Below are 72,089 nucleotides of genomic sequence, written 5' to 3' on the forward strand. Positions count from 1 at the left end.
GGTTCTGAAGATAATTTCTTGCTGAGACCCCACGCATCCAGCTGCCCATTGCCACCTCCACACACGGCATTGTTTCTGGGCGAAAACGGACATCGGGGGCCATCGCTGCCGCCTGTGAGGGCCTCCGGGCCGCGTGACGCCGAGTGCAGCCCATCCCCCTTCATCGGCTGCCGGGGTTCGTGCTCCTGCGGCTCGTGGTGCGGCCGCCTGGGCCGCCTCCTCTCTGCCCTCCTGCCCCCCGTGTGCCATCAACATCCGCAGCCCGTGCTCCGCCTGCGGGGCCACGCCGGAGCCGGTGGCCGCCCGGCGAGGCACCACCTCTGAACGCTCCTGCCTGTCGGTGAACGGGGAGCGCTGGCCCCCAGCGGGCGAAGTTACAGCGGGGGCTGCCGGAGCGGCCCCGGTGTGGACACCGCCCGAACGCCCCGCCGCCTGCGCCACTGGCCCCAAGTGACGGCGCGGCCCTGCACGATCCAGCTGCCTGCTCCGGCTCGGGGGCTTCGCAGGCTGCTCTACTGGTTCCCTCCGTTGGCCTTGGCGCGGGGCTGTTTTCGGGCCCTGGCTGTGGCTGGGGGGCCTGATCATACCTGGACACACTGCTGAAGCTGATGGCCCTGCTACAGCCCGGATGGACACCGGCTCTTTGACTCACGGGGTCCCAAGGTGAGGAGGGTGAGGGATCTGGCCGCTGCACATCTGACCCGCCTGCTCCGCCTCGTATCTGGGCTGCGCCTCTGCCATTTTGGGGGTGAAGTGAACCCCAGACTCATCTTGCCCCCCTGTGACCACTCTCTTGCTGCTGGGGCCACCCTGGGCGTCCATTGCTCTGCTCTTCTTGGGGCTCCCGCTTACTACGCCCTGGGGTACCATACTCCCCTGACTCTGCTGCTTTCTACTACTGGCTGCCTCGGCCCGGGCCACTCGAGTGGACTTGTTACCCCGGAACACGCCAAGTGTGGGTGCTTCTTGCATTCTCCTCCCAGGCAGCGACCGCCCCGTCACCGATCACGGCTCGAGCCCCTCTCTAAACCCCATTCCTGCCTCCCTGCGGAAAATACTCACTCTCTCTTCAAGGCGCTCCCCGAGGATGTCCGGCAAGGCACGCGGGGCCAATAAGGCTGGGGCAATGGACAAGTTTGCTAAAGCCCTAGCCAAGCAGGACCAAGCTGGGGCTGCCCCTCTTCCTGACGACTCGGATGTTTCCTCTTGCCCCCCTCAGCCAGACCTTAAGTCGCTTATGGAGTCTATGGCCAAAAACTTTGCGTCATTTCACGAAAAATTAGACAACATAAATGCCAACGTAGCCTCCCTACGCACCAAATTGGATCAGCATGGCACCAGGATAGGTGAGGCCGAGACTAGGATTGGAGCAACTGAGGATGAGGTGCACGTGCTCCAGAATACGGTCTCGGACTTGGTGCGAGATATGAAACAGGTCAAGGCGAAGTGCGATGACTTGGAATCTAGGTCCCGCAGGAATAATATCCGCATCGTTGGGGTTCCTGAGACAGCCCTCAAGGGCAAAATGGAACATGCAGTCGAGGCCCTGCTGAGAGACCTCCTGGGAGATCCCCAACTTTCCCCCTTCTTTACTAGTGAGCGTGCTCACCGCTCACTGGCCCCTCGCCCCAAACCGGGCGACTTCCCCAGACCAATTATAGCCAAGGTTCTCAGCTATAGGGACAGAGACCACATCCTGCGGTTGGCCCGCGAAAAAGGGGAACTAAGACTTGAGTCCCAGATCATTTGCATCTTCCCGGACTTCTCTGTCAGTGTTCAAATGGAGCGCAGGCAATTTAATGGAGTGAAGAAGATGCTCAGAGAGGAAGGTGGAATATGCCATGTTATTCCCCGCTAGGCTGAAGCTCAACCACCGTAATAAACTGTACTTTTTCACTGTCCCAGAGGAGGCGGTGAAATTTGTAGAGGCTCATATCCCTCTCATGGGCCCTGGAGCCGATCCCGTTGATGAGGATTGAGCTGGCCTGAAACACACCTGATACGTGCCTCATTGTGGTACCGGTACCACGCTTGTTCTTTGTGATTTACTTGTAATTTCATGTATCCTCCTGTTGTGAATGCTCCTTTTGTCGTAACTCATTGTTGAATTTTGAGACAAGCTACGAGGGTCACAGATGGGTAGTCCACGATATATGGCACCTATACATTGACTATCTACCCCTACAGCCCCTGCTCACTGGGCCCTACTATGCGGTCTCCTCTCACGATTTAACTTAATCACCGCTATACACTATTTGGTGTACTCCACCGTTCAACTATGTTGACCGGGTTCACGGCAGCTGCTACCCCCGCTGCAGTTGCAATGCCGAGTTCGGCTTGTTCAGTTCATGGGCTTCCCCCCTGTTTGGTTTGGGGGTTGAACCAGCCACGTTGGGCTTGGTACAAACGCCATGAGAATTTGGGTGGGTTTCTGGGCACTGCTAGGTTGGGGGTGGCAGTGAAGGAGGGGGGTGGTGTTATTTGGGGTTGTTTTATTAACAAAAAAGGTCAGACAGTGGCAGCTTTTGAAATGACACACCGGGCCACCGTACTAGTGGCCGGCATCTGTTTGGAAATGTTTGACACACACTACTCGGATCCCCCCTAAATTGCTATGAATGGCCATTAGGCTAATGTCCTGGAATATCAGGGGGCTCAGCAACTACACCAAGGCACGCAGGGTCACGGCCTACGTCCAGAGGCACGGGGTCAAGATACTCTTCCTACAGGAAACTCATGCCCTTGCACAACTATCGTCCTCGCTCGCCCCGGCTTGGGGCCCCAATAAATATTACACTGTGTTCTCCTCTCAATCCAGGGGTGTCCTCACCTTGATTCACAAGTCATCGGAGTTCTCCATTCGCGCCAGTCATATCGACGCCCAGGGTAGATATGTGATCCTTCATTGTTTCCTGGCCAATTCAGAGTGCCTTCTGGTCAACACATACGCTCCATGCATTGACACACCCGAATTTTTTGACCATATCCTTAATATCCTCCTTGGCTATGTTGGGGTTCCCATCATATGGGGAGGGGGGGATATGAACCTCATCCTGGACTCCGACCTGGACAGATACGGGGCTGCACCCAGAGCATTGTCCAGGGCCGCCCGCCGCCTCCATGCACACATGCTCACCACTGGTCTGGTGGATGCCTGGAGGATTCTCCACCCGATGTCGAAAGAGTTTACATTTTACTCCTCCGTCCATGACAGTCACTCCAGGATTGACCTGTTCCTTCTCTCTGCGGGCCTCATGGGCAAAACACTCAGCTCACAGATTCTCCCTCTCACACTCTCCGATCACTCCCCGATCACTCTCGATATCGTTCTGCGCCCTGCCCTACCTCTGCATTCCAACTGGAGATTTAAATCTGACACACTACACGATATAGTCTTCAAGGCTGACATTCTTGCAGATATCACCTCGTTTTTTGACAGCAACAAACGCCACGACACAACGGACGGGGTAACATGGGAGGCCTTTAAAGTTTTCATCAGGGGCATGTGCATTTCTAGGGAGGCCGGGGTACTGAAAGATATTAGAAATTCTCTGCACCGTTCTGAGACCAAGCTCGGAGACCTAGAGCGCGAATATGCGGTCACCCCGACTCCGCCCATACTAGCGCAGATTAGAACTGAAATAGACACGTTCGAGTCCCTTGCCCAGAGCGAGATAAGCTACCTCGCCCGCCCCATCGCGGCCCGAAAATACGGAGAGGGAGAGAGACCAGGCCGTGTTCTGGCCCGTCTCGCCCGGGCCGAGGGTGGCAGGGCACGCATTGATAGTATCATAGACAACGATGGGGTCCGACACTGGTCCGACTGCCCCATTCTTGAGACCTTTGCAGAGTTCTATACAACCCTTTATGCTCCACAATTGAGCACTGCCCACAAGACCTGGACGACCTCCTAGACCGCATCCCAATGTCCCTATTATCCCTGGACACCAAAGAACAACTAGATGCTCCCTTCACCCTTGACGAGATCACTGCAGTCATTTCGGCCCTCCCTAAAGGGAAAGCCCCCGGTCCGGATGGCCTGACCGCCGAGTTCTATCAGGAGCATCTTGATCTCCTCGCTCCACGCCTTCATGAGCTTTGGGAGGAGTCGCTGCGCCTTGCCACCCTCCCCCGGTCCCTGCGGGAGGCTGTCATTACCGTGCTCTCTAAGCCGGGCAAGCCCCCAGATGAGTGCGGATCCTATAGACCTCTATCCCTCATTAACACCGACACCAAGATCTTCGGCAAAATCATAGCTAACAGGTTCCTCCCCATCATGAAATATCTAATTCACCCTGACCAGAGCGGATTTGTGCGTGCCCGCTCAACTGCCTTAAATATTCGACGGTTGTTTAATGTCATCTCCAGAATTGATCCCCAAGCCAACGCTGTGGCCGTGACATTGGACGCCCAAAAAGCGTTCGACATGGTTTCTTGGCAATATCTGTGGCCGGTGCTCGGAAAGATGGGGATTGGCCCATACATGCTGTCCTGTATTAAACTACTATACACTAATCCGGTAGCCAGAGTCTTGGTCAACTCCCGCTTTTCGGCCCCCTTCTCCCTCCACAGGGGGACGCGGCAGGGGTGCCCTTTCTCTGCCTTGTTATTTGCTATGGCCATCGAGCCCATGGCTGATAGCGTGCGAAACAACCACATGCGCAGAGGGATTCACCTCCGAGACGCCCCCGAAATTATTTCACTATACGCAGATGACGTGCTTTTATATGTCAGAGACCCCTCAGTCCACCTCGACCCGATCATACGAGAAATCATAAAAATTGGCACATTCTCGGGCTTCACCATAAATTATTCTAAATCAGAAATCCTTCCCCTTACTCCTGCTACCCCCCAGCCTGCATGTGAATTTCCTCTCAAGTGGGCGCCCAAGGGCATCAAATACCTAGGGGTCCATGTGGCCCTCTCGAAAGCCTCATTAGTGTCTGATAACTATGGGGCCGCCGCACAGTACGTTCGTACCAGAATAGAGAGATGGCGGAACCTCCCCCTCTCACTAACAGGGAGACTATCCCTAATTAAAATGATCATCGTGCCTAAACTCCTGTATGTGTTTGCTAATGTTCCTCTCTGGCCCGGGAAATAATACTTTGCGGACCTACACTCTGGGTTCGCCCGTTTTCTTTGGCACTCGGGCGCCGTGCGCAGGAAGTGGCTGGACATGACCCTCCCCTACGAGAGGGGGGGCTTTGGAGCTCCTGACCTCACCCAGTACTGGACGGCGGCCCAAGCCCAACATGCTACATATTGGTACCACCACCAGGAACCCCCCCTGCATGTTAAACTCGAAATCCTAGCAACCGAGGAGGTGAATGTCATGTTCCTGATCCTATTTCACTCGTATCAGACGCACGCCCCTGCCGACCCAGTGGCCTCCACTATCAAAGCATGGCGGCAGATCCTGACGCCTAGTTCGGTCTCCCCCCGTACTACAAATGGCTACCCCTCTGGTCATTCCCGGGCCTCACCCCCACACAGGATAAGCTCCTTATACGCCACTGGTCGGACCTGGGATACAGATCATTCTCTGATCTGTTCCCTGATGGGAAATTCATCACCCCGGAGACGCGGAGGCCCGGCCACTCCAGATCCCCACTAGAAATGCTGCAATACTTCCGCATTAGGGCGGCGGTCCAGGGTCTGTGGCCTTCATACCCGAACGAACCCCCTGAATCCCCCGAGGTCTGCTATATAGCCAATTCCGCTGGTTGTAGGGGTATCGTATCCTACTTATACAAAATGTTGATGGCACGGGCTACTGAACCTCCCCACACTGTCCGGGATGCCTGGAGCCGGGACCTGGGATTAGACATCACAGATGATATGTGGTCCAAAATGTGCATGCACACCCGCAAGGTTTCCCTTAACTCTAGAGTTAGGTGTATCCAATACAAGCTGCTCAACCACCTGTACTACACCCCTTATGCGATAGGAAAATTTGCCCGAGATCAATCGCACACATGTCAGAGATGTAGGGCTAGCGACGCGGACCATGCGCACATGTTCTGGTCGTGCGGGGCACTAGCCCCGTTCTGGAACGCGGTGCTTGATGCCCTCACTGAAATAGTGGGGTTCAGGGTAGATCCTGAACCCCTGCCTCTCCTGTTTGGGCTCTGGGAGGGGACTGAAGCGAAACGGGTTGCCAAGTTTTTGAATGTGGCGGCGAGTGTGGCCAAGAAATGCATTCTGCAGTGTTGGAAGCGCAGGTCCCCTCCCTCTCTGGAGATGTGGCTCAAGGCCCTCACCTGGACACAATCCTGTGAAGAAGACTATGTTAAAATGCTGCCTAGTAATGCTCGCCCTAAATACATTTGGACGGAGTTGTGTAGTTACCTGAACAATAACGTGGACCTGGAGCTCTTGTCTTCTCCTCCCTCTCCTGATCGGGGGGCTGATCTCGGTACATGAAGCACGCCTCTACCGCAGTTAACCGCTGATAGCACTGTATATGACCCTCTGTAATATTTGTACGCCATGATCCATGCTTTAATGTGAAATGTGTGTCACTGTGCTAAATTACACTGTTTCGGCTGCTACTTCTTGCCAATAAAGAAAAGTTTAAAAAAAAAAAAAAAGAAAAAGGAGGCCCTGGCATGCTTTTGGGCTGTTGAACGCTTCAGAAATTTTGTGTGGGGCGTAGAGTTTGTGATCCGGACGGATCACAAACCTTTGAAAGCTATCTTTGAAAATAAAGGCCTAGACAAGGTTTCGCGTAGAGTAGCAGGCTCGGTCACCAGGATGCAGACACATTGTTTTAGAATGGATGTTATACCCAGAAAGGACAACATACTAGCTGACAGTTTATCAAGGGTAAGAGTAATTTCACTGGATGTTGTGGAAAATGAGGAGATGGAATTGGTGTTCGTGAACACTGATGGAATTGTATCCAAACAAGAGTGGTTGGATGAGATGAAAAGAGATGATGCAATTAGCAGAGTAATTCCGTATGTATTCTCCACATCAAGTTGGAATTGCCGGAGGGGGTGAAGCCATATTGGGAGGTGAAAGACGAATTATCTGTCGCCAATGACATTTTGTTCAGATGGGGAAGGGCAGTGGTTCCTGTTGGTTTGCGGAAAAAGGTGATAGATCTAGCACATAGTGGTCACATTGGAGTTACCAAAACCAAGGGAGTATTAAGAGCCGATTATTGGTGGCCGGGTATTGATAAGGAGATTGAAAAATGTTTAGTTGATTGTCAGCTGTGTATTAAGAGTGGGAAGGGAGTTGTGGCTAAGAAACAGCCATTGGTGGATGTTGGTCTCCCATCAAGGATATGGAGTGATCTTGCCATGGACATACTAGGCCCGGTGGATTTAGGTTATGGACGTGGAAAGTTCATTGTTTTGGTTGTGGATCTGTTCTCCAGGTGGTTAGACTTTAAAATTGTGAGAGACATCACGGGAGAAAGCATGATTAAAGTATTGCAGGAAATATTTGCCAATGAGGGTCTGCCTGAAAGCGTGTTGACGGATAACGGTCCTCAGTTTGTAGGTGGAAGCTTTGTAAATTATTTAAGGAAGTGTGGGGTTGGCCACAAAAGTACTTCCTTATACCATCCAGAGACAAACGGAGAAGTTGAAAGGATGAACAGGTGTGTGATGGAGAGCATCCGTATGGGAGAAGAGTGTGGAATTGATAAGCTAGCCACGATACAAAATAGGATGTGGGCTTTGAGGATGGCGCCACATTCCACAACTGGTCTGGGGACCTTTTGAACTCATGAGGGGCCGAAAGCCATATTCCCTGGCGTGTCCGCCATGGCTTGGTAGGAGCAGGGAGACGGATGTGGTTATTGAAGAAGTGAGAAAGTCACTAGTGAAAAAGAAGACTGAATGGGTCATGCGTGAAAACAGGAGGAGAGGAAGGAAAGAATTGCCTGTGGAGTGTGGGGATTGGGTCAGGATAAAGAAGGGGGTTGTTAAGAGGAAAGGTGATTCTCATTACTCAGATCCGGTTAGGGTTGTAGCAGTCATGAATGAGGCTGTGCGCGTGGCCGTAGGGCAAGTGTGGAATAAAGACAGAATTGCCACGGTGAAGAGAGGTCATGTGTGAGGTGGTTCGAGGAGGAGAAGAGTGCTGTTGAATTAATTTGATGTTGAATTAATTTTTTTTAAAAAAGGGAAGATGTGTTGTGATGCTTTTCCCAAGTAGCAGGTAGCCTGCCTGTACTAAATGCATGTAGAGAGAGCTCTCTGATGCACCATGTTGTATATGATGTCATAGAACCTTGCTTGCTGTGTTTCTTGTTTATGTACTATTTATGTCAGTTGGAGAAGTTACAGAGAGGAAGGGAACCTCTGCGTTTGCTGGGGGTCTTTTCCCATTTATTAGCTATAATAAATACTTCCATTGAACCTTACCTGTCGCCTCCTGCGTCTTCATAACAAGAATCATCAACCTCCTCGTCGAATTGGGTTTCTCTATCAACGAGAAAAAATCAAGCCTGGTGCCAAGCACCTTCAAACAGTTCCTAGGAGCTGTCCTAAACACTCAAGAGGGGTTGGCCTTTCCATCAGAGGAAAGAATTCGGAATATACTACAGCAAATTCCTCAATATCAGTCCGGTCGTCAGATAAGGGTGCGCAAAGCGATGCGTTTGCTAGGCATGATGGCGTCCTGTATTTACCTGGTTCCCCACGCGCGCCTGCGACTATGCAGGAATGGTTGGCGAAACAGTGGTCTTAGGCAAGTGGTCAGTGGGACAATCTAGTGGTCGTTTCACCAACACTTGTACAAAGTCTTCAATGGTGGACGAGAGAGAACCTGTCAAAGGGGAAACCCTTTTTCAATCCGGAGATACAGGCTGTAGTCACTACAGACGCGTCCCTATCGGGGTGGGGAGCACACCTCCTTCACCACACAGCTCAGGGTCTCTGGTCTCACACAGTGGCCAAGAATCACATCAATCTGCTAGAGCTTCTGGCAGTCTTCAGAGCGCTTCGAGCGTTCGAACCCCACCTGTTGAACTTGTCAGTGCAGATCTTAACAGACAGCACGACAGCTATGTTTTACATAAACAAACAGGGAGGTACTTGTTCGCCAAATCTGTCCAGGCTTGCCCAGAAAACTTGGACATGGGCTCTCAGACGGAACATTTACCTGTCATCTCAACATGTTCCAGGGGATCTCAATTCACTAGCAGACACTTTAAGCAGAGATACCCTCCCAGAAGAACACGAATGGTGTCTGCACAGAGAAGTCGTAAAAGCCCTCTTCTCACAGTGGGGTCTCCCCACTATAGACCTATTCGCCACAAGCGAAAACAGACAATGCCTAGGATTTGCATCCAGGTTCCCCCAGCCAGACTCCAGGGGGAACGCCCTGTGGATGAACTGATCAGGGATGTTTGCCTATGCTTTCCCACCAACGCCTCTCATGAGGAAGGTGGTCAACAAGATGCACAGAGAATCGATGACGCTCATCCCAGTTGCTCCCATGTGGGCGAGACAACCCTGGTTCCCACACCTGAACAGACTAGCAGTGTGCAAACCCATCAGACTCCCGTGCTGGCACAACCTACTATCCCAGCAACAAGGTCAGACAGTGCATCCTCAACCCAGCTCAATGAACTTGGCAGCATGGCTCCTGAAGTCATAGAGTTTGGCCATCTGAATCTACCACAGAGCTGTATGGATATCCTAAAAGAATCAAGGAAACCAAACACAAGACACTGTTACTTTGATAAATGGAAGAGATTTGTTATCTGGTGCTAGAATTAACATATCAACCCGGTTGATTGTACTCCTTCCAGTATTGTCACCTACATGCCCCACCTGCTGGACGCAGGATTGATATTTAATTCGCTCAAGGTACACCTGGCGGCGCTGTCAGCCTACACCACCTCCCATAACAAGTGTCGTGGTGGAAAGTACCAGTGGTTAAAGCATTTATGGAAGGGGTAAAGAGACTTCACCCTCCAATTCCGAACCCACCACCAGGATGGAACATTTATGTGGTGCTTGCTAAACTCATGGGGCCCCCCTTTGAACCCATGCATAAAGCCAGTCTCAAACACCTGACCTATAAAACTGCCTTCTTAGTAGCCATTACATCCATAAGAAGGGTCAGTGAAATTCAGGCTCTGTCAGTGCAGGATCCTTTCTTTACTGTTCCTAAGGATAAACTGGTTCTATGAACTCATCCTAGGTTCTCACCTAAGTTCATTTCTAAATTCCACGTTAACCAGTCCTTTGAGCTACCGGCCTTCTTCCAAGAACCCAAAAGCTCTGCTGAGGTGAAACTACACACTCTAGATGTGCGAAGAGTGGTCCTCTACTATGTAGACAAGACCAGACCGCTATGAAAAACAGACCAACTGTTTATCTCCGTAGCTACAGGCAGAGAGGGAGATCGCGTCTCTAAAGGTGCCATCTCAAAATGGATAGTCAAATGTATCCAGCTGTGTTACTCCCTTTCTGAAAAAACTCTGCCTTTTACACCAAGAGCCCACTCTACAAAAGGCACTGGGGCCACTCTGGCTTTCATTGCAAATGTACCCCTTGACACTATTTGCAAAGCAGCTACATGGAGCTCTATTCACACTTTTACTCCGCACTACTGCATTGACACTCATTCCAAGACAGATACTCAAGTGGGACAAGCGGTTCTAAGACAACTGTTCGCTCATGACCCTTCTCGCATCCCACCTCCTTCTTCTAACACTGCTCGCTAATCTGTGCACAGCATGTGATCTAAGCAGATTCCACAAGCCTCAGAAGGGATATATTTCTCACCGTAATCGTATTTCTGATGCTTGTATCTGCTTAGATTCAAATGTGCTGCTCTTCCTCCCCTCTGAGAGAAGGCACATGGATGCCTGTAGTCTTATCTATCTGCTTGGTTAATCTGTACTCGCGCTACTCCTCATGCTACCTCATGTCAGAAAAAATACAATCTGAGGGTCCTACACGCGTGAGGGATCATGGGTACAGTGGACGTCACACTAGGGATAGTATTACTGGCACTCCCTGTGTCGACGCCCATTTCGATTTTTGAAAAACAAACTGTAATACTCCGCAGCTTCCACTTAAGGATGGCCTATGCACAGCATGTGAATCTAAGAAGATACAAGCATCAGAAATGCCATTACGGTGAGTAATGTATCAGCATCATTCGGGGGAATTCCCCTGCCATCTGTAAATGTGTTACTGTAAGTAATTCTTTATTTTCAATTGATATAAATCAAAACATTACACAAAATTACATTTCATTGGCAGACCTCCCTTCTATCCCAAATGAATCTTGTTTGCCTGCCCTTATCCCCCATATTACTCACCCTTTTGGGCCCTGTCCCCATTTGCTCGTCTCACCTATACCGAGGTATTTGGGCTCTTTATTGGTACTCTCCTCTAGCCGACTCTCTCCTGGTAAATCCATTTCCCCCATTTCTGTTGATGTTTGGTGGTGCATCTCCTTGACCTGAATATCCATTCCTCAAGTGTGAAGCATATATGCATTCCATTTGTCCACTCTGCAATCCCCCCCACTTCGCTGCTATTTCCCTTTTACTCTTACGTCCCGTCCATTTTCCTCTATACTGCTTGGACGTCCCTTCCAAGGGACGGGAGACGGAACCTTCTTCGCCAGAAAAACCTTCTTCCCCTTTAAATTTAGAGGCACGCGGTGGTGCGGGCCGGGGAGCATGCGCTGCCCTGACTCCGCCCTCCGGTGCCACACCTCAGTCCCCTTTTCCGCGTCGACAGGAACGGGCCGAATTCACCAGCGCTCCTGTGTTTAGTTTCGGCCATGTAATTCCACGCGTGGATACTTCTTCTTTGTCTTTTTTTGTCTTTTTATCATTTAGGTACTCGGTCCTCAGGCGCCATGCTCCTCCACAGCGCATGTCGACTTCCACAGGGTTCAGCAGGTGTCCATCATGCAACAGGCTCTTCCCAACTTCAGACCCCAATGCCCTCTGCCTACGTTGCCTTGGCCCAGACCACGGTTGGCAAGCTTGTTCAACGTGTGGCTCGCTGTCATCAAAAGCGCTGATGAACACACTAGCCAGGTGGAGGGAGTTCTTCCAGAAGTCGCATCCAGAGGACCTCAAGAACTTCGTGAAAGACTGAGCCAGGCCCAAGGAAGGGCCACTCTTTTCCATCGCGCCCCGCAAAGGAGACTCCTTCCCAAGGACTCTCCCGCGTGAGAGGGACCGTTCAGGTCCTTGCACTAGCATGTGCACCGAGGCTGCTTCAGCTACTGGCCCTCGGGCCGAGGGAGCCTTGGATCCTCCCGGTGGCAGTGTTGAGGGACCGGAAGGTTCTTTTACCGGATCGTCACCCGAGGGGCTCTGCCCTTGTACTGGCCTTATGGCCGAGGTGCTATGCTCTAGTACCGGCAATACACCCGTGGGGGTGCCTAAACGCAGCTCTACCGACCCCTAGGCCCGAGGAGCAGGGTGGACATCGTGATCCACAGGCAAGAGTCCTGGAGGAGGCTGGGCCCAGCGAGCCGAGCAACACCTCGCAGGCACGTGGCAGGCAGCTCGATAAGATGGCCGCCGCGCCAGACGGAGGCACCCGTCCGACGCCATTCCAGGAGTCCGGCAAAGAACGAGTGTTAAGGTGGGACTGGCCTCAACCAGGTACGTGGCCGACAGCCTATCCTGCTTATGCGCAGCTTCCCACTGCATCCATACGGGCAGGGTATGCAGCGGCTCCAGCAGACCCCAGCTACCCTGTCAGTACCTCCTACCCCTTCTCAGACCAGTGAGGAGGGGTTCTTCGAGAGATTCCTCGGGATCATGAAGTCACCTCGTATGGGGGTTATCCTTAAGGACGCCATCAGGGAAGTCCTCCCAACTATGCTAGCGGCACTACAAGCACCTCCACCACTGCCCCCGGCGCAGCCACTGGTCCCGGCTCCTCTGCTGACTCCTCAGACAGTTCCGTACCAGCCTCTGCTGCCTCCTCAGCCCCCGGCTGTGGTTCCTGTGCCTCAGCCTCCGGCTCCAACTAATCCTCTGGATCCGCAGAGCACGGACGATGAGGAGGATCCGGACACGCCATCCTCAGCCAGGGCCTTCCACAAACGTCTTGCTGGGCTGGCGGAATACCTGGGCCTACCCCAGCCAGAGGTCGAGCAGCCGGCAGAGGGGGTTCTGGCTGAAGTCCTCACATGACGCCCCTCTGCCAAGACAGGGATTACTCTGTAGACCGATGTAGTCTCCCTCACCAAGAAGGGTTGGCTTAAGCCCCACTCAGCCCAGCTGGTCAATCGACACTTGGACGCCAAGTACAGGCAGATGGAGGGGATACACTCTTGCTCTCGGCCCATCCTCAGCCACACTTCTGGGTGATTGCTGCGGCATTACTTTGCTCCAAGCCTCAGTCGTCCTCAGCCTCCTCCTTTGCGGCTCTACTAGGCAAGGAGGAGAAGATCTTGGAGGCGTATGGAAAGAAACTCTATTCCAAAGCGTCCCTGCACCTTCGTCAAACCAATGTCGCCGCCAACAAGAGTTTATGGCGGGAAATAGCGGACTTCCTCCCGGAACTCCTTACTCAGAGCCAATCACGTTTTAAGACAGGGCTGGCAGAGGCCAAGCTGGTGGCGCATGACCTCATGGAATCCACTGTGGCCTATATCGACACCTCTGGCTGTGCCCTCTGTATTGCCACGGACATGAGAAGGACAGCCTGGCTCTGGGCCACGAAATTCAACCAGGATATTCAGTAACCTATATTAGATCTACCGTTCGAGGGGTGGGGGGCCTTTTCCACTCCACCACGGACGAAGAGCCGGACAAGAAGAAAAACAGCTCACAAACAGCCAAGTCTTTATCCAGCTTGACAAAGACCACGCCCATGTCGTACACCCAGTCACAGCAGCACTCCGACAGGGGGCGTACGTATGGAGGGTTCCGCGGCTTTCAAGAACAGAGATCCAGGCAGCCGGACCGCTTGCCGTCTCAGAAACTGTGCAAGCAGCAAAAAGGGGGAGGAGGGAGAGTAAGGGCTTTTTCCAGTCCCCCTCATCCGTGATAGCCTCAGTGGGAAAGAAGGCATGACATGTCCATTCGGGTCCACGTGTCTCCAGTGGGGAGCAGGCTTGCTCTGCATGCACATTTCTGGTGCCAGAATTTCACGGACCCCTGGATCCTCTCAGTAGTATCCATGGGGTACCGCCTACCTATCCCAGCCTCTCCTCCCTCCTCCCCTCCACTCCCTCAGGTTGGGACAGCAACTCTTCTGGCAGAGATCCGGTCGCTCGTAGAGAGCCAGGCATTGGAGGAAGTCCCAGCCTCCCAGCGAGGCTTGGGCTTTTACTCCAGGATTGTTGCCATTCAGAAGAAGAACCAGGTGGGTCTGAGAGTTGTGCTGGACCTTTCAACCCTCATCCTCTCCTTACCACTTCAGAAATTCAAGATGGTTACGCCAGCTTTTATAGCGGAGACATTGTGCAAGGGAGACTGGATGTGCTCCCTGGATCTGAAGGATGCGTACCTACACATCCTAATTTGGCAGCCCCATCATTCTTTCCTACGGTTCAGGATCATGGGCTACCATTTTCAATACAAGGTCCTTCCTTTTGGCCTCAATTAGGCCCCCAGGGTCTTTACCAGCCTCATGAATACAGTGGCTGCCCTCCTCAGAGCGCAGGGTCTCCACATCTACCCATACCTCGACGACCGGGTTGTCAGGGCTACATCTCCAGAAGCGGTTCACCACTCTTCCCTTGCCCTTATGAACACACTACACAATCGGGGCTTCTCGCTCAATCTCAAGAAGTCGCAGCTGCAGCCCACGCAGACTCTGATATTCTTGGGCCTCATCTGGGACACGTGCTCCGAGAAGGTATTTCCGTTGGAGGACAAGATCTTGGCCATCAAGAGGGCCACCACCCACTTCCTCAGCAGAGAGGTGACCTCGGCATGGTGGTACCAGCATCTCCTGCATCTCTTGGCGGCAGTCCTATTAGCCGTTCCACACACGAGATTGAGGAGGATTCAGCTGCACTTCGCTGCCTCATGGAAACAGGAGCGGGGCTCTCAATCCGAGATGATCAACGTTCCTCCATCTCTCCACCAGGACCGAACATGGTAGTCCAGGGACTGCAACCTACGGACGGGCAGGCCCTTTCGGCTGCCCACCCTGCTGGCCACAATCACCACAGACTCCTTGCTCGAGGGCTGGGGAGCCACCCTGGACGATCTCTGGGTCCACGGCACGTGGACTCGACAGGAGCAGGAATACCACTTGGCTAGAGGTGAACGCCATGTGGCTAGCGCTCAGAGCATTCTTATCACTTCTCAGGGGCAAGGTTGTCCTCATCCAGACAGACAACTCCACCAGCATGTATTACGTCAACAAGCATGGAGGCACCAGATCTCCTCCTCTGTGCATGTGGGAGTGGGCCCTGGAAAATGACATCTACCTCACGGCGGACAGGCTCAGAAGGTTGGGAGCAGATAATTAAGAGTGGCAGCTAAATGACCTCGTTATTCAGGAGATCTTCAACAGGTGGGGTCATCCCCAGGTGGATCTCTGTGCCACCTGGCACAACAAGAAGTGCCCTCAGTTCGCCTCCTGGCAGGGACAGGGCCCCGGCTCCCAGGGCGACGCATTTCGGCTTCAGTGGAATGGCATGAAGGCTTGCACCTTCCCGCCCACACCGCTGATTCACAGAGTGATTTGCAAGATCAAGGAGTCTCGCCAACTCAACATCATTTTAATAGCTCCCTGGTGGCCGGCCAGGCCCTGGTTTTCGGAGCAGCTCAGCCTCTCAGAGTTGCCTCAGATTCACCTCCCGAGAGGCCCAGCACATCTTCTGGTGCAGAAGGGGGGCACGGTCATCCACCCAGCGCCTCAGTAACTAGCCCTCACAGCATGGTGCCTGAGCAGGTAACACTGCTGCACCTCAGCCTCTCCCCGGCTAATCTGGAAATCGTACAGGGCGCAAGGAGTAAAGCTACTAGGGCCCAATATAAAAGTAAATGGACCAGGTTCTGCCACTGGGCAGACTCCAAGGAAATCGAGCCCCTCGCATGTACTTTGGACGGCGTGCTCTCCTTCTCGGCCCAACTCGCCCACTCAGGGGTCCAGGTGGACACCTGTCGTACATACCTCGCAGCCATCGGGGCTCGGAGGAGGGCACCTTCTCTTCCCCCAATCCTATTGTCAAACATTTGACAGGGCTTGCAAGGCACTACCCGCCCATCAAGAGGCCGCACCCCGTGTGGGACCTTAACATAATATTGGGCGCCCTGACGTACAAGCCGTTTGAACCAATGGCGTCTGCGGACATCAGGCTGGTCACCAAGAAGACGACTTTACTGGTCGGCCTCACCTCGGCTCGTAGAGTCAGCGAAGTCCAGGCGCTGGTCGCCTCAGAACCATATACTACCTTTTACATGGACAAGGTGGTCCTGCAGACACACCCAGCATTTCTGCCCAAGGTACTGTCTGCTTTCCACTTGAACGAGGAAATAGTCCTTCTATTTTTTTGTCGATCCTAAGGACGAAGCACAGAGAGTGCTGCACTGCCTGGATGTCAGGCGTGCCCTGAAGTTCTACTGGGACTGGACCAAGGTCTTCCGCAAATCGGATGCCCCGTTTGTCACCTTCGGAGGCTCTAGACCAGGCTATCAGGCTTCCAAGGCCTCCATATCCCGCTGGATGGTCTCGGCCATCAAAGAAGCATAAGAGGGCCAGCACAAGCTGCTTTCGGACAACATGCATGCCCATGCAGTCAGGGCCAAGGCAACGGCCATCGCATTCCAGCACCATGTCCCTTGGCAAGTCATAAGCAGGGCGGCCACTTGGGCCACTCCCGCGGCTTTCTGCAAGCATTACTGTTTGGAATGCGGCTCTAGATCTGACGTGGCTTTCAGGCATGCGGTTCTCAGGAAACTATTTGCTTAAGGAGGGTCTCCTCTGCACCCTGGGGCTACATTCAGTTGTAATCGCCCATGCAGTATGGAGGAAAGGGGACGGGACGTAAGAGTAATTATAAGTTACTCACTGTAGTGACTAACGTACTCTTAGACAATAGTCCCCTTTCCTCCATACGTCCCACCAACCCCCGTACCCCTAATAATACTGGTGTCATTAGGCAATGTTAATTCTATTGTCGACGCGTCAATGGGGACTGAGGTGTGGCGCTGGAGGGCGGAGTCAGGGCAGCCCATGCTCCTTGGGCCGCACCCCTGCGTGCCTCTAAATTTAAAGGGGAAGAAGGTTTTTTCTGGTGAAAAAGGTTCTGTCTCCCGTCCCTTGTAAGGGACGCCCATGCAGTATAGAGGAAAGGGGACTATGGACTAAGATTACATTAGTCACTACGTGAGTAATTTATAATTTTAGCTAATTTTAGCTACCATCAACGCTGTTGATGGCAAACTCTTCTCTTTCATTGTGATGTCACACTCTCTCCATATATGTACTAGCGTCAATCTTGGGTCCATTTGGAGTTGGGAACCTATCACCCTTGACATTGTGTGTAGAACCTTACTCCAGAATGAGTGGACCTTAGGACAACCCTATATCTTATGTAGGAAGGTCCCCATTTCTTGTTACATCGAAGGCACTTTGGGTCTGTGACTCCCCCCATGTGGTGCAGTAATTCTCTAGTATAATATACTCTATGTAAAATGTTGTACTGATTTAAGCGCAGTTTACTAGATAGGTTCGCTCTCTAGGTGTCAGCTGCGCCTCCATCTGGTCTTCCTCTTCCAGCATGCCTAGCTCCTCTTCCCATTAACTTTTGAGTTTGCTAACTGGGGGAGGACGGGTGGGGGTGAAGGTGGGAAGATGTGCGAGTAATAATTACCTGGTAAAGAACAGATATAGCTCTTTCCTTTATTTCATCCACCAATATGTCTCTCTCTAATTGGGGGTGTTCGGAGATGTCCGAGCCTTCCCTACCGTATGAAATCATTGCATGTCTGAGTCTTATGAATGCATAATAGTCTTTTATCGTTCGATTGTATTTCTCTACCAAGTACCCAAAGGGAGCAATCTCCTTGTCACTTGAGTAGTGCCCAATGCCATTGGTATGGCCTCAATGTGCTGTGGGAGGAACACCCTTGGAGGATCGAAGTCTGAAGTATGAGAATTAAAAGTAAGATTCTTAGAATGGATGTGTGCATTTTAGCATACACAAAGGTAAAGGGGGGTGGGGTGGCTTAGCGACCCATGGATGATGGATAAAATGTCCCTTACCTTTTTTATACCCCTGGCTACCCATTGAGAGTTAGTCAATTTCCCCACTTCAGGTATCTCAGGATTTTTCCATAATGGTAATTGTAATGTTACTCCCCACACCCCCCGCCCGGTTCACCTCCCCTCTTACTGCAATTGTTAGACTTTCTGCTAGTGGTAATTCTTAAACCTGCAGGCATTCATAGAAAACATGTAGGGGGCAGGGGTGATTCCTCCATCATTATCCTTTCCAGTCTTATATGTGCTAAGTATGAGCCCCTGAAAATCAATGTGTTTGCCGCCACTAGTTGTGTTGCCAAGTAGTATTTTTGTATATCCGGAAGACCCAGTCTGCCCTGGTTAGCGTTTTGAGGGCTATTCTTGGGGTTCCCTATCCCCACATGATCTCTCTCTGTAAGGTCTCATTCCTTTGATAGATGCTTTTAAAGATTGTCACTGGTGTGTTTTGCAAAACATAGAGTAATATTGCATGGCCATCTTAAATAGATGGTCTCATCCCAAAAGGGATATCGGTAGTTTTGCCCATTGTTTGACCTCCGCTTGTAGATTTGAGATTGACTCCCAAGTTCCTTAAAAAAAAGAAATCTGTATCCTCTACATCCACTGAGCTGCCCAAATAAAGAATTTGGGAGCTCCTCAGCGGGCAGTTTTCAGTTTCTGGGATTGCCCTGCATTCCCCTTTCACCAGGAACAGTACCGATTTCTCCCAGTTGATCTTTAGACCACTCTGTAGCCCGAAATCCCTACCCGTTCCATTACTCTTGGTCTAGAAATTGTAGGGTCTCCCAGATATATCAGTTCATCGTCCAGTCTGACCTGGTTAGCGTTTTGAGGGCTATTCTTGGGGTTCCCTATCCCCATATGATCTCTCTCTGTAAGGTCTCATTCCTTTGATAGATGCTTTTAAAGATTGTCACTGGTGTGTTTTGCAAAACATAGAGTAATATTGCATGGCCATCTTAAATAGATGGTCTCATCCCAAAAGGGATATCGGTAGTTTTGCCCATTGTTTGACATCCGCTTGTAGATTTGAGATTGACTCCCAAGTTCCTTAAAAAAAAGAAATCTGTATCCTCTACATCCACTGAGCTGCCCAAATAAAGAATTTGGGAGCTCCTCGGCGGGCAGTTTTCAGTTTCTGGGATTGCCCTCCATTCCCCTTTCACCAGGAACAGGACCGATTTCTCCCAGTTGATCTTTAGACCACTCTGTAGCCCGAAATCCCTACCCGTTCCATTGCTCTTGGTCCAGAAATTGTAGGGTCTCCCAGATATATCAGTTCATCGTCCGCATATAATGATATTCGGTCCTCTCCTTCCCAGGGCCACTTAAATCCAAAGAGTATACCTTATGTTGTAAATCTCTCTGCCAGTGTCTCCATCGTCCATAGGAACAACAGTGGTGACAACGGGCAACGATGCCTCGTACCTCTATGAAGGGGGAATTCGCTCTGTGTTTCTTGCATCGATCGTCGGGTGGGCAGGAGCCCAACCCCACCACCGACATCTCCAGCTGATGCGCCCGAGATGACGACGTGATTACCAAATCCTGGTAAGAAGACCAGAATATTGCCTGATCCTGCCTCCAGTCTTCACTCTGCTCCCATAGCAGGAAAGGTCTTTCATACCTTAATGCACACCTTTCCAAGCAGTGATTGCCCCCTCCTGCAGCTGGACGCCATTATACACGTGGATTCTTTGTTCCAAAATGGCCACCGACAATATTTGTTGTTCGGTTGCCTAGCAACCTGCATGCCTCCTAATGTCAGCCGGTTCCGCCACCACCGAAAAAATCTTCATAAGTACTCAAGCTCATTTTAACAGACATCCTGTCCTCCCTCACTGATCTTCAAGATGAGCGTGCTCCTTAGCGCACTACACCTGACTGAACGCTGCCTCACTCCTCCGTACCGTGACTCACCCACTTTCATAGTAAGCGTAGCCTTGCTCCCAACAGCCATCTCCCTCACCCATCTTGCTTCAACTGCCTCTCAGAGCCATCATACAAGCAGAATGCTGCACGAATTACATTGCGCTTATCCTAAGGGCTCTCCGAAGCTCCTATGCACGGCATCAGAACTCTGACTCTAATACTCTTCTGTGCGACGCGCACTTATTAATCCTCACCATCCGCACTGCTTTACGGTTTTCTAAATGATCTGTCCGCCATGCCCTTTAACGGCATTTGTACTCGTCCGGTCTCACGTTAACCATACTCAGACCTAACCTTATGTCCACTGCCTATTTATAGTCACCTGCCTCTCCCACTAGTGACGCAGCCCACTGCTCCCACACCAATTGTGCCCAATATTTGCCTTGCAATTGCATTGCCTACGGTCCATATGTCAACTGCGTTGACGACTGATCACCTATTGTGCTGCCCACCGTGCATTAGCAATTGTGCTGCCCATTGATTGCCTACTATTTGTGCTGCCCATTGACTGCCTATTTGTGTTGCCCACTGTGCACTATCATCAAATGTGTTGCCCACTGCTCGCCCTCCTATAGTGCTGCCCATTGATTGCCTACCTATTGTGTTGCCCATTGACTGCCTATTGGTGCTGTCCACTGTGCATTATCAAATGTGTTGCCCACTGTTCGCCCTCCTATAGTGCTGCCCATTGAGTGTCTACCAATTGTGCTGCCCATCTGATTGCCTACCTATTGTGCTGCCCATTGACTGCCTATTGTGCTGCCCACTGTGCATTATCAAATGTGTTGCCCACCAACACCGGAAGCCGGCCCACGTCAGCAAGGCCCTATCTGTATTGCATAGTCATTGTTTTTTAGCTCTGAGCCATGTGCCCCATCTGGACTGCATTGTCATTGTTTTAGCTCTGACCTGGTCCCTTGTGCCTTACCTGTACTGGACAGATATTGTTTAAGCTCTGGCCTGACCTATGCACCTTATCTGTACTGTATAGTCATTGCTTCAGCTCTGACCTGGTCCATTGTGCCCTACCTGCAATGCATAGTTATTTTTTAGCTCTGACCTGACACATGTGCACTAATTGCACTCGATACTTACTGTTCTTAGTACTGACCTGATCCCATGCACCCCACCTGTACAATATACTGACCAGTCGCGAAAGATGCTGAGTCCAATGATTTACTATTGCATGATGGCTGCCACTATATATTCTGTCACCAGGAGTCAGGAATGTCATACTGAGCTCCCCTCATCAGTGCCAGACCCAATCTCACTTACCCTGCCAAAGATAGTTTTGAACAATCCCACCACCGTCCAATCTATACACCATGGTGCCTCAGGGATAGAAGTCTTCGCTTCTCTCCCATGTACCACATCCGATAGAAACCTTAAACTCTGTGCCAGGCTTACTAAATTGTATGAACCACTGAGAAGAGCCTTACCACCAACAAATTTGAAAACAAACTACCAGTATAGTATGAAAACTAACCATACCAATTTGCCACCTCCACCTTCTGCCTCCCATTATAAATGCCCCCCAAACCAAAAGATATAAGCTCAAGCCTATGGTTGCAATTGCATCCATTCTCATCCAGGTAAAAGGTGCAACTGAGGTACTATCACTCAAAGGAACACTCCTCAACGTAAGATCGCTTCTTGCCCATGCCCTTGACATAGCTGATCTAATCATAGAAGGTAATCTGGCTTTCCTAGCGTTAACCGAGACTTGGTTACATAATGCGTGTTGGGGAGAATTCTCTATAAAGGCTAATTTCCCAAACCTAGTGAGTCCCCCAGCAGCTTTGCTGGATTTTTGGGGTTTATTTTTTCTCCTGCTAAGAGTGAGACTCTTTTTCTCCCAGTCTTAGACATGATTTGAGGTGTCCCTTTGACTTTGTATGTGTTTTATGGGCTATGGGGTCCTTTTACCCCATAGGGCTTCCTGTCTTTTGATATATGGGTTACACAGCACCCTCCGTGCAGTTACCCAGGCGTGTCGTAGCGACCCCCAATCATAGACTCCATACCCTGGGACTGACTACTGTCTCCCAGGGCATGTAAAGTCACCATTGGCTTTACTAGTCTCAAATTCTGAACAGAACCAGTACAAACCATCATATTGTGGACGTACTGGTCGGGGCAATTCGATTGCCCCAGGGTCTGTTGTTCGAGGGGGCACTGTCCAGTTCCCCCCGACCGAGTTTTGGCTGGTGGCAGTGGATACTACTTTTTATATTCGACCGCGAATATATCCATCTGGGATTTTCCCATTGTCCCAGGCTACCACTTTTTAAAATAGCCTCGAACATACCGCTGGTTTATTAAATTAATATAAATTCACCGGTTGGTATTTTTCGCCGAAACTTGGTTCCAAAATGGCGTTTGTGTTCGTTTCTGTGACTCCAACCCAAGTCGACCCCTTTGTTCCACTTTTTGGCGGGCTTCTCCACAGAAGCCTCCAAAAGTGGTGCCACTCTGTCTGGGTACCACAGGGGGTGTGGGAGGGGGTTTAGGCACCCTGGACTGAGTTGCCTCGGCAACTCAAGTCGCACTCTTGTGTGATTGGCCCAAGTGGTGAGCCGCCCGGCAGGGCTTTGGGGACTGGAACTTCAGAAGTCGCCACAGCACTAAAGAATCCGAGGAGGGAGAAGCCGAGCCGACCTGCAACGATGACACCACCGGTGGAGCCCTGCTGAACCGTCTCACCACCTTTCCCGACGACAGAGGAGATCTCCAGCCCGGAGGGTCTTCTTCCTTTGACTGGTGGGGATAACCAGTTTGCCCGTCTTTTCGCCTTCCTGGACCAACTCGTGGCCGCCTTGCTCGTGCCAAGCACCCCGGCAACCGGAATACCACGGTTTGCCACTACCGTGAAGAAAAGGGTGGTACCTTGTAACCGGGAAACTCCGCGGCTGGTTTCTTCCCTGGCAGTGCAACGACCTCCAGCTTTCCTCCACGTCGAGACCTCCTCTTCCTCTGGACGAAACACCGACTTGCACCCGCTGCCAGGAACAACTGCCCCCGCTGGAGCGTTCTTCCCATTTTCAGGTACTGTGTCCCGCCTGGATTCCCTTGCGATAGATTGTTCGGGGTGACAGTAAATCCCCGACTTTCTAACCTGGGTTAGCCTGGGGCCTGTTAACTAACTTTTCCTGACTTGATCTCAATCTTTGGTGAACTATTTACAAAGACTCTTTGGGCATAACCCCACTGGGTGATCCTGGACACATTTAGCTTGCTTTCTCTAAGAGTGGGCCTGGCATTTGAACTTCCTTGCTCTCCAGTAGACTTTGCCTAACCTGCCTCACTGTGGTTCCTTGAAAAGTATTGAGATTTGTGTGCTTACATAACTCTGCCTTTTTCCCTCCCTTTTTAAATAACATATTAGAGTGCCATCTTATGTTAAGCGCTCACCTCTGTCTGAAAATAAGTGGTGTTTCTCACTAAGACTTGTCTAATAAGTAATTAGGGTTGTATATATATAATAGTGACTGTGTGTTGAATTTACTTACCTCTTTTTGTGCTAGTGTAATTTACAAGTGTGTCTTTAAATAAATAATTATATACTTTTACACCAAAGCTCTGGTCAGTGTTTGCTTGTGCTACTGTGTCTCTGTACCTATTGTGTATACTCTATATACTGCCTAACTCATCTTGAGAGAAGTCTGACTGCTCAGCCACAGCTACCAGGTAAATCTGGGTGGTACAGACTGCTACCAATTAGGTTTACTGCCAACCACCTGTAGTCCTAAATCTTTTGCAGTGGTCCCTAAGGGAACTGCACAGGTTTCTGCCTAACAATGCGGCAGGCCCATCACTTATGTTAGCTATCCCAGCTGGTTGTACTATAACTAGACAAGACCGAGATGGCTCCCGAGGCGGTGGAGTTGCCATTATTTCCAAATTGAGCCTTTCCCTTAGACTAGCCCCTACTCAAACTTTGCAATCCTGTGAATATCTTTCTGCTAAACTCCAGATAAACAACACACAATCACTTACCATTCATCTAATATACAGACCTCCAGGTCCTCTCTGTACCTTTGAGGAGGATTTGCATAGTATAATCACCAACAACCTTAAACCGACTTCTCAACTACTCCTACTAGGGGATTTTAACATAGGCTTCAATGATCCAATGGATAAACAAGCTATAGATATAGCCAATACCATGAATGCGCTAGGTCTGTCCCAAAAAGTCACCAAACCCACCCATATGAAGGGGAGAACATTGGACTGGATAGCAGATTATAACTGCATAGCTACCATCTCTTCCATCTCACCTCAATCTTGGACAGACCACTCACTTGTGTCCTTCAATTTATTAACCTCCAGACCATCTCCTATGGCCCCGCTGTTAGCACCACCATGCTTAACCAGAAACAAAAAGAGTATTACAGTGGATAATGTAATCCCTGCCATCCTACCCATTCTAAATGCACTGCCAGAAAATCTAGACCCTATCACTCTAGTCCATGAATACAATAATATCATGCTCACCACATTGGACAAGATCGCCCCTCTTAAACTCAGGAAAGTTAACCCAAAGCCCACCTAAATAAATGGTTTACGCCACAATTAAGAGACCTACGCCTCCTAAAAAGAAAAAGTGAAACTACTTGGAGACTATGCCCATCCAACAAAAACAAAGTAAAACTAACCTCCATTTCCTTGCATTATAAAAATGAAGTCTGCTTGGCAAAACGGAATTCTTATGATGAACGCATTGCCAATTCCAACTGTAGTATGAAGGAACTTTTTTCCATACTGAAAGAACTAGAGTCACCAATAGCCACACCCGATACAGTTACTAAGGACCAGTCCTGGTGTGCAGATATCCAACATGCGCTAGCAAATAAAATAAACACACTTCAAAATAAAATACAGCAAAAGAAAGACACGCTGAACTTACGGCACATGACCAATATTCCGCCGCCTAGTGACTCGCCAACGGCGCATAATAATAAATTCTACTTCTCCAAAACTTCTCCTATAGAGGTAGAAAAAATCATTCTCTCGATCAAACCCTCCAACTGTAAAGGTTATGTTTGCCCAGCACAGTTAATAAAAGACGCTGCCAGAGAACTATCACCATTCATCTCCAAATTGATTAATGCTTCCTTTGCATCAGGCACCATCCCTGCCAACTTAAAACATTCCTGGGTGCTCCCACTCCTTAAGAAGCAGACACTAGACCCTCTTATCCCGACCAACTACCGCCCTATTACCACGGTACCATTCCTACTTAAAATACTGGACAAAGCTGCTAACATCCAGATCCAAAAACACCTTGAACTGAACAAGCTCCTAGGAGCTAGACAATCTGGCTTCCATCCACTACACGGAACGGAAACTGCTTTAATTGATTTATAAAACCCAAATTGATGAGTTGAGAGACAAAGGGAGGACAGCACTTCTGCTCCTACTTCATCTCTCAGCTGCATTTGATCTTGTGGATCACAAGGTCCTCTGTAAACACCTGGACTCTGCAGCTCACTTCTCTCCTGAGGCTATTAGATGGTTAGAATCTTTCTTGAGTGAGAGGACCATGAGAGTATTCTCCCCATCGGCAGCTGCGGACCCCACCCCCATCTTGTGTGGTGTTTCTCAGGGCTCTTGTGTCTCGCCAACTCTACACAACATTTTCACAAAACCCCTGTTTGAGGATCTGGACCTTCTGGGTATCACCTACACCAACTATGCAGATGATACACAGATTCTCCTCCCACTTTCTGGGGATCACAGTAAGGACATGGAGTTGGTGAATAGGGTATATCTTATCATCCAGGCATAGATTGCCACCCATGGCGTATGTTTGAATAAGACAGAGTTGATAATCTTGGGTACACATGCAAACATTAGTAAACTAGGCCAGGAATTCTCCTCCTTCAATATCGATGGAAATATCATCAAGGTTTCCAAGGAAGTAAAAACTCTTGGCTTCTACTTGACTCCACCCTGTCCTTTGACAAACAACTAAAATCTCTGGCCTCCACCACTGCCTACACTTGCAAGTTGATAAGAGCTGACAAGCCATTCCTTTTTAAGGACAGTTGTATGATCTTGGCCAGAGCCTTAATACTTTCTAGAATTGACTACTGCAATGCCCTCTACAGCAGTGCTAGCAAAATTACTATCCAGAGACTGCAAACACTACAAAATAACGCTTTGAGAGCAGCTCTTGACATAAACAAAAGAGTACACATCTCCATCAGACGCCAACATAAATGGCTCTCCACTGATAACAAAATACAGCTAAAAATGATTTCACTGACCCACAAAGCCTTAAACAACGCTGCCCCTAGCTACCTGATGAACAAACTACTTAAAAGAACTTCTACTAGACCAAATGGAGTTGGTAACGCCAATTGCTTGGTAGTACCAAGATATAAGCTTACTACGATTGGTGGCAACAGTTTTCCAGTGAAGGCTGCTAAATCTTGGAATTCACTACCTCAAAATTTGAGAGCAGCCTAACCTTACCTACACTTTAGAAGGAATGCCATCAAACACATAATTTCCAATGACCCCTAGACACCCTTTCATCCACGCCGCATCTGCCCTTTTGGCCCACTCCACCTCTCGGCTATGGTACACTCCCACCACCCTTAACTCCCAGCTGAATATTGTCACACTTTCTGTATTGTTACGCATTATTTATTCTGTTATTCTGTGATTACGTGCACCATGTTGTAAACTGTACAAATTTGTATCTTTGTAAGCCTTGCATTTCCTTATTGCTGTGCCCTGTTACCTATGGGTTTGGTGCGCATTAGAAGTTAATAAACAAACAAACACACAAACAAACTTTCACCCTCACCCTGTCAATGTGTTGGTGTACAATAGCTTGACACATTATGTAAACGAGGGACAAATTCCAGGTCCTCCATAACTGCCCATAAATAATCCCATCTGACAGAATCAAAAGATTTTTGCGAGTCGAGGGCCATGAGCGCATGGGACCTGCAACAGAGGCACCTTACCCAGTGCATTGTCGATTCTTCTCAAATTAATTCTAGTAGCTCTTCCTGGGAGGAACATCCACTGGTCCGCAGTGCTCCAGATAAGATTTTGAGGTGGGAGTATTTTACTCCCTATTTTTAAACTTTGAGAGTAAATGTGATTTTTAAGAGAGTAAAAATGACTTTTCTCCTTTACAAAAGAGTAAAATGTATGCGACATCCAGCCGACGTGTGCAAAAACCATATGGAAATCATTACTATGCGGCAGCTTTCTGCGTTGACAGAATGCACCTTTCATTTTTTCTCCTAAATCTGCCCATTTGATCTCTCCTGTATATTTTTATATATTGAAAACACAATAACCTAGCCAATTACATACTAAAGCAAACATGACTTGTATTGTGTGCTTTGAGGTTCGATAGCAGAATTGTCTTGATGTTTAATGAAAGTCATTTCCTGGAGCTATTACTACCTAATGGTATGCCAAAGTTATGATACAACAGTGCAGGGAGGCAAGTACTCCATGCTAAATTCTATATCTAATCTCATGGTCAAATGTTTATTTATATAGCGTGTTCGGTAAAGCGCTGTATATAGAACATATTTATCACAATTATCACCAAACCGAAGTCGGTACTCCTTTTTAGACCTCGAAAGGATGAAAGGCTGAGTTGGCCTTGCCGGGATTCGAACCTGCAACCTACAGATCACGCACAGATTGCAGCACCAAGCACTGAACCGGCTGAGCCATCTTATTTGACAACATCCTTCAGAGGTCAGTAAACTGAGTATCGACTGAGGTGTAATGATCACAGAGACTAGCTATTGAACGAACAATGTATGAAGCGCTACATAAAGGTAAATACCTATTGTGATTATCACAGGGACAAGTTTTGCTGAGTTTCAATTACAAACATAACTTTAATTTGTTTGTTTTTAAACAGCGCTTGTAATTCCTGGAGAGTCAGGTTTTGGGTGCTTTCATTGTAGTTTCGAAGATTTGAGAGGCTAGAACACCTGTGATTGGTGTAATGGCAATCACTCACCCTGGAGAAAAGACTTTGCTGCCACTGATCATTTATGGTAATGTACCCCATTGAATGCAAGGTTGAATGGATGTAAACTAGACCATGCATAGTCATCATTTTACACAGTTTTTATAATTGTAGTGTAAATTAAAAGTGTAAAAATGATCTGCCTCCACATGATTATGCACACAGCACAGGAACTCTAAAAAATACAATGCTAGAAAAATAAATCAGCACAGTGCTGTTTGCACCATGAGCAGTAACACAGCAGAAGCTGAATGTAAATAAACCATTCCTTTAATCACAGTGTGCAGTTTCTTTTTTTGAAAGGCCTCAGAGACATACATTCTGTTTCAGAGGCTTTTATCCATGGTATGGCTTACAATTACATCCATACAGATACAAATAAAAAGAAGCGTTCTGGTTTGTGTCAAGTAACCTGACCCTTGCACTGCCCTCTGCTCTAAACTTGTGTGTAAATGTACACAGGAAAATAATAAAGCTGTCATATTTTCAAAATGTGCATGCGTAAAAAGGCCTAGTTACGCACCTTATCTGGAGGCCTGCTGGTCAGGGTGGATTAATTGGCCCATCACCTTAATCAGCCTAGTCGCTAAAATATTTGCTAGTATTTTGATCTTTCCATTCAGTAGGGAGATTGGACGATGCCCATGATTCAGGGTGTTTCGTTATCTGTGGATGATGTCTATCGTCACTCTTCTCATGTCCTCAGATAGTTACCGGGCTCTGTAGCTTTCTTGATTCATGTTCCCCATTGCCTCTACTATATTCTTGGCAGTCTGATTCCATTCAGAAATATAGCACTCTCTGCGGTACGTGGTCCACCCTTGTCCCGTTGGAGCTCCTGATAGTGATGGGCAAAGGCTTCAGCTATTTCTGCACTCCCTGTGTTGGTTTGGCCGTTTCCTCCTGTTAACCCATCTTGAACCTTCCTCTCTCCTCTCCAACCAAGCAGCTCGTACTGCCTTGCCTTTTTATCCCAAAAGGCTTTTTTTGGCCTTGTCCGTAGCTATCGTCTTGTACCTGGCTGTTAGCTTAACCAGTGCCCTTCTCTGCTCTATCGTTTTTTTCTGTATGTATTCAGTTTCTCCAGCATCAGATCTTTCATGGATTCACATGCTCATGAATTTTCCCTGTAGTCAGCCTGGGAATCCTCAGTAATAATAAAGCAGTTTAGCTTTAAGTTTAAAACTGCTTGTCATTTATATAGCCTATTACTGTCACTTTGGGTCATACTGCCCCAGCCAATGAAATTAGTCCTCCTTGGCTCCACCCCTGGAGGCCATCTTCAAATTTTTATCGAACATTTACATTTTGTTGTTTGCTCCTCGAAATATTGATGTTTTTGTCCTCATTTTGAGGGATTTTTTCAATAGTTTTCTTATACATCAGTCACTTTAGTCACTACCAGCTGTGGGGACCCATTTCCAGTGAAGATCCAGACCATCGATGGATCTTTTTGACCATGTCAAGTCCTCTTCTCAAGTTTGAGGTCTTCTTCATTGGCCACGATGACGGATGCAAAGAAGAGCCTTGTCAAGGGCTGTATAAAGTATCGCCTCAAAAATGTCAATGTGGAGAACCACCATGACACAAGTGCTTATACTGTAAGCACCCGGGCTGCGTCATGGACCATTGCTCCATCTGCCAGTCTTTTTCTTCAAAGACTTGTAAGTACCATCAAAGCAGATTGGTGACTTTGCTGGAGGAAGGTGCTGGGGCATCTGACTCGACCTCGGTCTGCAGTCATGCATTTACCAGAATCGGCAGTCCCATAGACCGTATTCCATTAAAGGTCGAGATCACACAAAGAACCTTCACTGGGGAAAAACTTAAAAAGGGACACAAGGCGCACACTTCCACTGTTCATTCGTCAACTGCTCCATCCACAACTACTTTGTCTACTATTACAACGACCAAGTCAGCGGTTCAGGCGACACCCCCGTAATTCGCACTTGTGGGAGAAGCGACGTACGTCGCAGTCCGCATCTATTCTGTCTGCAAGCCACAGGCATACGTCATCAACAAGAGCCTCGCCAACGACAACCTCGTCAACTGTCCACATACCAGCAAAATAGTTCTCCTGGTCGACGGCTACCAAGTTGACGATTGCTTTGACCACAACTACTGTCTCTACTTGTTTCTCTGCCACCTGGACCGTTATCAGCACAGTTGGTGTCCCAGTTGCAAGCTCCAGCATTTGCCACGTTTCCCAGAGGGGCTAATATGTATGGGGAAATGCCTCCAACATTGTCTCTTCTGCCAAGGCCCACACCAGCCAATCCACTCTTCACCCTGTTCCCTTCTGTTCCCACTGCTACAGCACCACCTGCCACATTACTTCAAGGAGGTGAGGTCTCAGATGAAGAGCCTCTGGAGGCCTTATTCTCAGACCATGAGGAGCCTGCCAGTTCAGCCTCCTCCAAAGCCTCAAGGAGGTGAGGTCTCAGATGAAGAGTCTCTGGAGGCCTTATTCTCAGACCACGAGGAAATCAGTGAACAGCCTGGTCCTTTCCTGCCACTGCGTTGTCTGCCAGTTCAGCCTCCTCCAAAGCCTGCAGTTTCACCCACTGCAATACTTGCTGCCCCTTTGGGACATGGGCTGCACCCAGGGACCTTTCACTCGATAGTTTATAGACTTTGCAGACCTTGGTCACGGAACTACAACAGTGAAGTCCTCCTCTGGTCCCTCAAGGAGCCCATAGTAGGAGCCCTCCAGCAATAGCTTCAAGAGGGGAATTAGTTCCACCTTGGGCGCTTCCTCAGTTCTCTCCACTCCAGTCGCTACCCTTACCGATACCGGTCCTGATGACACTGACACAGGTACAGACACTTAGACGGATGAATATGACGACTTAGTCCCAGCTGATGGTGAGACTCCAGACCTGCCCTCACGTGACTCCCCTACAGATGAAATATGATCTTTCCATGCACTCTTAACACGCGCTGTTAAGCTATTCTACCTGGGTCCTGAGGAATGACGGAAATACTGTTTCTGTTTCAAAGGCATGAAGCCTCCAGGAAGTCGGTAGTCGCAATCCTGATGCTAGCCTGCATCTGGGAATATGGTCTTTTGTTGATGAAAAATGGCAGTAAGGGACGTTTCTCCTGGACCTCCAGAGATAACAGGCCTTCCTACCACCAGCTGTCTAACACCAGCACGCAGGAAGCATACAGGGGAAGGTTTGCAGATGTACCGGTGTTCTCAGCAACAGAGTGGGTCTTCCGCCAGACCGCAAACCCCCAAGAAGGCCTGACCATGACCTGCGCCCCCACTTCAGCACCTCAGTGGGAGGTCGGTTGTTGCAATTTGTTAATCAGTGGCAAAACATCTCCACCAACATATGGTGCTCAGCGCCTTTCAACGGGGTCACACACTCGAATTTCTGGGCAAATGCCCCTCCATTCTTCCTGTAAAGAAAAGAAAACTAAATCTCCCACTTCTTCTACAAGAAGTAAAGTCTCTTCTAAAAAGAAAAGGGAGCTATGTAAGCTGTACCATCGCACCTCTGGGGCTCCGGGGTGTACTCCAGATACTTCCTGGTGAGAATAATTCTGGTGGGTGGAGACCCATCCTGGACATCAGACAGCTCAACAAATTCCTAAAATCACAGAAGTTTTGCATGGTCATGCTTCAGCAGATTATCGATCAAAAAGAAAAAAGAGACTTCCTCTCCTCTCTGGACTGGAGGATGCGTATTTTCACATTGCATGCACATATGCTTCCTGTGATTCGTAGTACAAGGCAAGCATTATATATTCAAGACTCTGCCTTTCGGCCAAAATTATCTCCAAGAGTATTCACGAAATGCCTAGCTTCGGTCGATGCCCATCTCTGCCGAGCGGGCATTTACATCTACCCGTACCTGGATGACTGGCTGGCTAATACGCACTGCTTCCTGGCCGCTGGCCTTGCAACACACTGAAGAGACCATCCAGTGCCTAACTTCTCTGGTGTTCCCCATCAACTTTCCGAAGTTGTGCTTATCGCCATCTCAGCAGGCTCTGTTCCTGGGTTCAGGGCTCAAAACCCTAAAATGTCTCGAAGGAGAGGGTCAAAGCCTTAGTCCACAAGATTCAACAACTGTCCACATTACAGGTGACGACAGTCTGCTCCATCAAAGCTCTGCTAGGGATGATGTCCTCTTGCATCCCATTAGTTCCACACTGCAGTCTTCACATGAGGCCTCACCAAAAGTTTCTAGATGCTCGATGGCAGCAAGTGTCATGTTCGTGGAATGACAAAATTACCCTCACACCATCATTCCGCCGAACTCTTCAGTGGTGGAATCATCGCAAGCACCTCACGCACGTCGCTCCTGCTCATCTCCTAGTTCATCAGCACCCCATCCGCCCAGGGATGCCTCAGTGTTAACACTGAGGCATCGCTGGAGGGATGGTGAGCTCCACATGGGCCAACAACATGCCAGAGGCCTGTGGCAACCCAAAGAAAAAAGCCCTAAACATAAATGTCTTGAAGCTCAAAGCAGTGCTTTAGGCCTTGAAATCATTCAGGAGCTGCAGCAGTTTTCCTACTATGGGCTGCCCACACTCCAACTTCAATCACTAAGGCAGAAAGGCAACTTCATCTGCTTGCCACTAATGTTAAGGTCAGTGCAAGAATGGAACTGTGTTTTCTAGAGAATTAGTTTTTAACTTACTTTTTTAGTCTGTGTACTTAATGTTGTGTCACTCAAGTAGAGAATCACACTTAGCAGTACCATTATATGCATCATTTCCCCTTCACTTACGGTCCCCTCTGGTTTTTGCAGGGGACTCTGCACCTTGGCTCCAGAAGAAGGCTTTGTCACAACATATGCCAAAACGTCAGTGAACCCTAGCACAACTTCTTGCTGCTCCCTGGTTCCACCCCATCTGGGATTTCTAATTTAACTCTAGACGTCGACTTATTACAAGGTCACCCTTTAGCCTGGCTCTAATAGACCTCTCCAAGGTCTAGTCTCCTAGATGCAATATATTGACTATATTCTAACTAAGGAAGACTTAAGACACCTAAAAAAACTTTACATGAAGTTTCCATTTCCAAATACAAGGTGTAGAATCTTGTGCACCTTGTAGACTGTCATTTGGGACTTTTTTCTCTGTACATATTTACAATGTTCACATTGAATGACAAATCTGCATGAATTAATGCTTTTGTTTGTGGGAACACCCTTTCTTTCCCTTCCCCATATGTGAAAACAATTAACACTGTTGATATTACATTGATATCTGTACATTGGCATGAAGTAATGCTTTTGTCTGTTTGGTTTGGATATTCCTTGACTTAGGAAACTCTCCCTTGCATGTACAAATTATTTACCCTGTTGGGACTACACTGCTATTTGTACCCTTTTTTCTAATCATGAGAACTTATATTTCGCTCTGTGAACCCTAGTTGGGTATTTGTTTACATTGTTCATGGCATGTTTAAACCTATATGTATGTTTTCAAAAAGAATGTGTCAGCAATCAGTAAACAAACTGACATTCACTTTGAGTGTCTAACTGCATTTTTTACACAGCTCTGCATTACATGACAGTAAATAGTATGCTGCCAGTTTGCTACTCATGTAAGTGAATTTGCATTTGAACCATTTGCAAAAGAATAGTATCCTTACAGGCAGGACCCCTCCATTCTCTTGTATACAGCTTGAAATGATTCAAGCTGTAACTCTAGAACAAGTTAGTTTGCATCTTCACTGACAACACGACCACCATGTTGCGTATCTGGAAACAAGGCTGTACCAGCTCACTGACACTGTCCAAAGGATTTGGTACTGGGTGTTATCCCAGAACATGCATCTCCTTCCTTTTCATCTACCAGGAATCCACAGCACCATTGTTGATTCTTTCAGCAGGGAGCTACGATCATGTGACGAATGAGAGCTTCACCAGAGGCAAGTTCTTCACACCTTCATCCCAAAATCTACTCGTTTGCTATGGCGCAGAACTCCAAGTGCCCACAGTTTGCCAGCAGCTATACTTGGCAAATTTGGTACTCTGACCTACTTCACATGTTGATGGTCCCTTGCATCAAGCAGCCTCCTCTGTTGGACCTCCTCTCCAGAGATGGAGGATCAGTACTGCATCGCAATCCAGCATCCCTAACGTTGAGTACGTGGCTCTGGCAGCCCAAGAATTCAGACACTTTGCATTACCTCTAGAATGAAAAAAAAATCTTGCAAAGGCTAGGGCAACCGCTACATTATCTTGCTACAAGCACAAATAGAAGTGTTTTACCATATGGTGTCAATCGCAACAGCTAAAAACTCTTTGGATCAAAGCTGCTCAAGTCTTGCCATATCTCCTGTCCCTGGCGGAAGCAGGACTAGCACACGCATCTATTAGAGTACATTTAGCAGCCATTTGCCACTACACTATTACTAAAGGCCGACCTGCTCTCTTGTCCCACAGGCTAGTTAAATAATTCCTCAAGGTACTCTTACAGGCTTTTTTCTCCTGTGAAAGCCCCAGCGTGGGAACTCAATGTTCTTTCCAAATTAATGGGCCCTCCATTGGAACGGCTTTACCAGGCTCCGTTCAAGTTGCTATCGTGGAAGACTGCTTTCTTGGTGGTCATTATGTTCCCTCAGCTTTTCACCCCAATAAACCTTTACTTCTACCAGTTTCCTTTGGTGTTCCCACTTCTCCAGCGGATAGGCCTTCCACTGGCTGGATGTTGCGCATGCTGTAGAGTTTTATATTGCGTGCACAAGAGTTCTGAAATACATCACAACTGTTTGTCATACGGAACTGTGGGCGATGGCAACGCCCTGACGGTCTTCCATTTCCAGGTACCTCTCTGCCTCTATCTCGCATTGCAACCATCTTGCGAACAGGCCCCTGACACTAAGGCCATGGGTGCTTTCTACCCGGGCTGTACTACCACAGCTTTCCTGTATGGTGTTCCCCTGCTCGACATCTGTAGAGCGGTCTATGTGGAGGTCTGTCCACACCTTCACCACATTCTACTACATTGACAGGGATTGCATGGAGAAGTACTGTGCCAGTCAGGCAGTGCTCCGCAACTTATTTGCATGAGGTGAGTGTTCCAGAGGTGAATTCAATTGCTTCTGTAGACCTATGCTATGTTATAAGGATTTATGGAGCGCACTACCACCAAGGGAAACCCCAAAACAGTCCACCTCATTCTGCTCTAGAATATAAATGTTTTCAGAGACTGCATACTTTTTATTTTTCCAAAATGTATTTTATTAAGTGTTTTCATGTCATGTGATCTCGAAATACAACAAAAAATCATTCACTGTAGAGCTTCTACAAGAAGTTGTCACATGTCAACTTGTTAAACTGTAACTCCCATCCCCCTTTGGGACAAGACGGATCGGGGAAGATGGACTTTAGTCCATTTTGGTTTGAGTTTGTGGGACAGTCTATGGGTTACTGCGCTTCAGGTCATTTATAGGCCTCGAGGAAGGGCGCCCATTCCATCTCTCTACTCGGGGAAATGTCATGTATGACCCCTGTGATGTTTTCCATTTCGTAGAGCTCTCTCGCTTTCCGGCCCCAGGCCAATTCCGTTGGGAGGGACTGTTTTTTCTAATTTATGGTGATACAGACCCTGGCCGCTAGTAGAAGGAATTGTCTCATGTGCGGGACTCTTTTCCAACGGCCTTCATGTTCTTCAAGTCCAAAAAGCACTAGCCTCGGGTCACTTTCCCTACTTATCCCTTCAATTTTCTTGATCCAAGTCAGTACCTCTTTCCAATATGTTTGTGATTTGGGGCATGACCACCACATGTGCCAATAGTTGGCTGGGGCTCCACATCCTCTCCAGCACTGAGGACTGGCTTGATCGAACATTTTAGAGAGCCTTACGGGTCATACTGCCATCTGTGTAATAATTTAATTTCATGCAGTTTGTATTGTGCCAATATGGAAGTTTTTTGTGCTGACCAGCACATCTGCGACCAAAGCTCGTCTGACATCAAGGTGCCTAGGTCCTTCTCCCATCTGCTTTTAAGACTTTCGAGTCTGTTACCTAGTTTCCCCTATCAGGGATCTGTATAATTGGGAGGTAAGGCCTTTCGTTGAATTGGCTTTGCTTAGTACTTTTTCAAAGGCAGTAAGGTCCCTTTGGAGCTTCCCTTTCCGTTTTGGCATCGTGAGCACTCCCTTTAGCTGCAGGAACATAAATGTCCCCCGTAACCCCATTTGCAATCCTGCTTCCAATTCTTGTTTCGATATGCACCCATTAGGCTTTATGATTTGCCCCACTCTTTCCAGGTCCGCCTCGTACCATAACTGATAACGACTTGGTTCTTGGATTTCATCTCTGACGGGAGGGGCCCAGACGCTGCTCCTAGGGGAGGGCCATGTCGTGAGGCCTTTCCTTTCTCTTTTACTCCACCATAGTTTCAGGAGAGATCCCAGGGCGAAGTGGTTGATAACTGAGTTTTGGAACGATTTTATCAGCGCCCACAGCCACCCACCTACCGTCACTGGCCTCAATGAGTGGTTTTCAATGGTCACCCATTGCTTCTGCGAGTCTCCTCTCAGATGTGGCACCAGGGTGTGGAATTGGGCCGCCCGGTAGTATGTGTAGGGGTCTGAGAGTCCTGTTCTTCCCTCCTCTTTCAGTTGAATTAGGGTGCCATACGCAAAGCGTTGTCTCTTCCCTTGCCACAGGAATTTCGTAAGCATTGCTTTCAGCTCAACAGTGTTCTCGAGGGATAGCAATTTGGAGCATTTGATAGTAATAAAGAATTTTGGGCAACACTACCATCTTTATGGCGTTTAGGCGGGCCAGCTACGACACTTAACTATCCCCATCTTGCCAGGTCTTTCTCTAGATCCAGGAGTAGCGGGGGCAGGTTTGCCTCGTCGAGGTCCTCAGCCTTCATGATTTTAATCCCTAAGTACTTTAAGTTCTGGTGCGTGGCGGGTATTCCTCTAATGGTTTCATCTCTCCCTTCTGGGTCATTTGAAGCCATTTATGGGAAAAGTGATGACCTTTCAGCATTGACCTTCAGTCCTGCCCACCTTGCATATTCTTTCACCGTCCATAACACTATTGGTATGGTTGTGTTGGGGTCTACCAGGTAGAACATGATATCATCGGCGAACATGTGCAGTTGTATGCTTTGTCACCAACTGTTATTCCTTTTATCCTGGGGTTTTTCCTGATTACATTACCAAGGGGCTCAATTGAGAGAGCATAGAGGAGTGGCGGTTCCCCTGGTCATGTCTAATTCTTCAGAGTCTCTCCCATTCACTGCCACTCTGCCCTTGGGGTTCTTGTTGATTGCCTGTACCCCCTTTATAAACCTCTCTCCAAAGCCCATGTTTCTCAGTACCACCCAGAGAAAACCCCACCCCACTCCACTCGGTCAAAGGCCTTTTCTGAGTCCACACTGAGAAGTGCATGATCCCTCTTCTATTGCCTTGGAGCATTCCATGATGTCCAGTGTTTTTCTCATTGCATCTGCCCCCTGCCTCCCTTTTATGAAGCCCACCTGATCCGGATGATTGTCTTCCATACGCGTGGCTAGGACTCTTGTGTAGATCTTGGCGTCCGTGTTCAGAAAGTATGATTTGCAGAACGTGGGATCTGTTTCTGCTTTGGGAATTACCGCTATGTGTGCCATTGAGAAGGAGGGGGATGGGGGGGCTTGGCCGGAGTCTCGAATGTGATTGAAGAGCTTGGCGAGATGTGTGGAGAGAGTCCCATCAAAGTGTTTATAAAAGCCCATGGTGTACCCACCCTCTCCCGGGCCTCCTCCCTGGGGGAGGTGTCGTATTGCTGCTTTCACTTCCTCAGGTTATAGGGCGTCTAGGAAGGATTGTTCTGGACTAGTTATGTGGGTTAATCCTGCCCTCTTAATGTAGTATACCATTTCACTTTCAGCGTTGTCACCATCTGTTGTGTATAGTTCTGTATAGTATTTTTGCAAATTGGTTAGCTATTTCCCCTGGGGATTGTGTCCAGCCTCCCTCCTGTGTTTTGCTCCTTCCCACCCATCTCTCTGCCCTTTGGGCTCTCAATCTATTAGCTAACATTCTATCAGCCTTATTGCCCTTTTTGTAAAACGTCTGCTTTAACAGGGTTAGTTTCCTCAACACATCCTCCCTTCCCAATTCTTTCAATTCCTCCCTCTTCTGTTTGGGTGTCTCTAGATGCTCCCCCTTGTATGTGCCTATGCGTGCAACCTTTCCTTCAGCTTTGAGATTTCTTTTCCTAGTTTTGCCTCCTGTAGCCCCTTCTCTCTTCACCGCATGGCTCCTTGTCTCCAAACTGCTTTTCCCGCTTGCCATATCGTTATGATCCACACCTGCCCATTGTCATTAATCTGGAAGTATTCTTGTATCGCCTCATATAGCTCTCGGGAATATATGTTATCCTTCCATAGGAATTCATTGCCTCGCCATTTGGGATCTGGGCATCTCAGCCCTTTCACCTCCTGTGTCGCTGTGACCATGTCGTGGTCGGACCAAGCAATAGGACGTATCTCACTGTGCCTAATTCCGGGGGCGGTTTCTCTATCGACCAGCAGGTAGTCAATTCTAGTGAACATCTTGTGGACAGTAGATCTAAAAGTATCTCCCCTTCTAGTCGGTTAAGCCGCCCGCCAGACATCAATCGGGTCAATTTCAGTGAGATTATTCTGAAATGTACTACGTTCATCTCTAGGTGGCTCTCTGGCTAGCACCCTTGTCGCTTGCCTGTCTCTCTGAGTATCTGCCCACGTATTAAAGCCCCCCCTATTCCTGTGAGGCCTCTGATACTTTCTATTATCGTGGAGAGGGCCTTTTCGTTGAATTCTCCCTGCCCTTAATTTGGCATAGTAACCCCTGCTAAGGTCATAGGCATGCTTTCCCAATCACCTTGAACCACCAGAAGTCTACCTTCCATTAGTTACTGCACCACTGGGTTTTCAAGGTTTATAGTCATAAAGTTGACTGTAATAATGTCGAAAGTCAAAATGTCTAAAAAAAGAAATGTCGAATTTATTTTTTTGTTGCTTTTTATTCGAAATGGGGGGGTTCCCCCCAAATCCCCTTTTTTGTAATTTTTTTGTTTTGTTTTACCCTTTTTTTTTACCCCCGGAACCCAAAAAAATTATATCAATAAAAAATTCAACATTTCTTTTTCCACGTTTTGTTTTAGACATTATTGTTATTCAACATTATTTTTCCGACTTTTTGACTGGCCATCGGTTTTCAATTCTGATTCTTTTATGGAGTATCAGGCCAACGCCCCCTCTCTTATCATCTGCTGAGGCCCAGAACATCTGACCCACTCCTTTTCCTTTCAGCGGCTTCTCTTCCCCCGCTTTGAGTCTGGTTTCTTGGATAAATAGTATGTGCAGGTCAGCTTTATCGAGCTCCCTTGCCACCAAAGATCTTATGGTGGGGGAGATTAGCCCCTTGACATTGAGCGAGCCCACCCTCACGGATGCTTCCCTGCCCCTGTTTTATTTAAGGTATCCATCTTTAAGCTGGGTTCAACCTTTTCCGTGCATGCCTTCTGTGCCAGTCCCTAAGTGATGTGTGATGTCCTGGCCCCCGAATCTTTTGTGTACCTTCATCCGTCTGTTTGTCCCTCCTGGGGGAACTCCCTTCATTAATCCCGCTCCATATCATTTGTATGTGGGGCTGAGATTTGTGTTGCCCAGTTATCAGTTTGCCCTTTCAAGGTGGCTAGTACTTTCTGCCCCCATTGATTTTTTTTATTTTTCCGCCATCAGGTTTGCACCTCTTTCTTTTGAGCCTCTGATGTGTGGGGCTCCATTGGTCCTGATGGAGATCTATCTTTGTCCTCTTCTGTCAGTCGGCTCAGCACTTGTTTAGCTTCCTCTGCGTGACCACTAGGTAATCTTCTCCCTTGTATTCAAAGGTAAGGTCAAATGGATACCCCCACCTGTAGCGTATGGCTTTCTCTGCCAGCCATACCGTGAGTGGTCTACATGCTCTCCTTCTTTCCAATATGAAGTTTGACAGATCCTGAAATATCTTAATTTTGGAGCCAAGGAATTGAAGATCTTGCACTTGCTTGGTTTTGAGGAGGATTTCTGCTTTCTCTCTGTAGCTGAGGAATTCGACTACTATTGAGCGTGGCCCTCTGAATGCTCGCCCTCCTCTATGGGCTCTCAATGTTAACTTTTATACCTCCTTCTGCCATAAATAGCTGGTTTATTATTTCATCAACCATTCTTTCAACTTGGGTTAGGTTTTCTCCTTCTGTCTCTTCTAGGCCCAAAATACATAGGTTGGATCTTCTTTCTCTGTTCTCGATCATCCGTTTTGAGTGCAAGCTCCTCCTCGCTCAGTTCTGTGTCTGTCATCCTGGCATTTAGCTTCATTTCCACTAGGTCCGCATTAACCTGATTGTGTTCCAGGTTATCCACTTTTGCCTCAATGCGCTCCACTTTCCCTCTTATTTCTGAGGTGGATGTTTGTATATCGGATCTTAGAGCACGAATTTCCGCCATGATTCCTGCACTATCATCGTTCGTGGCGCTGTTACTCATTTTGATGGCCTTTGTTTCTGAGGTCACCTCTCTTCTGTACATTTGCAGTCTATCCAGGCTTACTCTGTCCACTAGTACTGGTCTACTCTTTTCCCCTTTCAACTGTCTCGTGCTGCTTTTATGTGCAGGGCTCCCTGTTATTTCCGTCTTGCTTTCCAGGGCTGCGATGCTCCTTTGTAATGTTGGCAGGTTGGGAATCCACCCAGAGGGATTCTTTTGGGGCACTCTTGTTGGGTGGTCAAGGGGACCCTGTCCCACCCTGAGTGTCCAAAGTTGGAGTGCGTGTCCTGCGGTGCCCCTTGCCTGTTTTCGTAGCTATTGGTCTTAATGCGGACTCCTCCAGGGGTCCGCTCCCTTTTACAGTTGCACCTCGCTATCTTCACTTTCAGCCCCTCAGATTAGGTAGGGGTGCTCGCTGCTTCTACCCGCTTGCTTATTGTTCCATAGTGCAGTTATCTTGGCCCCCCACCACCTCACCCTCTCACTCTCAGAGGGCTTCGCTCCTTTATTCTGCTTAATGCAGGGGCTGTCTTACACCTGGCGGATTGCGTGCGCTGTTTATGTTCCCCTCTGGTCACCATCTTTTGGGCCCTTCAGATAAGCTGGGGAGGGGACGCACCTCTCACCTTCATTTTGCCTGTTGCTGTGTCTCCGCGGGGCTCCTCTACTCCTGGCTCTCTCTGGGCGTCCGGAAGACAAACTTCCTGGTTATCTTCTGAGGCACAGCTCCTGTGGTGCCGCTGCTGACAGCTGGTGCAAGTTGGTTCTCTGCAGGTTTTTGGGCTTTTGCTCGTGGGTTGTACTCCTCATGTCACGCGGCCCCCGCGTGGCTGTTTCCTCTCCCTGCGGACCCTGCATGGCAGCCTTTGTTGGCCTCAAAGGGGAGGGCGGTCCATGAGACTCCGGGCCTACGGGGTGGGTGCGGAGCGTGAACTCTGAGGGTGCTGTTAGATTCACTACTCCGCCCCGTCCACGTCCCCTGTGCCAATCATGTCTCCAGCGCTTGTGGTGGCTTTTCTTTTGGGGAGCGCCCATTCTCTGCTGGGACCTCCCGTCTTGTCCTCTCCTTCTGGGCGCAGTCTGACTTCCCCCGAGAGCCGGGGGAGCCTGACCAGCAGAGTTAGTGTGGTGAGCCCGCAGCTAAGTTTCTCCTTCACTCGCCTCTCGCCTCGGCAGCCGCGCCACATGGCCCACCCCCTTTTCGCTCACTCTTCACGGGTGATCTGGCTCCAATTTAGGTAAGGTCCAGCAGCTGCTTGCCCTTCTTAAATGTTTTGTTTGCCGCCGGAGCGAGTCCTCTAGGTGGCACGCGGCTGTTATGGGTCGCGGCCAGCGTTTTGGTGCCGAATGGTGATGGGCCTTGGTGTTCGGAGCCTTGTGGGGGAGGGGCTTGCCCAAATGGATAGTCGGGATACGCTCTTTATCTTCTCTTTAGTCCCCGTTGAGGCGGGAGCTGAGGTTTAGGCGACCATCGCTGTCTGCACCCCTTAGTGGTCTCCCTCTGTGATCTGTTTTAATGCGGGTAGCAGGGCATTCAACAGGGCATTCCACAATCTGGCTGCTGCCACCGAGAATGCTCGGCCCCCCACCCTAGCACGCTTGTAGGTAGGGATCACCAGAAGGCCAGCTCTCCGTGAGCGCAGATTGCGCGTTGGGCAGTAGCGAACAGATGTTTCCTGCAAATAGCCAGCCCCAACACCCAGCAGAGCCCGGTGAACCAGAGACAGTGATTAGAAGTCAATGCGCTTGGACATCGGATGTCATGATCTCTGCTTCCAAAAGGTCAGGGTTTTCCCAAATCCCTTGGAAGCAGATCCATAACCCAGGTTCCGAGTGCCAACCAGTCCCAATTGGGACCTTTTGGAACCAGTCCTGGCGCCAGTGGCACCAGGCTCATAAATATGCCCAGTCCCAGCGCTGGAAGCGCCGGGCTCATAATGCTTGGGTGGACTTACCTGCAGCAGACCATGCTGCTTACTTGCCTGCCAGTTGAGTCTCTGATCCTCTTCTGTTTGGAACTACTTTTCCTGTTGGGTGGGGCAGGAGCCACTCCCTAGATTCAGAACACTGGAACTCTTCTGGAAAGCAGGAACTCTTTTCTTACCTAGGCGTGGCTGTGGAAGGAGACACCTAAGCACTACAGGAGGCTATTTAAACCACACCCGATGGATGAATCTTGCTTTGCGTTATTCTGCATCCTCAGCAGCAGAACGCTCATCGTGTCTTCTGCATCTGATCCTGGGCCTAAGGAAAAAGGCTTACCATTCTGAATCCAGTCTTCAGCAACACCTATAAAGACAAGAAAGAACAGGTTAGCATTACGGTCTTCAGTGACAGCTCTTCACTTACCTGGTCCATCGGCTGTCACCAACGCCTCGCGCTGCATTCCGGCATCTGAAAGACAAAGGCTTACCTACTCTTCGTGCGCTCCGGAGGTCTTCACACTGCATTCCGGCATCTGAAAAACAAAAGCTTACCAACTCTTCGCACGCTCCGGAGGCCTTCGGCGCTGCATCCCGCATCTGAAAGACAAAACAAGGTGCGTTTAAAGACATTGGGGAACTTTAATACTCACGTGCCATTACTCCTTTCCACATCTAACCCAGTGGGTATTCCGGCACCCTGCAGCCGCCCCGAACTTGTACCTGCAAAATAAAAAGACAGTTAGAGCGCATCGTGAAGCAGGCAACAAGCGCTTACTTACGTGCTTCCAGGCGCTTCTATTCATCACACTGGCTCCATCTTCAACTCACTTCAGCCCGCCATCCGCCATCCGCCATCGCCGGAACCCTGCAAAACAAGAGACATCATTACTAAAGACTTTAAAGACATTAGAATTACTCAAAACTTACCGTTCGTGCAGTAAACGACGGACAGCAGTCCTCTGAAGTCAAGAGGCCTGCTCCCCTTATCCAGTGAAGAAACTGGTTACAGCACCCTGCCTCGAGGCAGATGGAGAGCACGGCGTTCACTTACCTAAGGTGAGAGCGTTAACCTTTGGGGTTCTACAGGAGAAGAGAAAGGGAAGAAGAGAGAGACATTCAATAACCCAGTTCATTAATCCCACATTTTCTATCTGCAGACATCTTACCCTTCGAGCCAGACATACAGTGCACAGATGTCCAGCCCAAAGAGCCAGCCGTGTGTTACACATCACCTTTGAAGATACGGTATACGCCCAGTCAAGACCGCCGCCTCTACGGGAATCAGGTGAGCGTTACAGAACGCAAAGCCTACCACAAAACTCCCGTCCAGGCGCTATGGAAACCTCGGATACCGACCAGCTAGCCCAGTTACTTGGGAAACTAAGGGCAGAAGTGCATGCAGCCCGTCAGGAAACGAACGCTCTAAGAAGGGAACTGATTATTTCCAAGGAGCGAACAGATGATCTCGCTAGACAATTGCTACAGTCACAAGCCGGACAGACCCCGTTACCCGCATCTAGGGGAAATCTTCCTTCTACATCCTCTATGAATCCAGTGCAGATCAACCTACCTGGGAATGTACCTCTGGCTCCGCCCGAATGATTTTCTGGTGACCCAAAGAGGTTTGCAGTATTTATCAATCAGTGCCGGTTGCATTTCTTATGCCGGCCAGCAGCCTTTCCAACTGATCAAGCTAAAGTAGCTTTCGTGCTTTCGTACCTTAGTGGCAATGCGGCAGACTGGTCGATCCCTCTAGGAAATCAAGATGATCCGGTCCTCCATGATTTTCAAGCTTTTCAGCTCAGTTTGGAAAAACTGTTCGCAAGACATTCACAGGGGCAGGCCTTGGACAATGAGCTTCTTTCGTTGCGACAAGGTAATCAAGACCTTTTGGCTTATATTGCGTCTTTCAACAGACTGATAGTGGAAACTCACTGGCCTGAGGACAAAAGGATTACGCTTTTTTATAGAGGTATACGCGTAGAGCTCAAAGATGTGTTAGCCCAAGTAGTGAATCCCCCACAAGATTGTTCGGACTATATAGACTTAGTCGTTCAAATAGATCACAGACTGCAGAACAGGAAGGCCGATCGTTCCAAGTTTGATGCTCGAGTATTTTCCAAACCGCCAACTCCTTCCAAAGGAGTAGACTCCGGGGAACCCATGCAAATAGGGGGTCTGAAAGGTCCTCTAACACAAAAGGAGCGGGAAAGGAGAAAACAGTTGCAATTATGCCTCTATTGCGGAAACTCAGGGCACTTTCTTCGAGACTGTCCGGTGAAACCTGCCAAGAAGGCAGTAGGAGCTGCAGTTACCAAAGTTACAAACTCTGAGCAGGGAAACGACCTCGCCCGACAAAAATAGAGGTCCTCTTGCCGAGCGTGAAAACCGGTTCCGTGACCTCGCATTTCGTGATACCTATGGTCCTCATCAGCCCTGATAATCCGGATCGATTACATGCAATTGAAGCTTACGTCGACAGCGGTGCCATCAGCAATTATGTGGATCATGAAATGGTTTTGAGGATGAATCTAACTCTTTGTCCCAAGGCTGTAAAGGACGTCATTACTACGGTGGATGGTACGGAGATAGCCTCCGGGCCAGTAACGCATACCACTCAAGAAGTGACGCTAGTAAGTCAAGATGGACACCATGAGAAGATCGTGTTCGATGTGATCAAGGCCCCTCAGTTTCAGATTATTCTAGGAATACCTTGGTTAGAGAAACACAATCCTCTGATCGATTGGCGAGCAAGAACGGTCCAGTTTCCAGAATGTGTCTCTACTTGTCACCCTCCACCTGGTGTTGCACTGGCAGCAATTTCTTCAGAGACTCCCCAGTTACCTCCCGAATACCTAGAATACCAAGATGTTTTCCGGAAGGATCAGGCTAACTCTCTACCTCCTCATAGGTCTTATGACTGCCAGATCGATACCTGGATCTACTCCTCCTTGTAGTAGAATTTATGCCCTCACCGAGCCTGAGAACCTTCACCTTCGACAATACCTGGCAAATGGGTTTATTCGTCCTTCCAAGTCCCCTGCTTCTTCAGCTTTGTTCTTCGTTCCAAAAAAGGAAGGAGATCTTAGAACTTGTATAGATTATCGCTCCCTGAACCAGATCACCGTTAAGAATAGATATCCGTTACCTTTGATCCCTGAACTCCTGGACCAAGTCAGAAAAGCATGCATATATACAAAGCATATATACAAAGCTGGATCTTAGAGGAGCTTACCACTTGGTACGAGTAAAAGAGGGCGATGAATGGAAGACGGCCTTCCGCACCAAGTGGGGGCTATTTGAATATCAGGTCATGCCCTTCGGACTTTGTAATGCCCCGGCCGCCTTTCAATATTTTATGAACGATGTCCTCAGAGAGCTCATAGATGTGTGTGTTGTTGTTTATATTGACGACATCCTCGTTTATTCTTCATCGGAATCTGAACATCGGAAACACGTGAAAATGGTCCTCGAAAGATTGCGTCAACACAAACTTTTCGCTAAATTGGAAAAATGTGTTTTCAACGTGACTGAAGTTGAATTCTTGGGATTCATATTATCACCTGGCGGAGTGCGTATGGATTCAAAGAAGGTCGATGCAGTTCTCAAATGGCCATCACCATCCTCCGTAAAAGGTGTGCAAAGCATGTTAGGCTTCGCTAACTTTTACCGCAGGTTTATCCCCGAATTCTCTCGAATAGTCCAGCCCATCACTGCCTTGTTAAAGAAAAACAAACGTTTTGAATGGTCTACCGAGGCGGAACAAGCTTTCCAGGATTTGAAGACTAAATTTATCTCTGCACCAATCTTAAAACACCCTCGCCCCGAACTCCCCTACATCGTGGAAACTGATGCTTCAAGCCTTGCCATGGGGGCAGTTCTATCACAAAAGGACCCGGTAACCAATCAGTTGCATCCCGTGGCATTTTGGTCCCGCAAATTCTCGCCTCCTGAAATCAATTACATGATTACTGACAAGGAACTTCTGGCTATCAAGTCTGCCTTTAAGGCTTGGCGGCATTATCTGCTGGGGGCCCGACACACCGTTACTGTGATTACGGATCACCGAAACCTGCAATATTTGAAAACCGCAAAAGCCCAATCCTCTAGACAACTCCGTTGGGCATTATTCTTTGCCGAGTTTGACTTCATAATTACCTATCGACCTGGTACAAAAAACGGTAAAGCTGATGCCCTTTCTCGGATGGGAGTGGAAGAACACTTGATCAACCCTAAACCTGTACCAATCATTCCCGAACAAAGAATTCTGGGTGTAATCGCCACAGAATCCATAGAGGAAGTTAAGGATAAAGCCAGGCAACTTGTAACTCCAGCAGACATACAGAATTGGCATCTGCAGGGAAAGGACTTTGCAGTAAAGGACAACTTATTGTATTTCAGAGAACGATTATACCTACCCAGCACAGATTTACAGAAAAAAGTAATCTCTTGTTATCACGATTCTTTAATGGAAGGACATCCCGGTATGGCCAAGACCTCAGAAAAGATCAAGTGCTACTTCTGGTGGCCGTCTTGGAAAAAAGATATCAGAGACTTTATAATGTCCTGTGGAGTATGCGCCCAAAACAAGAGTCAAAAGGAAAGACCAGCAGGCCTCTTACGCCCTATTGACATCCCACCTCGCCCTTGGCATACGCTTTCTATGGACTTCATCACCGATCTACCTCCATGCTCCGGATACAATACGATTCTAGTAATCGTGGACTTATTCTCCAAGATGGCGCATTTCATTCCGCTCAAAGGCTTGCCAACAGCAGCAACTCTGGCCCGAGAATTTCTCGAAAACATCGTCCGACTGCACGGTTTTCCTTCGGTTCTAATTTCGGATCGAGGTAGTCAATTTATTTCTCATTTTTGGCGAAGTTGCTGTCGGTCGGCTCAAATTGATGTGAGACTATCGACCAGTCACCACCCTCAGACCGACGGACAAACCGAGAGGACCAATCAAACTCTGGAACAGTATTTACGCTGCATGCTGCAACAAACTGAAAAAACTTGGAAAGACATCCTTTGGATAGCCGAATATGCCTACAATAACTCTGTCCATTCGGGAACTGGGAAAACCCCGTTTTTTCTTTTGTACGGCAGTCACCCTCGAACCTCGGAGTTGGATCCCCTCCAAGATCTTGAAACACCAGCAGTAGACTACCTGCATTCTACAATCACCCAAGCCTTTAAGGAAGCTGTTTCTCACCTTCAAAGGGCTAAAGAACAATACAAGAAAGGAGCAGATCAACATCGGAAGGAAGCCCCTCAATATCAAGAAGGGGATCAAGTCTGGTTATCCACCAAATATCTACCTCTAAAAGGGCCACGCACATTCAACCCAAGATACCTTGGTCCCTATTCCATCACTACCATAGTAAACCCAGTAGCGGTCAAGTTGGACTTGCCCCCGCACATGAAGATACATCCGGTCTTCCACGTCTCTCTATTAAAACCCGTGCAACCTCAAACCCGACTAACCAAATCTCCAAAACCTATCCTAGTTGATAGAGAACTCGAGTTTGAAGTCAAAAGCATTCTGGACTCCAAGATCTCCAAATCTAAACTATTCTGCCTAATTGACTGGAAAGGCTACGGCCCCCAAGAGAGATCCTGGGAACCTGCTGAATATGTCCACGCTCCTCGCCTAATCAAAAGATTTCACCGAACATTTCCTGACAAGCCAAAACCCCCAGAGAAGCCAGGTTTGGGAGGGGCCTTGAGGGGGGGTACTGTCATGATCTCTGCTTCCAAAAGGTCAGGGTTTTCCCAACTCCCTTGGAAGCAGATCTATAACCCAGGTTCCGAGTGCCAACCAGTCCCAATTGGGACCTTTTGGACCCAGTCCTGGCGCCAGTGGCACCAGGCTCATAAATATTCCCAGTCCCAGCGCTGGAAGCGCCAGGCTCATAATGCTTGGGTGGACTTACCTGCAGCAGACCATGCTGCTTACTTGCCTGCCAGTTGAGCCTCTGATCCTCTTCTGTTTGGAACTACTTTTCCTGTTGGGTGGGGCAGGAGCCACTCCCTAGATTCAGAACACTGGAACTCTTCTGGAAAGCAGGAACTCTTTTCTTACCTAGGCGTGGCTGTGGAAGGAGACACTTAAGCACTACAGGAGGCTATTTAAACCACACCCGATGGATGAATCTTGCTTTGCGTTATTCTGCATCCTCAGCAGCAGAACGCTCATCGTGTCTTCTACATCTGATCCTGGGCCTAAGGAAAAAGGCTTACCATTCTGAATCCAGTCTTCAGCAACACCTATAAAGACAAGAAAGAACAGGTTAGCATTATGGTCTTCAGTGACAGCTCTTCACTTACCTGGTCCATCGGCTGTCACCAACGCCTCGCGCTGCATTCCGGCATCTGAAAGACAAAGGCTTACCTACTCTTCGTGCGCTCCGGAGGTCTTCACACTGCATTCCGGCATCTGAAAAACAAAAGTTTACCAACTCTTCGCACGCTCCGGAGGCCTTCGGCGCTGCATCCCGCATCTGAAAGACAAAACAAGGTGCGTTTAAAGACATTGGGGAACTTTAATACTCCCGTGCCATTACTCCTTTCCACATCTAACCCAGTGGGTATTCCGGCACCCTGCAGCCGCCCCGAACTTGTACCTGCAAAATAAAAAGACAGTTAGAGCGCATCGTGAAGCAGGCAACAAGCGCTTACTTACGTGCTTCCATGCGCTTCTATTCATCACACGGGCTCCATCTTCAACTCACTTCAGCCCGCCATCCGCCATCGCCGGAACCCTGCAAAACAAGAGACATCATTACTAAAGACTTTAAAGACATTAGAATTACTCGAAACTTACCGTTCGTGCAGTAAACGACGGACAGCAGTCCTCTGAAGTCAAGAGGCCTGCTCCCCTTATCCAGTGAAGAAACTGGTTACAGCACCCTGCCTCGAGGCAGATGGAGAGCACAGCGTTCACTTACCTAAGGTGAGAGCGTTAACCTTTGGGGTTCTACAGGAGAAGAGAAAGGGAAGAAGAGAGAGACATTCAATAACCCAGTTCATTAATCCCACATTTTCTATCTGCAGACATCTTACCCTTCGAGCCAGACATACAGTGCACAGATGTCCAGCCCAAAGAGCCAGCCGTGTGTTACACATCACCTTTGAAGATACGGTATACGCCCAGTCAAGACCGGCGCCTCTACGGGAATCAGGTGAGCGTTACACCGGAAGCCAATGCAGGCATCAAAGGGTGGGGGTGATATGGGCTTCAAACCGGGAGCCAGTGGTCACCCGTGCTGCCAGGTTTTTCAGCCGCTGTAGTCGCTGGAACACGCCCTTTGGCTAGGCTAGATAGAGCAAGTTACAATAGTCTATTCAACCAAGGATAAGGGCAGCTACCACCGGTGGACGAAGATGGGGAGGAACGAAAGAGAGTACCTTACGCAAAATCCTAAGTTGGAAACGTCCCGATTTTCAAACTGCTGTCACTTGCTAAGTCATGGACAGGGTGGCAGAAAGTCACCCCCAGATTTTTCACTACAGAAGCTGGAATAGGGAGGTTGCCCAGCAACTATGGCCAAATAGCAGGCACCCAGAGGGACAACCGCGCCGGTGAAACTACAACCAACACTTCAGTCTTGTCCCTATTGAGCTTCAGCCAGTTCTGGTTCCTCCAGACCCCCACAATCCTCAAGCAATGACACAGGCACGGCGGCATCTCTGCATGGTCGATATCTAAACGGTATTCACAGAAGGTTCCTCATATTATATGGGGGATTCTGTCCTTAGGCATGGGGTGTATGGGGCTTCTACCCATTTCTGGGGTGACTGTTTTGTTTCAGAGGAACTTGGGGCCACATTTCAGAGAGGAACTGTTTTATCTTCTTTTAATGACCTTCATAGGACGTGTGTGGTCCCCGAGTTACAAATTACTCGTTGATGGTTCTGGAAACAAACAAATTGTTCGTAAAAAGTGGTTAAAAACAAGGAACTTCATCCATAGTACAGTGTTTTTATGGTCTAGTTCACGGGGTATCCCTGGTTAATTTCTGAGATATCCTTGGTTAAAAGGTGGTCGACCGGTTTCGATGATGCCTATTTATAATCTTCTTCAGGACCATAATTTTCTTATGTCTCGAGGAGATCAAGGGCAGGTGAGGGGCACGTGGTCCGTTGGCCCATTCACCTAGGGGAAATAAACACCAGAGTGGGTTTTGGGTCTTGAGGTCATTATAATTTCTTTTTCATCATCAGAATAAAGGAGTGCTTAAGTTATTTAGAACAAATTAATAGACATTAGGATTTTCTGAACAGTCTGATCATTCTGGCTATTTTGGACTCTTTTGTTGACACTTTTTTTACATTAATTGTTGGTGGTTACCTTCCAAAAGCTCCAGCGTGTGCAAGCTGTTGGCCAGGTTTTTTGGCTGTGGTGGTACGTCTCTCGAGTCCTGCAAGGTAACATTGGGCATATGTCAGAGATCCCTTACTGTCCTGTTTTAAAAAAAAATACCAATACCACAGTGGTAGGTTCATTGGGCTCTAGTTTTGGCATAAATCGTTTTTGTGCTCGTGCTCGCTTGGGGAGCTGCACCGATTTCAAACATGGGAGCCGTGGCAACCCATTATTTGCATTTGTGCGTGGGCCGTATGCATTTGGAGCATCTCTTTCGAGTTAATGGGCGGCCTGTGTAGATCCCGATCGTGTGCGCGGCCGTCAAAATGGCAGACCGAAGCACACGTTCGAGGATGCTTATTGTCACTTAGGGAGCTACGTGCCCTTTTGGATTGGCTTAAATCATCTTAGTGCTTGCACTCGCTTGGGGAGCTGCACAAATTTCAAACATGGGAGCCATTGCAAACCATTGCTTGCGTTCGTGCGCGGGCCATATGCATTGGGAGAATCTCTTTTAGTTGACGTGTGAGAAATCGCATAGGCGCCACTCACCGTGTGCTTTCTCGAGCGGATGCTTGTATCTGGCCTCGGGACGCCGCAGTTCTGTTTAGACAACAGTTGCCCGGCAACGGGGACACATATAAGCAGTCCGTTGTTGATGTTGTTGGACATCATTGCCGTCTGCCATTTTGAAGTGGCCTGGGGCTAGGGGTTTTCTCATGGGATAGTGTTAAGTACCATAGGATTTTCCGGGATGCAGCATCACTCTGTCCCTAAATTTTACAGTACAGATGCAGGTTGGTATTCCAAAACAGAGTCAATCATCGTATCTCATACACATGTATCTGCCCCCTTTTTTCGTCAATGGTGCTGTGTTAAAGGGCGAACTACATGTTTTGGTGTTTCTAATTGGGATATAATTTCAGGACCATGAGTCTAAATATGATACTGGTACATGATCTGATTGTTTTATATTAATGGGGGCACTAACACCATTTGACTGCGGAAAGTTGGTTCTACATGTGCAGAAGATACACTGTTGTCAGGCTGTGGTACAAGCGGTGCTTCTTGGCAGACACATTATATTCATCTCATTAAGGCCAAATTGTTCCACTGGATTTCTTCATTCAATCCAGTTTGTACTGTGTCAAGTCTAAAAATCCAAAGTTGTTCTCATCTGAGAAGCATTTGGCCAAAGTCCCCACCTCTTCTTTGTGGAGTTAGTTTTTCAAGAATGGTCCACGTAAAATCATCCTGTGTGTCCTTTTTCAACAAAGTGGTTCACAAGAGGAGCTGTTCGTTTTTTGGTACGAATGCAAGATTTGTGTTCAATCAGTCTTTTTTTCACTTCCCTTGTGGTCATGCCCACATATCGGAGGGTACATGGGCATGTGATAAGATAGACTACCCCTTTTGATTTGCAGTTGGTGAAGCTTCTTTGTTGCCATGGTGTATGCCATCCAATCTCAATGGACTTGCTTCTTGATGTTTGTGCACACATTGAGCATCCTCCACAGGGTGTATGTCCCATCGGCTTGTTTGCTCCCCAAATTGTGTTCTCTGCCTCGTGGTCACTTGGGTCTTTCATAGTATGCACCAGACTATCTCGTAGGTTTCGGCGTCTTTTTATAGCGAAAGTTGGTAAGGTCAGGAAGCTAGAGCCTGTGTTTAGGATTGGCCAAAGTTTTTTAATTTCCCTTTTGATGTTGTTGAACATGGGGGAATAACTCATTACTGCCGTTATTTCTCCTTTCTTTTAATCTTTTTTGTGTTGTTGGAGCGTGATTTCCCTCAGTATATTCTTTGCTCGTTTACATGTGTCGTTAATGATTCTTTTTGGATAACCTCTTCCCTTCAATTGTTTTTTGAGAGCCCCAGATTGTTCTATATAGTCTTCCAGTCTTGTGCATATCCTGCGATAGCGGAGAAATTGGCCGAAGGGGAGATTGCCCCTCAGGGCTCTCGGATGGTAACTGTTATATTGCAACAATGAGTTTCTATCGGTGTCTTTTTTGTAGACCCGTGCCAGCAGTTCATCCCCTTGGTTGGTGATATGGAGGTCTAAAAAGTGTGTATCTGTCCTGTTGGCCTCGATGGTGAATTTTAAATGGCCATTACAGTTGTTCAGCCACTGATGGAATGCTGTTAGTTCCTCTTTTGTCCCTTGGTATATCATGAAGACATCGTTGATATATCTTTTCCATATCTTTATTTTATCCCGAAAGGGATTTGTGTTTGCATACACAAATTCCTTTTTCGAAATGTTCGACATAGAGATTCGCTAGACTGGGCGCGAAGGTTGCACCCATTGCTATTCCAGAGATCTGTTGATAGAATGTATTTTCAACAATGAAGAAGTTTCTGGTTAGTGCTATTTCGGCAAGTTCAGTGATGAAGCCTGCATGTCCAGGTGTTATACTTTGGTCATTGTTCAGGGTTCTTCTTACCATTTCGACTGTCTCCCGCTGGGGGATGCTGGTATATAATGCCTCAATATCCATTGTTACTAACCATTGGTTAGTTCTGTCAAAGAAAAGTGCAGTGAGCAGATTTAATATTGCCGTGGAGTCTTTCACGTAAGATGTCATCTTTGGAATCCTATCGCGTAGAAATCTATCAACGTATTAGGACAGGGACTCCAGAATTGAATTGATGCCTGATACTATGGGTCTTCCAGGTATAGGTGTTATCCCTTTGTGCATCTTTGGTAATGCGTAAAATGCTGGTAACCTTGGATGTGTCGGTGTGAGAAAAGAGGCTTCTTTTTCATTAATGTATTCCTCATTAAGTGCCTCTTCCCCTATTGGTGCAATTAGTCTTCTTAAGGATGTAGTGGGGTCACAGGGGAGGATTCTGTAGCTGGTCGGATCATGCACCAAGGTGTTGACCATCTGCTGGTAATCATGTAGATCCATAAGGACCGTGGCTCCTCCCTGGTCAGCCGGCTTAATTATTATTGTGTCATCATTAGCCAGAGTTTTTAGAGCCTCTGCTTCCGCTTTGCTGTAGTTGTTGTGAGTGAATTTGTTTTTTTTTCCCATTGTTTCTACTTTTTTTTTAGGAGCGCTTGTTTGAAAGTATTGCAAAAGAGTCCAAAATAGCCAGAATGATCAGACTGTTCAGAAAATCCTAATGTCTATTAATTTGTTCTAAATAACTTAAGCACTCCTTTATTCAGATGATGAAAAAGAAATTATAATGACCTCAAGACCCAAAACCCACTCTGGTTTTTGTTTCCCCTAGGTGAATGGGCCAACGGACCACATGCCCCTTACCTGCCCTTGATCTCCTCGAGACATAAGAAAATTATGGTCCTGAAGAAGATAATAGGCATCATCAAAACCGGTCGACCACCTTTTAACCAAGGATATCTCAGAAATTAACCAGGGATACCCCGTGAACTAGACCATAAAACACTGTACTATGGATGAAGTTCCTTGTTTTTAACCACTTTTTATGAACAATTTGTTTGTTTCCAGAACCATCAACGAGTAATGTGTAACTCGGGGACCACACACTTCCTATGAAGGTCTATAAAAGAAGATAAAACAGTTCCTCTCTGAAATGTGGCCCCAAGTTCCTCTGAAAAAAAGTCACCCCAGAAATGGGCAGAAGCCCCATACACCCCATGCCTAAGGACAGAAGCCCCCATATAATATGAGGAACCTTCTGTGAATATTGCTCTTTGAGGTCATCCACTAATCGGCACTAGAGCAAGAATCAGCTTCCACACTGAAATAAAGTGGACTACAAAAATGTTCATGTGTGTTAAAACATTGTTTCAATTAACACTTCGGAAAAACTTTGAATCAATAGTCATCGTTTCCCTGAATGTGATCCACGATATCTAAACGGACCAGGATCTGTGTCTGCATATGAATAGCCCCTGAGTTATGCTGCCTCCCATTGGTTGTGTATATGTACTGCTGTGTAATCGTATTTATGAGCATGTGAATCCATGAAAGATCCAATGCTGGAGAAGGAACAAGTTAGTTACCTATAACTTCTGTTCTCTGGCATTGGTACCGTCATGGATTCACATGCGATTCTCCCTCCTACCCCTTGGTGGCTGTTCTTGGTTTGTACTGCCACATTACGTGCACTTCCAAAACTGAAGATGGCCACCAGAGGTGGAGTTAAGGAGGACTAATGTAATTGGCTGGGCCAGTATGACCCAAAATGACAGCAGTGGGCTATATAAGTGACTAGCAGTTTTAAGGCTATATTGGTGAAAAGCTAAATTGCTTTATTACTGCAATAATTAGTGCTCCCAACCTGACTACTGGGAATGTTCATGAACATGTGAACAAATGAAAGATATCAATGCTGGAGAACACAAGTTACAGCTACGGTATTGTTCCTTACTTACTTTTCATCTCATTTTCCAACTCCTCCTGTCGGGCCTGTCTCTCCTTTCTGTCTCTCTCTAGCCTCCATTGTCTGCCACCTTATTACTGTCTTGTATGCTCCCCAAATTATATTGTAACTCCTGACTGGCCCCTCATTCAATTGAATGCTTTCTTCCTTCCCTGTTTGTAGGGTGTCTGCTATATCTGGGATGTTGAGATAGTAAGCATTTGGTCTCCATACACTCGCCCCTTTCTTTCTTTCCCAGTGACGCTAATATATAGCGGAATGTGGTCTGAAATGCTTCTCGCGAGATAGTTCCGCTCAGTAACTCTTCCCTTCATTGTGCTGGGGAGGAATAAGTAATCTAATCTCTAAAGTGATCCATGGGTATTAGAATAAAAAGAGAAGCCTTCCTTGTTTGGGTGTAGCTACCTCCACACTTCCCTCAACCCTGTGGCCGCCATGAATGTGTAGAGCTTTGTTCTCGGATGTTCTGGTCTACCTTGTTGCATGTACTTGTCTATGCCTGGTTTCACTGTATCATTAAAATCACCCCAACATCTGGTATTTCTGCCCCGTATTTTGTCAGTAATGTTTGTGCCACTTGAAGCTTATCGCCCTGTAAGAGTGGGGGTATATGTAGTTATGGTTTCTCCCCACAATTCTCTAATGATCAAAATGTATCTCCCCTCTTTGTCCCTTTCCACTCTATGCATCTCTAGGGGGAGAGAGATCCGAATTATGGTGATCACCCCACCTTGATCCTTGGTAATACCCTCTGTATTCGACTACCTTGTATTGTGTACGACCCAGGAAGGCACACGCCAAGCCGATTAAGTGTATCTCCTGCAGCATAACTATATCCGCCCTCCACTTGTGCAGGAATTTGTAAAGCTAGATTCTTTTGATTTTGACGTTCAGACCATTTAATTTCCACGTCGGGCCCTTTAGGGGGGTATTTCACATTTCATCCGTTCCCATTACTGCTCATGTATTGTGTGTTGCGTGGGTTAGGTCTCCATCCCTTGTTCTTATCATACATAATTATCTCCCATCGATATCTCCTCTGTGTACCAATACTTCTAACATCCTGACAACAAACGCCCTTCCCCATAATCACCCAATCCCTCTATGAAGCATTTGTCACCCTTAACAACAAAAAAACTTGTAATGTCACCCGGAGGTGAGAGTCTAGGAGGAACAACTGCTTAGGGCAGCCCGCTCCACTTCGACTTCCTTGTGTTGTTCATCGGGTCTTCCTCCTGGCCGGTCTATGTCCATGTGACAAGATCCTGTGCCTCTTCTATCGTGTGTTTCCTCACGATACCGTATTCTTTGGTTCAGCACTGGTTTTGTGTGGCGTGCCCCTTTTCTTGTAGCCTTGCGCATCAGTCCAGTCCGAAGCTTCCTCTGGGGTGTTAAAAAAAAAAAAAACGGTGTCCCCTGTTGACCTGTTACTCGTAGTGTGGCCGGGTACAACATTGTGTATTTTATATTCTGTACCCTTAACCTTCTTTTCAATTACTCAAAGTGACTGTCTTGTTCTCTGCACAGCTTTTGTAAAGTCTGATGTATATTGCCATGTTCGCTCCGTTCACCTCTACAAATCCTTTCCTTTTCACCGCATGTATAACATCCCTATCTCGAAACTTTAAGAGCTTGGCAATAATGGGTCTTAAGGTGGTGTCCTGGCCAGAACTCTAGGGGCTCTCACCACTGAGAAAAGGTCAAATTGTGTGGCCTGGCCCACCCATTCTTTTATCCATCCCTCCAAGTATAGGTCCATCGATGGTCCTTCCGTTTTTTTCGGCAGGCCTGTTATTCTGATATTGCTGTGCCTCGTTCTGCCTTCTGCATTCTCCACTTTTTCTTCCAATGTACAAGTTTTGGAGATTAGCATTTTAACATCTTTCTTTAAAGGTCCCAATGCATGTTGATCTCTGAAATTCTGTTTTCTGCCTCTCCCTCTCTCGCAGACACTTTATGGACATCCAGCCGCAGAAGCCCCACATCCGTCCCTATTACGTCCATTTTCTGCTCCTAGGTTGTTTTAGCATCCTGGATTGCTTTCAGGACCTCATGGGTGGAGTGGCTAGGTGTCATGTCTCCCGATTGCTTCTTTCCCCTTTTGGCCTGCACTGCTTCACTGGCTTTGGAGGTTGCCGGCGTGTATATGCTTCCATTTTTTGCTCGGAGGCAGGCTTTTTTGCTCTGGCTTTTCTTCGCCATCTTGCCACAGATCTCCACCTTCTAGGGGCTTCCCAGGCTTGATCTTACCTTTTTGTCTATGCACATCAGTAATGCACTAGGATCCCTCTCCCAGTTATTGTCTTCTTTCTTCCTCCTTCCAACTGTTTTCTCGCTCTCTCCTGCTCTTTCGTTTTACGATCCCCTTGCTCAGGCCGTCTCCCACAGCCTCTTTCCCTGGCTTTGTGCTTTGCCTTCAACCTTTTGAAGGTGATACACTGGCGCCTTGTCCTTGACTGCACCTCCCTGCCAGTGTCTTGCCCCTTGTTCAGAGTAAACACTGGGTGTCTCCTGGCTTGCCTTGTGCTCCCTTTTGGCCGTTTAAATACCCTCCAGGCTCCGGCTGGACTGGCTCATATAATGCGCCAGTGGGAGGGAGGAGGGGGAGCAGAGTGCTCAGATATTCTGCTGATGCAGCCTTATAGTAAGCAAACAGACCATCCCTGCTCTCACCTTCTCAGTGGTTTGTTTCCTCCTGGTGAAGCTTGTTAAAGCGGGGAATGGGAAAACTGCATTCCCAGTCCCAACATTCAGACCTCCCCTCTCAGCGGATGGGATGTGTCGCCCTGCTTTTCTTCTTTACTCCAGTCTCCGGCACCACCACTGTTGGGGGTCGCCTACCATGGACATCCGGCAGGCGCCCCTGGGTGCTCTTCCTTTGAGCACATCACAGGCCCACTATGTGTGGGGGTTGGGGCCTGCCCTGGACATCCGACAGTCCCCTAGGCGGTATGGACATCAACGCCATCAGGGTGGGGCACAGCCTGCCAGGCCCATGACCGTGCGCACCTCGGCCACCATCCTGGCATGCGGGTCCCAAGGCATCAGGGCATGCAGGCCTGTGCCTCCACGTGTAGGCCTGCGGCCTACATCATTAATGAGACACAGACTCAGTCGTTCCTCTTTGGGAGTCTGCAGCCGTTCCATCTCATGTGCCTGCAGGAGCTCCTTTTATTACCTTGGGCCATGACACAGTCATGGCCCATCTTAAAGGGGCAATACACGTGGGAGGGATACATCCCCTAAAAGGGGCAACACACATGGGAGTGTCACCCATCACACCTCCTTTTTCATAACCAACAAACAAATGTGGCTAAAACATACATGCGTCCCACCTGTTACAGAACGACAAACTACTTCTCACTCCGGACCGTGCTGAATAACCAACTACTAAAATATAACGCTAACACATACCTAGCTAACTCAAAATAGTTACATGCATGACACATGCCAACCAGTTCTAAACAAGCTCCGCGGGTGACGGTCGCAGTGGGTGAGCTGCCGGTGGAATATAGGCAGTTCTCCCACAGTTTACAAAAACCCTTTATTAACCTGGGGTTCGGACCTGCAACTCCTGACAACACGCCATGGCCCCCGGCTGGCTCTACGCACACCTCCCAACTGCGGGGCCACCGCTTCACCCTGTTGTTCTCTACTGAGACCACTCTAAGCATGTGACTAATAGGCAGGGTCACAGCAGCACACGCACATGATTACCGAGTCCTGTTTAAGCAATTGCAGGACCGCAGGATACCAGTTCGTCCACCATCGGCGTCCCCTCAGGAGTCACTTCCCAGGTCCAGTGATGGTACAGCCCATGGCCGGCAAAGCCGCACCTGGCGGGTGCCAGGGGCCATATCGGCCTAGTTCCTTGATGTTCAGAGCAGAGCAGCGGGACACCGGTCGCCGGGCATCCACGCTCCTCCACGTGCTGTTGGTGGAGCATGGTGCTGTTGATTGGGCACGGGGTGACAGGACATCACCGGCCCCCTCTCCGGCGATGTTCCCCAGTCTGGATTGTCTCCTTCCAGCAGGAGCGCACGAAGGCGCACAAGCACTCATGTTGAGCTGCAACCCATTTCTAGCCTGATGCACTGATTCCTGGGGTTGGTGTGCAGGGTTGCCTGGTCTGCTGGTCAGTCACACGTTGTCTGAACTCCGGGGTCCCGCCGGTATCGCTCCACCCCCCAACCCCGCTTAGTCTGGTCATTCGATGTCGTGGCATGCAGAGTGTCCTTGGTGACCCGCAGTTGGGGGGGGGGGGAGGGCACCAGTTAGGCAGGCAGAGTGGCTCGTGTTCTGCTGGCACGGTGCCGGGAAGCGACTACATCACCGCTGGTTGGCCTACCTTTCTGCTTGCTGTTACAGTGCACCCTTCCTTGTCTGGCTGGCAACGCTGAGCTGGATTAGCGTCATCGGTGCATGGTGGAAGCCACCCTCTCGGATCACCTGACAGCACCTAGCGCCCCTTCCTCGGAGTTGGGGCCCCACACTTTGTTCAGCCCTGCGACACCCAGACCACTGGATGTCCCGGTACTCATGACTATGACCCGTGAGTTGCGTGAGGGTGAAAATCCCACGTTGGCCATGATGAGGCCATGGTTGGTGCTGGGTCGATGACATACTTCAATTGTACAGGGCTGTCATTGGTGCACAGAATAATTCGTACCTTCCGTGCAGCATTCTGGGCAATGCATTAGTAATGAGGTACCTGATGTGCAGCATGCCCAGGTGCACTATGCTTGGAACAGTGCTAGAGGATTCATTCTGCACTGTGTCATCCCCTGGATGGATCAAACTCACCCCAATCTGCCATCCGTGTTGGTGCCTGTGGATCACACTTGCCTCTTGATTCCTGCTCTGGAGCACCTTCTGGTTGCACCTTTTCCCTCTACACACCTTCCTGGAGTGCCGGGGTATGTTTGCTCTCGCTGTACGACTGGAGCACATCATTACTTTCTTGGCAAGTGGCAGGCAGGGTGACTGTAGTGGCTTGGTGGTGGGGGCCACCTAACAAATAGGTAGTCAGGGTAGCTGGCCTCCGTGGCATTGTATTGACAGGAAATGTGTGATTCCCCCATATTCATCTGGACTGAACAGACTCGTCCCGACCCGTCCAGTGCGCCACCTCTTCATGGGAGTATCAGTGCCACTCGTGTTCGCTGGTCAGACCCCCTGGTGTTTGAACTCAGGGGCCGGTAGGTGTCTCCCCAAGCCCATGTTAGCCTGGTCCTGTGACCTGACGGCACCGTCATTGAGGCGTGCAGGGCGTGGGATGCTGAAATGTCCTTGCTCAGGGTTCCGATGATCATGAGGATGGAGGTCCCCTGTTGAGCATAATGTGTCCATTACTGGTGCGGATGCACTGCCACCCTTGATCGACAAGTTGCTGCTTTTTGTGCGCCAAGGCCATTTCTTCTTCACGCAGGAGCCCACCCCCATGGTAGTGTGACGCTGATGGTGGGGTTCTGCTAATGGTGTGCACAGCCCTTCACATCATTGCCCGTGTTTCCATAGTTCCATTGGGCATCTTTGCCATCCGACCTGGAATGCCTCAGCATCGCTGGGGGCCCAGGATCACTGTTGGGCTGCATGCACTGAATGTTTGGAGCATGTCACTTGCCCTCAGTCCCTGCCAGTCGGGCTCATGATTACAGAAGGGCCCTCACTTTGCTGCCTGTCTGCTCTGAAGACAGGCACGGCGGTTGTCACCACCGGCGGCCCAGGATCTTCGTTCCAAGCTGGAGCCTGTGTCACTCACCCCGTCCAGCAGCCCGGGACTTCCTGCTGTCGCTTTCGTTTCCTCGTGGGGCGGGGTGTGGCAAACACGGCCTCCCTTTTCACGGCAGATGCCACATATCACTTTCTTCATGGGGGTGGGGCCAGCAAGGCCTCCCCCTTCATGGCGGATACTGCCGGAGATAACAGTTTGGCCTGCAGGGCAGGCACACCACCGCCGCCGCACCGCTTCCCGCTCGCTCCCGACTGGAGCAGTATTGCACCGACCGGGCAGGCCGACAACGGTGGCCCCGGCATGTTCTCCTCTGCAGCGGTCGGCTCCCCCGGGGACACACGCATAGATCACCATCACTCTACCCATGGCAGGGGTGCCGGGGACAAACCCACAGCATGATCCACCCCAGTGGGAGGGGACCACTCTCTCCTTCCCGCAGCAGACGTCGCAGGCGGGCCACCATGCTCCGATTGCTCCGATCCCAGGGCTCCCCAGCACCTCTCCACAAAGGCAATGAGCAGCCGCTCCTCCTCCATCTTCTTTGCGGTGAAGCCGCTGCGGGGCAGCCCGGGCCCACACCGCCCATACAGCGGCAGTGAGGCGCGGGCCACGCTGGACCCACGGTGGGGTCGAATGTTCCTCTCCCCCCCCAAACCACTCACTGGCAGCAGGGGGGTAAGGGGACACGTGGACTCAACCTCGTTGCCATTGTTGGGGGTCGCCTGCCATGGACATCCGGCAGGCGCCCCTGGGTGCTCTTCCTTTGAGCACATCACAGGCCCACTATGTGTGGGGGTTGGGGCCTGCCCTGGACATCTGGCAGGCCCCTAGGCAATATGGACATCAACGCCATTGGGGTGGGGCACAGCCTGCCAGGCCCTGACCGTGCGGACCTCGGCCACCATCCTGGCATGCGGGTCCCACGGCATCAGGGCATTCAGGCCTGTGCCTCCACGTGTAGGCCTGCGGCCTACATCATTAATGAGACACGGACTCAGTCGTTCCTCTTTGGGAGTCTGCAGCCGTTCTGTCTCACGTGCCAGCAGGAGCTCCTTTTATTACCTTTGGGCCATGACACAGTCATGGCTCATCTTAAAGGGGCAATACACGTGGGAGGGATACATCCCCTAAAAGGGGCAACACACATGGGAGGGTCACCCATCACAACCACCATCTTGTATTCGGTGCGCCGTGGCTTTGTTTTTGGGGCTGATTAATCTCCTTTCTTTCCGGGCCATCTTTCTGCCAACCAAGCATTCTCTCACATCCCCCCCAACCCCCAACCAGGATGTTTCAGAATCTCTGTAGCAGGTATTACTCTTACGTCCCGTCCCCTTTCCTCCATACTGTATGGGGTGTCCCTTCCAAGGGACGGGTGACGGAACCTTTTTCACCAGAATAAACCTTCTTCCCCTTTAAAGTTAGAGGCGCGCGTCCCTGGGACCGTGCGCTGCCCTGACTCTGCCCTCTGGCGCCACACCACTGTCCCCTTTTCCGCGTCGACTGGAACGGGCCGAATTCACCAGCGCTCCTGGGTTTGGCTTCGGCCATGTAATTCCACGCGCGGATACTTCTTCTTTGTCTTTTGTCTTTTTTATCATTCAAGTACTCGGTCCTCAGGCGTCACGCTCCTACCAGGCGCATGTCGACTTCCACAAGGTTCAGCAGGTATCCATCCTGCGACTGGCTCTTCCCAACTTCAGACCCCCACGCCTAGCACAGACTAGCCAAGTCGAGCGAGCTCTTCCAGAAGTCGCCTCCAGAGGACCTCAAGAACTTTGAGAAACATCGATCCAGGCCCAAGGTAGGGCCTCTATTTTCCATCGCACCCCGCAAGGGAGACTCCTTCCCAAAGACTCGCCCGTGCAGGAGGGACCGATCAAGTCCTTGTACCATCACGTGCACCAAGGCTGCTCCAGCTACTGGCGTACAGGCCAAAGGATCCCCAGATCTTCCTGGTGACAGTGTTGAGGGACCGGAAGGTTCTTTTACCGGGTCTTCACCTGAGGGGCTCCGCCCCAGTACCTGCATTATGTCCGAGTGGCCATGTCCTAGTACCGGCAATACATCTGAGGGGGAACCTAAATGCATCTCTACTGGCCCCCGTGTGCCACACTTACTGGGTCTAGGACCGAGGAGCAGGGTAGGCCTCACGATCCTCACTCAAGTCTTGGAGGAGACTGGGCCCAGCGAGCCGAGGAACACGATGCAGGCACGTGGCAGGCAGCTCGACAAAATGGCTGCCGCGCCAGACATCGGCACCCATCTGACGCCATTCTAGGAGTTCAGTGAGGAACGAGTGTCCAGGTGGGACTGGCCTCAACCAGGTACGTGGCCGACAGCCTATCCTTTATTTGGGCAGGGCAGGTTCCTGCTGCGTCCGTATGGGCAGGGTATGCAGCGGCTTCAGCAGCCTCCCGCTACCCTGTCTGTATCCCGACCACTCCTCCGGCCTGTGAAGACAGGTTCTTTGAGAGGTTCCTCGGGCTCATGAAGTCCCCTAGGATCGGGGTTATCCTCAGGGAAGCCATCAGGGATGTGCTCCCTCCAATGCTTCTGGCACCGCAGGCTCCTCCACCTGCCGGCCCCGGCGCAGCCTCTGCATCCGGTCCCCCAGCCGATTCCTCAGGCGGTTCCGTACCAGCCTCCTCCACAGCCTCCGGCTCCGGTCCCCGTATCCCAGCCTCCGGCTCTCGCTATTTACCCACCTACGCAGGATCCTTCTGACCCACAGGATATGGATGAGGAGGAGGACCCTGACACGCCCTCGTCAGCCAAGGCCTTCCACGAACGTCTGGGCCTACTTCAACCCGAGGTCGAGCAACCAGCAGAGGCAATTCCACTGCAGACCGATGTAGTCTTCCTGGCCAAAAAGCCCCACTTTGTCCAGTCAGTCAATCGACGCCTGGACGCGAAGTACAGGCAGATAGAAGGGGATACACTCTTGCTATCGGCCCATGCTCAGCCACACTCCTCGATGATCACTGCAGCATCACTATACTCCAAGCCTCAGTCGTCCTCAGCCTCCTCCTCGGCGACGCTGCTAGGCAAGGTGGAGAAGATCTTGGAGGCGTACGGGATGAAGCTGTATTCCAGCAGGTTTTTGCATCTTCGTCAGGCCAACGCTGATGCCATGCTGGCTGCCGCTAACCAAAGGCCATGGCAGGAAATTGCAGACTTCCTCCCAGAACTCCCTACGCAGAGCCAATCGCGTTTCAAGGTGGGACTGGCTGAGGCCAAGCTGGTTGGCGCAGGACCTCATGCAATCCACCGTGGCCCATATTGACACCTCTGGCCGTGCAATCTGTATCTCCACGGACATGAGAAGGACAGCCTGGCTCCGTGCAACGAAATTCAACCGGGACGTCCAGGAACGCATATTAGACCCGTGGGATGTATTCACCCACTCTGCTATACTATGCGGCCTCACTCTGCTATCTATGGTGCGAGAAACAGTAAAATGGCGGCAGAACCCTTGTGCGTGCCAAAACCGTGTTTTTCAACACACAAAAAGATAGCTGCACAACCTGTCACCCATGGTGCATGTGTGGTGGAACAGAGCACATGCTGCAGAAAAAGTGCCAGTGGGCTCCATGACACGTACACATAGAGTGCAGAGGGAGACGAAGCGTGTTGCAAGTGAAACCCCAAATTTTGCCTGTAAATGACATTTACTTTGCTGCTGAAACTTCAAAATGCCTGTACATAACACTTTCCAACACTCAAAATCTTGTTTGGCGCTAAAATTCATTTAATCTACTGAAGCACTGTGTACTTACAAGGTCCTGAAATGTTAAGAGCAATACACGTGTGAATGACAATTCCTGTCAAAAATCTGTGTGCAGCCACACTGGGCTACCTTTGAGTGACACCCTGTCAAATGGGCTCTCCTGATTAAACTTTAAAGTTGTCTAAAACTAAAGATCTGCCGGATTAGCAAATATAAAAGGACTGTTGCTGAAAGGAACACAGATCTCAGTTGTTTTGATTCCGCAGGTTAAAATCTAGAATGTAAATTAGATATGTCATCTGATGCAACAAGTTTGTTTTATGCTGGATTTCAGGTCAAGAAATTAAGAATTAACCTAGGCTGGCTGGACCTGGACAAACAGGTTTCCACCCAATGGGAGGGCAAGGCTCTCAGCAGATGCTCACTGACAAATGATAATTGTGGGGTACGCCAGACATGTGTCTGCTGCCAGGGACTGAACAATGGCAGATTCTCCAGGCCAGGAAATGGACGTGTGAAGAAGTCGCAAACTAGGCTTGCAGAAGGAAATCCCAATGGTGGGGGCTGCTCTTGCAGGGACTGAACAAAGGCAGATTCTCCAGGCCAGGAAATGGGCATGTGAACAAGTCACAAACTAGGCTTGCAGAAGGAAATCCCAAAGGTGGGGGCTGCTCCTTGCCTCCAGAGACAGACAACAGGCTTACCATTTGCTGCTAAGATTATGTAATGAGCATTTTGTAGCGATGTATAACTCGCTATCAGAAGTGGTGAAAAATATAAAACGGGCAGATTTGTTAATTTAATTTTTGGCCCTACATTTGAAAATTTGGTGCAACTATGTAGCATATTCTGAAAACGGAATGGCAATATATGTGGTTTTATGGGAACTGTATTTATGCTAGAATTGTTCAACTTTGCACACACATTCCTATGGTAAACGCGCATATTTGTGGAAATTTGGAGAAAGTTTGGAGAATGTTTTCATGGCGAAACGGACAAAATGCTGCAAAAAGGAGAAACAAGGTCTCACAGCTATGGGACTTTGATGAACAGATACTCCATAAACTATGTAATCCTTGTATGTGATTTTACAAATGTATAAATATGTATTTAGGACAAAATTCGATTTTGATACTAGTGGCTAGGGGAGGTTTCTAAGGATTGTAAAAATCAAACCATCAATCCGACGTCATCTGTCTTTGATCCAATCACTCGGATGCAAGGTGGAGATGAGGCTCTGATCCAAACCCAGTTCACAGGGGCAGGTTTAGTTAAGCCGGCCCATACAACCATTTTTGTGATGTCATTTGACAGGATAAATAGGGACATCTGACAATACATAGGACACACTCTCTCTTCTTATTCTAGCGAAGCAGTTTGATCCAGCATGCAACATCCCACCTTTAACATCCTTCTAGATCCAGATGCCAACTACCAGGACAAGCAGTAGCTGAACCATTTTCAGCTTGGCCTCAATCCTTAACTAGCATCCTGAAACTATCTGGCTTGCTACCATAAATGCTTGCCTGTTGAACTCGCTATCCCGCTGATCTGAAATATCCAGAAACAAGAAGGGCAGAGCCCGTGCAGTTCCGGTGACCGGCCTAGCTGATGTGCTGTCCTTCCCTGATAGACCCGATCCATTGACCAGAATCTTAACGGGCCAAAAATCTTAAATCCCAGTGGATTGTGAGGGTGTGCAGTCATAATGTCGAAAAAATTATGTCGAATTACAAAAATGTCTATTTTTTAAAAAATGTTTAAAATTTATTTTTTTTGGGTTCCAGGGTAAATATAATTACTAAAAAGTGGGGTTGTGGGGGTTGGGGGGGGGTCATTGTGAACAAAATGCAACCTAAAAAAGAAATTCAAAATTTTTTTTTTCGACTATTTTTTAGATATTTTAACTTTCGACATTATAACATCCGACTTTATGACTATAAACAGATTGTGAGTATTAACAGGATGCTAGAGAACTATTGTATACCTTGCCTTATCTTCTTCCACCCTAATCTCTGAACTACCCTTATTTTCATAACCAGTAACAGTGTCAAAATCTTTAGTGCCATCTTATTCTGTCTATTTGCTAAAGCGTCATTTTCATAGTCATTTTTATTTGTGTAACTCTTATCCAAAAATCCCACTTCGAGTGTTTGGACTGGTTCCGCCGGGGAAGGCGCTGGGGATCTGTTACTAAAGTCATTAATCAGTCTCAGAGCTTACTTCGTCCTAACCTGGTTGTCCAGTCTGCATGCTCTAGTCTTGAGTAAAAGCATAATCCATATTTTCTGGTTTTAAACTGAAGTTCTTGTCCAAATTTGTGTCTTTATTTTTGAAAAACACCTCTCACTAAAACCTCGATCACTCCCTCATTTGTAAAGATAGAAACGAGATTTCAACTCTCACTGATACCTAACATCCTTAGCTACATCCACAAGCAAACACTGCAACCGTGTGAATTGTCTTTAAATTATTTCCCACTTTGAGATTCCAATTGTTTTCTTTTGATTAAATCATTGCTTTTGATAGCTTGCATCTGTTCAAAGCGGCTCCCGTAGAAATGTATAATAATTTCAGCATTTTTGAACTCATTTCGTGTTTTTGCTCAGCAGTTTCAAAGCCAAGCTGACAGTTGAAAAGTCAAATCCGTTTTCTCTTTTGTTTAAGGGGGTAAGGGGGGAGTGATATTCTGTTTGGTCTGTATTATTCCTGAGTACCTGCTCTCTCCTCACATCTAGTTAAATTGCCTATTGGTGGGTTGAGGGGTGTTGCAGGGGGAACCTATAACCACAGTGCTATCTGTTCCAACCAACCCAAAAGTATTCTTTTTCTTTGCTGCATTATTTTTGTGTTCATAACCTGATTCCCAGTGCATTAAAGATATTCATTGTTCTTGTTATCCCATTGGTGATTGTTACCTATTAAAAATATATGGTGATTTTAAATTCTAAATACCTAAATAAATATTTACCTTTACAAATTAGCTTGAATCCTGGTTCAGTGTGACCTGGGGGATATTTTGAGAAGGGTGTGATATGAGTGGTATATCATTCAGAATATTGAACTTATAGACACAAATATATAAGGGTTTCGTTTGCGCACTACATGCTAGGCGAGACTTGGGTGTGTGCCTGATTGAAATCCCTTACAGACCTGCCGTTCGATGGTGGGGGGGAGGGACCTCTTCCACTCCACCACGGACGGGGGGTCTTTTTCCAGTCACCCTGTTCCGCGACAGCCACTGAGGGAAAGAAGGCATGACACGCCCCTCTGGGTACACATGTCTCCAGTGGGGGGCAGGCTTGCTCTCCATGCACATTTCTGGCACCAGAATTTTGTGGACCCCTGGTTCCTCTCCGTAATATCCACAGGGTACCGCCTACCCATCCCAGTCTCTCCTTCCTCCCCTCCGCTCCCTCAAGTTGGGACAGCAACTCTTCTGGCGGAGATCCAGTCGCTTATAGAGAGCCGGGTCGCGGAGGATGTCCCAGCCTCCCATCGAGGCTTGGGCTTTTACTCCAGTATTTTCGCCATTCAGAAAAAGAACCAGGTGGGTCTGAGAGTTGTGCTGGACCTTTCCACCCTCAACCTCTCCTTACCGCTACAAAAATTCAAGATGGTTATGCCAGCTTTTACAGCGGAGACATTGCGCAAGGGAGACTGGATGTACTCCTTGGATCTGAAGGACGCGTACCTACACTTCCCGATTTGGCAGCCCCATTGTTCTTTCCTACGGTTCAGGATCATGGCCTACCATTTCCAATACCAGGTTCTTCCTTTTGGCCTCAACTCGGCCCCCAGGGTCTTTACCAGACACATGAATACTGTGGCTGCCCTCGTCAGAGCGCAGGGTCTCCACATCTACCCATACCTCGACGACTGGATCGTTAGGGCTACATCTCCGTAAACCGGTTCACCACTCTTCCCATGCCCTTATGAACACACTGCACGACCTGGGCTTTTCGCTCAATCTCAAGAAGTCGCAGCTGCAGCTAACACAGACTCTTTCCTGGGCCTCATCTGGGACACGTGTTCCGAGAAGGTATTTCCGTCGGAGGACAAGATCTCAGCCATCAAGAGGGCCACTGCCCACTTCCTCAGCAGAGAGGTGACCTTGGCATGGTGGTACCAGCATCTCCTGGGTATCTTGGCGGCAGTTCTATTAGCCGTCCCACACACGAGACTGAGGATAAGGAGGATTCAGCTGCACTTTCTGGCCTCATGGAAACAGGAGCAGGGCTCTCAATCCTAGATGATCAACGTTCCTCCATCTCTCCGCATGACCTCACATGATGGTCCAGGGAATGCATCCTATGGACGGGCAAGCCTTTCTGGCCTCCCACCCCTCAGGTCACCATCACCATGGACTCCTCGCTCAAGGGCTGGGGAGCCACCCTGGACGATCTCTCGGTTCTCAGCACCTGGACTTGACAGGAGCAGGAATACCACATCAATTGGTTGGAGCTGAATGTCATATGGCTAGCGCTCAGAGCACTCCTTCCACTTTTCAGGGGCAAGGTTGTCCTCATCCAGACAGACAACTCGACCATCATGTACTATGTCAACAAGCATGGAGGCACCAGATCCCCTCTTCTGTGCAGGCTGACAATCAGCAAGGGAAAATGTGGGCCCTGGAAAACGACATCTACCTCACATCTACCTCACGGCAGTCCACCTTCTGGGGGAATCCAACCTGGAGGCGGACAGGCTTAGCAGGTTGAGAGTGGACAATTGCGAGTGGCAGCTAAACGACCTTGTTATTCAGTAGATCTTCAACAGATGGGGTCTCCCCCAGGTGGATCTCTTTGCCACCTGGCACAACAAGAAGTGCCCTCAGTTCGCCTCTTGGCAGGGACAGGGCCCCGGCTCCCTGGGCAACACATTTCAGATTCAGTGGAACGACATGACAGCGTATGCCTTCCCCCCCACTCCGCTGATTCACAGAGTGATTTGCAAGATCAAGGAGTCTTGCCAGCTCAACTTCATTCTAATAGTTCCATGTAGGCCCGCCGGCCAGGCCATGGTTCTTGGAGCTGCCACCTATTCACCCTCCGACGAGCCCAGCCCATCTTTTGGCGCAGCAGGGGGGGCAGGGTCATCCACGCCGTGCCACAGAAACTAGCCCTCACAGTGTGGTTCCTGAGCAGGTAACACTAAGGTACCTCGGCCCCTCCCAGGCTAATCTGGAAATCATACAGGGCGCAAGGAGCAAGGCTACCAGAGCCCAGTATTAAAGTAAATGGTCCAGGTTATGCCACTGGGCAGACTCCAAGGAAATCGACCCCCTGGCATGTACTTTGGATGAGGTGATCTCCTTCTCGACGCACCTCGCCCACTCTGGCATGCAGGTGGGCACCTGCCGCACTTACCTTGCAGCCATCGCGGCTTACAGGAATTCAGAGGAGGGGGTCTTCTCCTCCTCCAATCCGAAACAAGAAACATTTGGTGGGGCTCACAAGGCTCTACCCCACCCATCAGGAGGCCACACCCCGTGTGGGACCTGAACATAGTCTTGGGCGCCCTGGCGCACAAACCGTTTGAGCCAATGGTGTCTGCCGACATCAGACTGGTCACCATTAAGACGGCCTTACTAGCCGGCCTCACCTCGGCTCGCAGAGTCAGCAAACCATATACTACCTTTCACAGGGACAAAGTAGTCCTGTGGACACCCCAGCATTTCTGCCTAAGGTGCTGCCTGCTTTCCTTTTGAACGAGGAAATAGTCCTTCCTACGTTTTTTGCCAATCCTAAGGATGAGGCACAGAGGGTTCTGCACTGCGTGGATGTCAGGCAGGCCCTGAAATTCTACCTTGACAGGACCAAGGGCTTCCGCAAATCAGATGCCCTGTTTGTCACTTTCGGAGGTGCAAGACCAGGCTTTCAGGCCTCCATATCCCACTGGATGCTCTTGGCCATCAAAGAAGCATACGAGGGCCAGCAAAGCCGCTTCCGGTGAACATGCACGCCCACGCAGTCAGGGCCAAGGCAACGGCCATCGCATTCCAGCGCATGTCCCTTGGCAAGTCATAAGCAGGGCGGGCACTTGGCCCACTCCCTCGGCTTTCTGCAAGCATCACTGTTTGGATGCCGGCTCTAGATTGGATCCGGCTTTCGAAAAGGCGGTTCTCAGGAACCTATTTGCTTAAGGAGGGTCTCCTCTCCATCCTGGGGCTACATTCAGTTTTAATCGCCCATACAGTATGGAGGAAAGGGGACTATGGACTAAGAGTACATTAGTCACTATGGTGAGTAACTTATAATTTTCTCTTCTGGAGCCGGTACGTCTGCACTATAATGTGCTGTCGGAGTGGACCTCCGGTGACACTAATTCGTTTCGCCACGCAACTGTGTCTGCCACTGTAAGTCATTTCTGTTCAAAATTGACATCTCTTTTCAACAAATAAATATAAATGCACAAAAGAATGTTTAGTTTGTGTCAAGGTCCTTAGTTCCTGAAATGAGTGGAACATTTTTGTCTTAGTTTTTTTTAGTAGATGAGTAATCCGGCACATACTTCTTGTGCTTTTTGACAACTTCAGTTCCAAAATGTTCCATTTAGCCTTTCTTATAGGATTTGGTGAAATTGTGGGTTCAGCCGGTACCAAAGGCAAAACCTCAGGAAGGACCAGTACCAAAGAAGGGAGCTCGGCTCAACCTTCCTTTGAGAATAAGCAGTCTGTACCAAATAATTTTCTTGAAGTGGGATTTACCTGTGTATTTAAGCTTAATTCGGAGTAATTGTCATGCCGCGAGGCGGGTGGCGCTTATGGAGCCGCTGGCGGTGCGGGCGATGATCGTCTTCCCGGTGCGCCGTGGCTGCCTACCCGTCACGTTCTTTCCGATCACCGGTCTAGTTGTTGCACGTAAGCACGGCCCGGAGTATTTATTCCACCTCTTCCGGGTTGCGGATGCGTCGCAACGCTTCCGGTTTCTCCGCTTGTTGCCATCGCTCCCTGTGTTTTTGTTCCCTGCCAGCCCGCCGACTCTGCTTTCAGTGCCTTTTCCCATGTCCCTGCTTCATGTCTGTTTCTTCTACGCTTGTCTTCTTTTCTTGTACCCGCTCTACCTTTCCTTTCTCCTTGCCCCCTTCTATTCTCTTCTGTGTCTTCTTTTCCTTGTGCTAGTCCATCTGACTCTCTCCCTATCCCCGTTCTTCGTAGCTTGCCTTCCCTCTCTTCCCGCTTTTTCTCCCTGTCCTCTTCATCTTTCTGCCTTCGGCCACGTTAGATCCTTCTTCCTGCTTCTCATGGGTTTCTTTCCCCTGTTACAGCTCACACGTGTACCAGATCCCGGCCTGCCTATTGGAGTGTATATTTCTTCACGTTCTACTTGCTGGTTGCCTGTTACCCTGTG

This window comes from Ambystoma mexicanum, chromosome 1p (assembly GCF_040938575.1).
Source record: "Ambystoma mexicanum isolate Mex_15411 chromosome 1p, UKY_AmexF1_1, whole genome shotgun sequence".
Lineage (NCBI taxonomy): Eukaryota > Metazoa > Chordata > Amphibia > Caudata > Ambystomatidae > Ambystoma > Ambystoma mexicanum.